Source organism: Equus przewalskii, chromosome 20 (assembly GCF_037783145.1).
Source record: "Equus przewalskii isolate Varuska chromosome 20, EquPr2, whole genome shotgun sequence".
NCBI lineage: Eukaryota > Metazoa > Chordata > Mammalia > Perissodactyla > Equidae > Equus > Equus przewalskii.
Genome location: NC_091850.1, coordinates 34,566,454 through 34,638,542, shown reverse-complemented (window position 1 = coordinate 34,638,542; position 72,089 = coordinate 34,566,454). Strand labels below are relative to the sequence as shown.

At 35.6% G+C, this 72,089-nt stretch overlaps 1 pseudogene; it reads left to right on the top strand.

Moving 5' to 3' along the window:
• Positions 1 to 33,832: 33,832 nt before the first annotated feature.
• LOC103550445 (annexin A11 pseudogene) lies at positions 33,833 to 64,692 on the top strand (annotated as a pseudogene).
• Positions 64,693 to 72,089: the final 7,397 nt, after the last annotated feature.

Sequence of the window (72,089 nt, the reverse complement as noted above, 5' to 3'; positions counted from 1 at the left end):
AGCCTTGCAGGCCAGAGGCCTACAACAATTGTAAGCCCTTGAGCCTAGCAACCAGAATGCTGGGGGTCTACTCACATAACAGAAAAACTGCAGCAGGAATGTGCTATTAGACCTCGTAGTCAACTGTGCTGGGACCCCTCCCCCCCCCCCACACCCAATAAAGTGACTGAAAGGACAATAGCAGGCACATGCAGCTAAGCATTATGATCAGCCAGCCAAGGAAATAGCCTAGCCTACATGGGCACTTGCAGCCATACCTACCCTGATGTAACAGAAGGATGCACATAAGCCAAACAGAGGATACTCTTGGAACATTTGGAACTGGTGATGAGAGGGAAGCACACAGCTTGGCAAGACTTACATAAGGCGACCTGTCCAAGATCAGGAGACATAGCTGATATAAGCACATAGATAGATATAAGCATAGATATAAGCACCAAACAAGAAGCAAAAAAGGGAGAAAAAAGAATAGGTTACAAATAAGGGAATGGGACAAATCCTCAGAACAAGAACTAAAAGAAACAGAGAAAAACAATCTACCTGATAAAGAGTACAAACTAAAAGTCATAAGGATGCTCACTGATCTTGGGAGAAGAATGGATAAAGACAATGAGAACTTCAACAAAGAATTGGAAAATATAAAAAAGAACCAATCAGATCTGAAGAATACAATACTGGAAAAGAAAAATTAACTGGACGGACTCAATAGAGCAAATGATACAGAAGAATAGATCAGCAAGCTGTACAAAAGAGTAGGGGAGGGGCCAGCCCAGTGGCACAGCAGTTAAGTGTGCATTTTCTGCTTTGGTGGCCTGGAGTTTGCTGGTTCGGATCCTGGCTGCAGACTTGGCACCACTTGGCAAGCCATGCTGTGGCAGGTGTCCCACATATAAAGTGGAGGAAGATGGGCACAGATGTTAGCTCAGGGCCAGTCTTCCTCAGCTAAAAGAGAAGCATTGGCAGCAGATGTTAGGTCAAGGTTAATCTTCCTCAAAAAAAAAAAAAAAGAGTAGGGAACATCATCCAAGCTGAACAGATAAAAGAAAAAAGAATTAAAAAGAATGAAGACAATCTAAGGATGCTGATGGGACCACATCAAGAACACTAACATCCATATTATAGGTTTCCCAGAAGGAGAAGAGAGAAACAGAGGGGCAATCTGTTTGAAGAAATAATAGCTGAAAACTTTCATGACCTAAGGAAGGAAACAGACATCCAGGTACAGGAAGCACAGAGAGCCCCAAACAAAATGAACCCAAAGGGACCCCCCCCAAGACACATTATAATTAACCTGTTGAGAATTGAAGATAAAGAGGGAATCCTAAAAGCTGCAAGAGTAAGGCAACAAGTTACATATAAAGGAAATCCTGCAAAGCTATCAGTAGACTTCTCAGCAAAAACTTTACAAGCTAGAAAGGAGTGGCACAATATATTTAAAGTTCTGAAGAGAAAAAACTTACAGCCAAGAATACTCTAGCTAGTAAGCACATCATTCAGAGTGGAAGGAGAGATACAGAGTTTTCCAGACAAGTGAAAACTGAAGGAGTTTATCACAAATAAACAAGTGTTACAAAAAATGCTGCTGAGACTTACTTCAGTGCGAAAGGAAAGATCATGAACAGGAATCATAAAATTATCCAAAACAAAAAGAAACAAACAAAACAATAAAATCAGTGGTAAAGGCAAATATACAGCAAAGGTAGCAATCAATCACCTATGAAGCTAATATGAAGGTCAAAAGACAAAAGTACTAAAATGATTTACTTCCATGATAAGAGGATAGCAGATACACACACACACACAAAAGAGGTTAAATATGATTTCAAAAACATAAAATGGGGGAGGAAGAGAGTAAAAGGGAGAGGTTTTAGCAAGAAGTCAAACTTGAGACCATCAAATTAATATAGACTGCTATACATGTAGGTTATTATATATGAACCTCATGGTAATCACAAACCAGAAACCAATAATAAATACTCAAAAAAATTAAAAGAAGGGAACCCAAACATAATAGTAAAGAAAGCCATCAAACTACAAGGGAATAGAGCAAGAGAAGAAGAAAGGAAAGGTAAAGAACTACTAAAACACCCAGAAAAAAGGTAACAAAATGGCCATAAGTACATACTTATCAATAGCTAGTTTAAATTTCAATGGACTAAATGTGCCACTCAAAAGGCATAGGATGGGGCCGGCCAGGTGGTGCAGCAGTTGAGTGCACACATTCTGTTTTGGCGACATGGGGTTCACCATTTCAGATCCCAGGTGCAGACATGGCACCACTTGGCAAATCATGCTGTGGCAGGTGTCCCACATATAAAGTGGAGGAAGATGGGCATGGATGTTAGCTCAGGGCCAGTCTTCCTCAGCAAAAAGAGGAGGATTGGCAACAGATGTTAGCTCAGGGATAATTTTCCTCAGGAAAAGAAAACGTCTTAAAAAAAGGCATAGCATGGGGGCCAGCCTGGTGGTGCAGTAGTTAAGTTCACATGTTCTGCTTTGGTAGCCCAGAGTTTGCCATTTCAGATGCCAGGTGTGGACCTATGCACTGCTTATCAAGCCATGCTGTGGCAGGTGTCCCACATATAAAGTAGAGCCAGATGTACACAGATGTTAGCTCAGGGCCAATCTTCCTCAGAAAAAAGAGGAGGATTGGCAGCAGATGTTAGCTTAGGGAAACTCTTCCTGAAAAAAGAAAAAAGAAAAAAAAGCATAGGATGACCAATTGGTCATAAAAATAACACCTTTGTATATGCTGCATACAAGAGACACACTTCAGAACTAAAGATGCTCACAAACTGAAAGTGAAGGGATGGAAAAAGATACTCCATGCAAATGGAATGAAATGAAAGCTGGGGTAGCAATACTTACATAAAACAAAATAGACTTTAAAACAACAATTGTAGCCCGAGATAAAGAAAGGTGCTACATAATGATAAATGGAACAATCCAACAAGAAGATACAACACTTGTAAATACCTAACCACCAACATAGGAGCATGTAAGTATATAAAGCAATTATTAATGTACATAAAAGGAGAAATAGACAGTTACACAATAATCGTGGGGGACTTTACACTCCATTTACACCAATGGATAGATAATCCAAACAGAAAATTAATAAAGAAACATTGGCCTTAAATGACACCTTAGACCAGATGGACTTAGTAGATATATACAGAACATTCCATTCAAAAACCACAGAATTCACATTGTTCTCAAATGCACATGGAATATGCCCCAGGACAGATCACATATTAAGCCACAAAACAAGGCTCAATCAATTTAAGAAGACTGAAATAATACCAAGCATCTTTTCTGACCACAAGGGTATGAAAACAGAAGTGAACTACAGGAAGAAAATTGGAAAAGCCACAAATATGTGGGGATTAAACAAAATGATACTTAACAATGATTGAGTCAATGAAGAAATCAAAGGAGAAACTAAAAAATACTTGCAGACAAATGAAAATGAAAATATGGCATTCCAAAATTTATGAGCTATAGCAACAGCAGTTCTAAAAGGGAAGTTTATAGCAATACAGACCAACCACAACAAACAAGGAAAATCTCAAATAAAGAATCTTACAGTGCACCTAAGGGAACTGGAATAAGAAGAAAAATCAAAGCTCAAAATCAGTAGAAGGAAGGAAACAATAAAAAAAGAGCAGAAATAAATGAAATAGAGAATACAAAAACAATAGGAAAAAATCAATGAAACTAAGAGCTGGTTCTTTGAAAAGATAAACAAAATTGACCAACTTTTAGCCAGATTCACCAAGAAAAAAGGAGAGAGGACTTGAATAATTAAAATCAGGAATGAAAGAGGAGAATTCACAATGGAAACCTCAGAAATACAAAAGATTATAAGAGAATACTATGATAAGCTATATGTGAAAAAATTGGATATTCTAGAAAAAATGTATAAATTCTTAGAATCATACAACCTCCCAAAACTTAATCCAGAAGAAACAGAGAATTTGAATAGACCAATCACCAGTAAGGAGATCGAAACATTAATCAAAACCTCCCAAAACATCCAAGTCCTGGATCAGATAGCTTCCCTTGTGAATTCTACCATAAATTCAAAGAAGACTTAATATCTATTCTTCTCAAACTGTCCCAGAAAATTGAAGAGGAAGGGAAGCTTCCTAACTCAGTCTACAAGGCCAACATTACCCTGACACCAAAACCGGACAAGAACACAACAAAAAGAGAAAATTACTGGCCAACATCGATTCAAAAATCCTCAACAGAATACTTGCAAATCAAATCAACAATACATTAAAGAGATCAGACATCATGATCAAGTGGGATTTATTCCAGGGATGCAGGGATGGTTCAACATCTGCAAACCGATAACATGATACACTACATTAACAAAATGAAGAATAAAAATCACATGATAATCTCAATAGATGCAGAGAAAGTATGTGACAAGATACAGGATCCATTTATGATAAAAACTCTGAATAAAATGGGTACAGAAGGAAGGAGCCTCAACATAATTTAGGCCATATATGACAAACCCATAGCTAATATCACTCTCAATGGAGGAAAACTGTAAGCTATCCCTCTAAGAACAGGAACTGACACTGAGCAAAGGTCTCGCTCTGCTCACTACGATCTGAGCCAACCAATCACTATGAGTTAGGAATCAAGAAAGGAAGTTTTAATTCAATTAGCTGAGATAATCCTGGAAGATGGCTGACTAATGTCTCAAAAAAACCATCTTCACAAATTACAGACTATTAAGGTAGTCATATAGGGAAAATGGGCAGTAGGGAGGGGGTTTAGAAATGTAGGGCTTCAGGCTTGATGGACTCCAGGTTGTTTCACTGCTCTTTTCTTCTTCAGCGATGATGAATATCTTGCAAGTGTGTTTCATGCCTGTGGTCAGCCTGCTCCTGGAGAGGAACTCATAGGAAAAAGTTTTCATTTATCAAGCTATAGGGGAATACATATGCAAGCAGAGGCCATAAATCAGGAGAGAATGTGAATTTTTTAGAGTACATGCAGAACAGCGAGTAGTCACAGAGGAGGGGCTGGGGTCACATAGTGTAACAAAATGGCCTCACTTATGTCAACTTACAGAACTAGACAAGGATGCCCACTTTTGTCACTCTTATTTAACATAGTATTGGATGTCCTAGCCAGGGCAATTAGGCAAGAAAAAGAAATAAAAAGGATCCAAAGTGGAAAGGAAGAAGTGAAAATATTTGCAGATGACCTGATTTTATATATAGAAAAGAAGCCACCAAAAATCTTTTAGAAATAATAAATGAACATGGTAAAGTTGCAGGATACAAAATCAACATATGAAAATCACTTGCATTTCTATATACTAACAATGAAGTGGCAGAAAGAGAAATTAAAAATACATTCCCATTTACAATTGCATCAAAAAGAATAAAATACTTAGGAATAAATTTAACCAAAGGTGTGAAAGATCTATACACTGAAAACTATAAAACATTTTTGAAAGAAATTGAAGAAGACACAAAGAAATGGAAAGATATTCTGTGCTCTTGGATTGAAAGAATTAACATAATTAAAATGTCCGTACTTCCTAAAGCAATCTACAGATTCAATGCAATCCCTCTCAAAGTTCAATGACATTTTTCATAGAAATAGGACAAAGAATCCTAAAATTATATAGAAGAACAAAAGATCCTGAATAGCCAAAGTAATCCTGAGAAAAAAGAACAAAGCTGAAGTTGTCACACTCCCTGATTTCAAAATATACTACAAAGATACAGCAAACAAAACGGCATGGTACTGGCACAAAAATAGGCACACAGATCAATGGAACAGAATTGAGAGCCCACAAATAAACCCACACATCTATGGATGGCCAATTTTTGACAAAGGGCCACGAACACGCAATGGAGGAAGGAAAGTCTCTTCAGTAAATGTTGCTGGGAAAACTAGACAGCCACATGCAAAAGAATGAAAGTAGATATTATCTTACACCATACACAAAAATTAACTCAAAATGGATTAAAGACTTCAGTGTAAGACTGAAACCATAAAACTTCTTGAAGAAAACATGGGCAGTATGCTCTTCGACATTGGTCTTAACAGCATATTTTCAAATACCATGTCTGACCAGGCAAGGGAAACAACAGAAATAATAAACAAATCGGACTATGTCAAACTAAAAAGCTGCTTCATAGCAAAGGAAAACATCAACAAAAGGAAGAGACAACCTAATATTTGGGGGAAATATTTGCAAACCATATATCAGATAAGGGGTTAATATCCAAAATATATAAAGAACTCATACATCTCAACAACAAAAAAACAAACAACCCAATTAAAAAATGGGCAAAGGATCTTAACAGATATTTTTCCAAAGAAGATATACAGATGGCCACCAGGCACGTGAAAAGATGTTCAACATCAATCATTATCAGGGAAATGCAAATCAAAACTACAATGAGATATCACCTCACGCCCATCAGAATGACTACAATTAACAAGGCAAAAAGCAACAAGTGTTCAAGAGGATGTGGAGAAAAGAGAACTCTCATACACTGCTGGTGGGAGTGCAAACTGGTATAGTCACTATGGAAAACAGTATGGAGATTTCTAAAAAATTAAGAATACAACAACCGTATGATCCAGCTATTTCACTGCTGGGTAGTTATCCAAAGAACATGAAAACATGAATGCTTAAACATATATGCACCCCTGTGTTCATTGCAGCATTATGCACAATAGTCAAATCTTGGAAACAACCTAGGTGCCCATCAAGGGACAAATGGATAAAGAAGATGTTGTACATATACAGAATGGAATAGTCCTCAGCCATAAATAAAGATTAAATCTTTTCATTTGTGACAACATAGATGGACTTTGAGGCTATTATGCTAAGTGAAATAAATCAGAGGGAGAAAGTCAAATATCTATGATCCCACTCACAAATAGAAGATAAAAGCAGCAACAAACACACACACAGAGACAGAGATTGGATTGGTGGTTACCAGAGGGAAAGCAGGGAAGAAGGAGAGAAAAAGGGGTGATTAGGCACATGTGTGTGGTGATGGATGGTAATTAGTCTTTTGTTGGTGAACATGATATAATCTACACAGAAATGAAAAGATACTAATGTACACCTGAAATTTACATAATGTTATAAACCACTGTTACCTCAATAAAAAAATCTAAAAAGTGAAAAAAGAAAGGACTGAAAAAAATTTAATGAAATAGGGAGATATTCAGTTTGCAATAGTGAATAGTCCGCATTTTCATTTCAGTATCACTCTACAGTCCTAAAATATACTACTAAAGAATATATATACACACACACAGCTACATACATTATACATATGAGTTAATAATAGTTTTCTATCAATTTCAAATGTTTACAACTTCCTTGTATTATCTCGTAATGAATAGAAACATTTTTAAAAGGCAAAATTAAGAATTACACAATATAAAGCAAAATGTAAAATAGCCTGGAGGGAGTACTATGTGGCATTACAAAGTAAGATATGATCATTCCTATTCTATTTTTCTGCCTTTAAGATTTTAGGAGGACAAAAACCAGTTCGCACTTGGTCAGCCACAGATCTAAGTAAAATAAAGTGATGAATAATACATTTATGGACTCTACTCTGGAAGCATGCACTAAAATATGATAGGGCTTAGTATGTAACATTTTAAAATAAACATTTGAGCAAGAAAATATTCTCTATGTTTTTGAATTAAGTGGTAAGTTAAAATTAAATATGTTTCTGTAGCAATTAAAGTATTTTTCCTGTGATATAAGAAGCTGATGCTAGCACCTATAGACCTGAAAGCATTTGCGTTACGCTTTGTCGAGGATGCTCTTTGCGGGTCTCCACGCTATAAGAGATGTTCCCCGCACTGCTGAAAAGGCTGCGCGGACCAAGTTCAGCTCCTCCTGAATAAAGTCACCCTAGCAGGCTGCTTCATGACACATGAAATGCCCCATTCTAACATCACAGATATAAGGACAGGATGAGGGTGAGAAACAATGATTCTTTATCGGAGCAGACATTGGTTTGATTTATGTAGAGAAGTAAGAACTAGTGAAGAGGAAAAGTTTTTCTCCCTCTTACAGATTCAAAGAGGAAGCAATCGGTAAAAAACAATTTTTGCCTCTATAGGAATAAAATACGACATCATGCATTTCATAAAAGTAATAACCTATGAGTAATTAAATCTTCTAACAATGTTATTATCTAGATTCTTAATTGTATCTGTGAATGATATCTTTTGTACAGATGAGGTAAAACTTTGCTTCAGTAATGTGAGCATTTTATAATCAAGATCTAAATGACAGTGGCATTTGATGTAGTGATAATCGTGGGGAGATGTTGGAGTAATACTTCAAAAAGGAGATAAAACCTTACTCATGTTACACACCCTTTAGATGCAACCTTTGCCCAGATTCTATTTTAAAGGGCCAAAATTACTTTTTTTTTTTTCACCCATAGTAGAAGTGTCTTTGTTTCTAGGTCTAAAATCAATTACTCTTGGCACAGAGTAATTAAATGAACAAATTAGATGTTGACTCAAATTAGGACCGCACTTCCTTTGAAACATTCTTGCAGTAAACTTTGACTATCAACTGTCTGTTGTTAGCATCTTTCTGCCTCTGTACTGCTTGTTGTCTAGAAAATAACACTTGCTAGAGGAGAAAAGAAATACTAAATATTTTAATTGTTCTTTACTCCTGGAAGCTGAGAGGGTTTTCTCTAAATTTGAATTCACAAAGGAATATACATGGTTGCCTGTGTCTGCTGATAACTCTTGCACTCAGGTTAATTTCATTTCAATGGTTTTGTTCATATCATACGTAAATTGATTTAAATTTCTCTCTGATGTAGCTCTGAATTACTTTGTTGTTCTCTGTCTTATTGTATAAGACATATTTTTGCCTAATATTTTTGCATTAGTTTATGCTTTTCTTAAATCCTTATCTGAATTGATAATGCAGGTGTGTTCCTCTAAGATTTTGAAATCTAATGCTGTCAAGTAGAAAGCCAAATCAAATCAAATCACAATAAAGAATAAGGCCAAGGCCATTTCCTTAGAGTAAATATGCATTGGTGTACTACTAAAGGAATTACAGGGGTTTATTATGTTTTGCAATTTCACTATATTTAAATGCATGTGGATATATCTGTCACTTAAAGCAAATTTATCTTTCTCCTTCTTTCAAAGATAAATTATCTTTTCATCTAAAAGCAAAGATTAAAAAAGGCAAATTCATACAGCATGACACTCTTCCTTCACGCCATCAATTTACAATGTGACCCATACAAGCAATCTTTAGTTTAAAACTACTCTGTGCTGACCTGAGGGAACATTGTTCCCTGACTTCACCTGTGTGTGCATGTGTGCGTGCATGTATTTCAAATGTAGGAAACCATGATCACAGATGTTCTGAAAATGTTATGTGAGCATAAGATTATTCCACTGCTCAATGCTGCAGTCCTTTGGTGCAAACCTCTTGAGCCCCTATCTATTTGTGACAATTCAATAGCCTTGGAACATTCTCTGGATTATTGTCCAGAATGAGCAAGATCTATTGTTTCCTATCCACTTCAATGTGTGAAATATTATCGCTCACATCTTCAAGTGTGTATCATTATTTCTTATCATTATATCACTCTAGTCCTTCTCAGCTTACCTATCCAATTTTTCTTCTTCTTCGACTTCACTTATTTCATCTTGGCCACAAAGTGTATAAAAACAGAATCTTATACATTATAGCAAATAAACAACTGAAATCAAAACATAGGAAAATAGAAGTCAATGGAAGCATCTGAACACCAGGAGTCAAACAGAGCCTAGATCAAGCCAGTGAGAGAATCTTAAGTAGTAGGGGTTCAATAACCTCTTTCCAGAGCCCTAAAATTAACATTAGTCAGTTCCAGGATATCACTATTTTGGGGTCTCACTGCACCCAATTTTAAACACTGGGCAGAAAGAAACTGCTGAGTTTCGATCAAGTGTTTAACTTCTTGATAGGCAGGAGTGTGTGGGTCACACAGCACATGTGTGGCCACAGGTTTGCTGCAAGACTCTGGGACTGACATGAGCCAAACCCCTCAAGAAGTGTTTTTCTCTAATAGCATAGACAAATGATGACAGGTTGCAAATAGCTATCATTTAAGGGATTAGTGATATATTACTGATATGGTTAGAGGTAAATACTATGAAAGTAGCCAATATGACTATATAGAGAAAAAATATGTAGTTTACATATTCTAAATGAGGGCCTTTAATGTATATCTCACGAGGGGCTGGCCTAGTGGCATAGCAGTTAAGTTTGCATGTTCCACTTTGGTGGCCCGGGGTTCGTCAGTTCAGATCCTGGGTGCAGACCTATGTACCATTTGTCAAACCATGTTGTGGCAGGCGTCCTACATAAAAAGTAGAGGAAGATGGGCACAGATGTTAGCTCAGGGCCAGTCTTCCTCCGCAAAAAAGAGGAGGATTGGTGGCAGATGTTAGCTCATGGCTAATCTTCCTTAAAAAATATATATATATATATATATCTCACGAAGTCCTTCCTCTTTGAGAAATTTTCTAATAGCATTAGAACCTCAGAGGTCTCTTGTTGCACCAACACTCTCTCCACCTTGATGTTAAACCTGAGGCAAAGTCTTGATTTAGTTTCCAGGGCTCCTTATTTAAAAATGCATTTGTGACATTTCTCCTATTCTCTAATAAATAAACATTCTCTAGTTGGGACATAATAAATCATGCCTCCAGCCCAGGTAAGAATTAATGCAACAGATTATAGTGTACAAATATTGAGGAAACGGAAACTGAAAGGGATTTTTAGCACAACTGGAAGCTATCTTGTAGAATGTGTCTAATTTTGTTGGGTCAAAATGATCTTGGAAGAGTTTAAATACTATCAATGCCTAGAGCAGGGGATTCATAGGTGGAGCTGAAAGTCAAGCATGAATTTGAGAGGAGGAAAACCAAAGAAAGAGGAAGGGGAAAGTGGTGGCTTTTTTCTCAGCGACCGTTAGCAGGATCAAGCAAAGTGGTGAGACAGGGTCTACAGTTAGTGATAGATTTGGTACAAGGTACTCATTCTCGACCAAAGACCTGAGAACTCAGCTTCTTATAAGACAAAATAGAATACTAACCTGGAGAAAGGCATATTTTAACCATATAGGACTGGCCCAGACGTGGTAGTCTATGGGATTTTTTTGCTAGCTCACTCATGCCTCTGAATCCTTCACTGACTTCTGGAAGCCTAGGTTTCTTCTTGTTATACTCTGCAGTGATGTTGATTAAATGCCCAAAGACAAGCTATGATTTTATCAAGATTGTCATGCACTTAGATGCTTACATTGCAACATAACGTGAATGCGAGTGATATGCTGACTTTTTATACATGTGTGTTGTCCTACATTAACATAATTTAGTTTTCTCAATGTATCGCTTATTTACAGATAAGGGTCAGGTTTTAAATATGCCTTATAATGCACTAGGAAAACTAAATCCATATTATGTCCTAATAAATGGGCTAATTCTCATTGGAAGAAGGATTCCTACAATGATACCATGCTGTGTCCTTGTAAGTAAGACGTTATAATATTGCCAAAAGACATGGCATATTAAATTAATATATTTAATCAATGTAGATAATTCAAGTAAGGATAACTTTTCTCAGCGAAATTTTTAAAAATACATTACAAACTTTACCCGCTAGGCTTTTACACTTAACCACTTGCTGAACCAGTCAATAAGCCCCATTCCCTCTGTAAATCATATTGATTGATGCCTCCAGTACAACAAATGCCTATAGCAGGTCAGCTCCCCTCTGGATGGCCATTAACTTCTACTTCCACCACTTGCATTTTACACTTCTGAAGAATGGAATATCTTTTTCTCAAAGCTCGTTATGCTACTTGCACTTAAAACTGTAGCAATGTCACTTAAATATTATGAAAGTTAAAATACATTTGAAATAGAAGTGACATTATTTTGATACAAACTATTATGTAAGGCAATAAAAATAATGTAAGGGAAAAATACATGTGGGCCAGATAACTATGAAAGATTGGAGATGTAAAAAGAGAATAGGTTTTTACATAGATTGTCTTGCAAGGGTTTTCAAATTCTCTTTGCGGAGTGCAAAAACTCAGAAATGATGAATGGTATATAATGGATATGTTTTATGCAATAACGATAATACCACGTATTCGGACAATCTATATTTATAAAATGTCTTCCTCATAAAAAAAGTTTGTTTTGTTGTGTAATAAATTATGTAATACATATCTATAGATGTATGCCTGTGCACACACATGCTCACACGTACTGTGTGTGTGCATAGAAATTTACATATAATTTTCAGTATTTATTTTTGAACTTATTGCAAGAAACTAAACAAACAAATAAGAGTTTTACTCTAATTGATCCAAATACTTGATTCTATTTCACTGAGTCTTTGCAGACATAAAAAGAGAAGGAAAAAACCCTATCTTTACCTACCAATTACTTTTTTAGGATGGCGAGTTTGCAGTTGTCAAGCTGATACCTCAGGTAAAAGATTTACTGGTGGTTTTTAAAGATTGAGAATTGAAATGTGTTCTCTGTTTTATATCTCTTATCACTAATATTATACTGAAAAGTGAAACACAAAATTGTAGCTTAAAGAAGAATAGTTCCCGTTGTTCTTAAGTCACTATGCCATGAAATATCGTACATTTTGAGGTAGTTTCTTTTTTTTCTTCACTAGACATGGATACTCTATCACAATAAACATGAAAGCACTTAGAAAGAAGAGACAACATTTTTTCTTGAGAATTCAGGCAAGACTGTGTTCTAACATCAGCCAGTTTTTAACAGAATAGTTTCCCTTTATTCACCCTTAATATAAATCGCCCCTGTGTTATACACAACACTTTACTTTAATGATGTCAGAGCAAAAAATTGCACCAGACAATGTTAAACAGGCAAGGAAGAGTTTATTTGAGGTGAGAGACACCAGAACTGTCTGAACTCCACTCCACTCAGATAAAGAGCAGGAGGATTTTAAGAGCTGAATTGAGAGGGACATCATGGACAATCTGTGGTGGCTGATGGGTTTTATGCAAAGGAAAAGTACACTTTCTCATGTCTTTAACATAGGAGTGAGGTGCCCACCAAAGTTAGGCTCCTACATTCCCCCAAACACTGAAAAATAGGGTTGCTATCTTCTTTGACACTGGATGACTCTCAAATCCTTGAGAAAGATATCCTTGAGTTGTAAAACTGGCAAAAGGGTATTAAACAGATTTGCATACATCTCAAAGGGGCAGAGAAAGAATTTACAACTGCAAGTGCTTAAAAATAAAATGCTCTAAGAAAAGGGAGGTCAGAGCTAGAGTCAGGAAGCAGCCTGTCTAAAGTTTAGACAAGCTGAGTGGAACATTAAGACCACCTTGGTCATTGAAGATATTCTTTCTCTTCATTGGGCATTATGGTATCCACCAGCCACACGTGGCTACTGAGCACTTGAAATGTGCCTATTATGACTGAGTTATTGAATATTTAATTGTATTTCAGTTTAGTTAAGGTAAATTTAAATTTAATTAGCCACATGTGGCTAGTGACTACAGTACTGGGCAGCACCAATATAAATTAATGCATAATAAAACATGAATATCTTGAATAAAAATAAAATCTCAGTAAAAATTAAAAATAATTGACCATATATGAAGCATCTGCATTTCTGTTTAGGATTTTTTTTTTTTTTGCTTGAGGAAGATTAGCCCTGAGCTAATATCTATGCCACTCTTCCTCTATTTTGTATGTGAGTTGTCACCACAGCATGGCTGACGAGTGGTGCAGGTCCATGCCTAGGATCTGAATCCACAAACCCTGACCGCCAGAGTACAGCATATCGCACTTAACCACAATGCCATGGGGCCGGCCCCTAGGGTATTTTAGGTACTCCTTTTGGTTACTGTTTTCTATTATTTTTGGTGGTTGTTATTATGTTCTTTCATTTATGATGAATCATCAAAAAAGTCACCAAGTAAACACTCACTGACTTACTCATTTTCAAACATATGGGCTCAATTATTATTTATTTGCCAAATATAGGAAAGGTATCACAGCATAATGGACTTTTTTGAGGGGGAAAAGTAAACTTCCAAATTTTGCATTTCTGCTTTGGTTACAATTTTGTTACATATTCAGTGCTTGAGATACACAACATTGTATTTCAAAACCAGAATCTCTCTTAACCTTTCTCTCAAATTGCCATCTGTTGTTTATCTCACCTTTTTTCCTAATGACTGAAGTAGTTAAACGCCCAGGTCCACAATTAAATGATTTCCCACTGCTTATTCTGGTTTTGTTGCAGGAGATAGAAATTTTCAGCATAAATTTCTCAACATCCTCATTCCTTCTTTTCTTTCCTTTGTTTTTGAAAGGTGTACATCTTTTTCCCAAGGTCAACTTTTGTCCTCCTATCTCTTTCCCTAGGTGTCTCTCTAGTAGCTAAATTAGTCATCAATTCCTCTTCTCCTTGTAAAGTCAGTCCCTCTTCTACTGATTCCTTCTCCCTACCTGAGCCTAAAACCAAATTAAAATTTTTCCCAGCCAGGAATTAAAGAACCCAGGAGCAGCCACAATGACAACAAACCTCCCCCCCGCCACACACACACCCTTGGTGAAGTTATGATCACTTTCTCCAATTTTTAATATGTTGCAAGATATGTAAGACTGAAGACAGTCCATGCTCTCAGAATCTTCTTTTAACAATCTAGAAAAACAAACAAGTAAACAAAAACTAAGCCAATCTTACAGATACAGATGTAAAAATTATTTTAAAAAGAGAAGGAAGGTGAAAGAAAGAAAGAAACTATGAATCCAACATAATGTCAAAAGCTTAATACACTATACCCAAGTAGAATTTATAGCAAAAATGAGTGTTTCATCACTTGGTTATATGTTAATATAACACATATTTTCATTAACTCGAGGAAAATATGTGAGAGGTTGGATAGAACTCCAACTTAAAAGACAGTACAATTTAGGGAAGAAAAGCTCAAAGTAGAGAGCCAGCTAATCCAGGGTTAAGACCTGTCTTTGCCACATCCTTAATGTGTTTCCTTGACCAATCCATGCAACTTCTTGGTGCCTATTTCCTTATCCGTAAAATTGAAATAACAATAAAAATTGGAATAATCTGCTTCATAAGGTTGTTTAGAGGATAAAAAAATGCTAGTGTATTTAAAGCATTTTACTGAGTGTCCAGCACATGATAAACCCTCCATACATATTAGAAATTATTAATATTTATTATTATATTATATTGTATTGTATTATTTTTTTGCTTTCCACTTCATTATCAGTTTTCTCCAGGGTCCTTCATTACTTTTTCCTGTACTTCCCTTCTGGCCGACCTCATTCATTACCAAAAGATTGCTTTTCAGATTTGACTGACAAATCGTTACAACTCTGATCTCCATAAAGTTCCAGCCTCATCTGCTTCCCAGCTACCTATTATACATCACAACTAGCTAGTCCTTGGAAAGATCACTACATCAAATCTAGAAGAACGACCACCACCCTCCTTCTCTCCACCTTCACCCTATGTCGGCTTCTTCCCTGGGCATTCTCTATATTGATTAAAGCAACACTGAGTGTCTGTCTCTCAAAAAGCTATTGTTAATATTGTATAAGTGGAATGGAGAAACAATCATCTTGGAAATTTTTGGCACATGGCAAGTGTTCATTCCATGATAATGACTGAAAGAGTAAAATAGGTCACCAATAAGATGTGCAGTTATTCATATGTGTTCTGTATCTGTCACCTTTTCATTTAATTTCCTCTCCCACTATTTGAATTCGACTTTCATCTGTTCTTTTCCAGGCTATAGAATTTACCTCTGACTTTTCAGCTTCCCAATTAATCTTTCACTGCTTCAACATATCCAGTGAGCTTCATTTAATATAGCTTGTACTTTAAAATCTATTAGTAGGTTTGAGGCCCTTCACAATAATTACTTACCATGCTTCTGTGACTACGGGCCCACTAGGACCAATTCAAAGGATGCCATCTTATCAACAAAGTAATTGAGAGTTGTTTTCCAGGTTCTGTGAGTCCCTCTTTGTCCAATTCAGGCCACCAACCAATCAACTGGGCCTGCATAAGTGCCAGATAAGTGACCCTTTTGATGTCAACTCCATCCTCAGATCGTATTAACGCCACCATTTTGTGAATACGCATCCAATGAAGAGCCATGAAGCTTGACTATGCTTGCACAGGTCATCAATTACCTCCCTTCTCCTTACGTCCAGTCATCCCTCTCCACACTTTCAAACCCCCTGCTCTTCATTCCATAAATTTTGCCCAAGCCCTGAGTCAGGGAGACAGATCTGAGAGCTTAGGCTTCTTGTATCCTTGCAGATTGATCTAGGAATAAAGCCTTTTCTTTTCTCAAAAGCTGGTGCCGTAATAACTGGCTGTTTATGTACATCAGTCAGAAGAACCCCATCTTTGTGCAGTAACACATTTTCATTCTTGTAACTCTTCACTTTCAAGTACTCATGTTAGTTTCTGGCCACTCCCGTGACTGCTATATTTCCTAACAACCCAGGATTTTTCTCATATTTTGGGGTTTATACACACTGATCTCCCTTGCTTGCATCACTTTCTCCCTTTCCCGTCTGGAAAAATACTGATTTAATCTTCTTTAAGACTCAACTAAACTATCTCCTCTATGAAAATCTGTCTCCTCCCCAAACCTTTGCATTATAATTACTTTCTCCCACTATACTTAGAAACCATAATTGCGATGTCTTATCAAATCATGTTATAAATATTTTCATGCTTTTATTCTTTTTCCTAGTAGAGTGTGAGCTTTCAACAATTAGGTATTTTTTTATTAATATCTCTACATCACATAATTAATGACTTGCCTCAGTTGACTTTACATACATAACAAATATTTTGAAATATGTGTATCATTCAGGAGAATACCTTACTGAAGTTTGTTACTTAGTTTTGGTAACATGTGGACTCTGTTAGAAAGTGTCTTTTAAAAATGTGCCTTACCTCCAATTGTTAAAATGGGATACAAATTGTAATAACTAAATATCAAGATATCTGTTTAATAATTAAAATTTAATTCAATATATAATGAGCTGTTTTGAATAGATTAATTTGAGATATGAAGTAATTTGTATTGGATTATTTCAACTTTTCAGACACATCTTTTTAAGCATTGAATTTTCACACTCGTTTCAAACCTTTCGAATAGGCCCTAGTATTTTAGAGGACAGCTCGCCATCTGGTGGAAATTTGAAGTCTCAACTAAAAGATCTAAGATGATTTTGTATAGCTTGCTTGTTTATGTTGTTGTTATGGACGTGTTAATAAGCCTTCTGGTTGCACAGCAGAAAATATATTAAATTACTGAGTTGAAATCTAATGTAAAATAAAATCAAATAAGTTTTGAAATTAAACAAGTGAGTTTCTGCTTGCCCTAACCATCCATTTATATCACAATTAATTTAACATTGTGAATATTAAGAATGCTGTACAAACTCAACAAATGGAGAAACAATCAACTGGTGACTGTTTGACTTAAATTAAGCATTTTTAACCTGACTTGGAAAACAAGATTTACTTTTGCTGATATCATGCAGTTTAAAAAAAACTCTAAATTTCTATTACTTTTGTTTTAGTAAGGCTCATACACCAACATTTCAAAACTGGTCATACTCATTTCTAAAGAGGTAAATTACTGAGAATAACTCTAGTGGTTGTTAGAGCTTCTTTCTCAGATTCTGGAGTGCTGATCCTATCCTTAGTATAATTTTTGATGTCACCTAGAAAGGCAGTGCATTTTCATCTAATGAGGGTGATGTTCTTGCTAGATACTTTTTATTTCCAAAAAATTAAAATTTAATATCACCATAATGGAATGTTTGCCTAGACATGCTAGGCTTGACAGAGATGATTTATGGTTCTGAAAATATAACTAAATTGCACAGAACCCTTGAGGAACCTAAAAGCAGAATGTGTTAGGAGAATCAGGGCTACATTATGAAGTAGGAAAGCTCAGGAGTAGTTCCGGTTCAGTTATTAATTAACGGTGTGGTCTTAATAATAATAATAACAATGATCATCACAATAATATAAATATTAATATTTATAAGACCTAATGCAAAGCAGTTTTCATATTATGTATTATTAAACTCTCACAGTAATCATATGATCCAGGTTCACTGGGTTGTATGAATGACAAGACAAGTTCAGAGATACAAAATAACTTTCCCAAGTTTAAGGAGCTGCCACATGCCACATGCCACATGCCACAGCTGGAAAATTCAGCCAGACTACCTGAGGTTCTGTTTGCCCATTGAAAAAATAATAATCTCTAAATTTTTCCCAAGATTTTACTTTCCTATGCACTTGAATCATAGTTACTAGGTTTGTTTTATTGCAGGACCGATTAATGTTTTAAAATTACTTTATGCATATTTGTTTTGTTAGGATTCTATCATACATAGACAGTGATTTTTTTTTATGGTTAGCACTCCAAAAGCCCCCAGCTTTTTATGCATAATGATAATTGCCTTCTGCCACTGACCTGAATGTAAGCCTTATCTTAAAATTTGTGGTAAGGCTGTCTTTAATCTTCTTGAAAATTATATCAGTCATGTATCCACATCTACACATAATTTAGTTTTGCTTATTTTCCTTATTTAATCACACTGTCTGTTATTTGATATCTTGTTTGCTTTAGTCAATAATAAGTTTGTGAAAAATAACTGATATTGTGTAGATATTCAGTTTATTTTCATGGCTTTTGGTAATTCATTGTATTGATTTGAAATAATTTAACTGTTTACCTTAATATTGATGGGTTAGGGTTTTTTTCTAACCTATTTCTTAGACCTGTTAGGAAGCAATGCAGTGGCATTTCTGTGCCATAGTTATGCACATTTTCAATATTGCTCTAAAATTTCAATGTAATTTTCAAAGTGCTTGTACAATTTTACTCTCCCACCCACAAAATAATTTTTTTAATTTTTTGACACTCTGGTGGTTGTTTTAATTTGCTTTTTTTCGTGTGAGGAAGATTGGCCCTGATCTAACATCTATTGCCAATCTTCCTCTTTTTGCTTGAGCAAGATTGTTGCTGAGCTAACATCTGTGCCAGTCTTCCTCCATTTTATGTGGGATGCTGCACAGTGTGGCTTGACAAGAGGTGCTGGGTCCTCACCTGGGATCCAAACCTGTGAAGCCCAGGCCACCGAAGAGGAGCACATGAAGTTAACCACTACACTACTGGGCTGACCCCTAATTTGCTGAGTTTTGATACTACAAGGTTAAACCCTTTTCTATAGGATTATAAGCTATTTGTATATCCACTTTGATGCTCATTTTTCTATTTTGCTATCTATTTTTTATTATCCATTCATAGGGCTTCTAAATGTATTTGGAATAAAACTCCTTTCCAGATAAAGTAGGGTGCTCTGGGAAAATAAAACCTAATAGAGAGGCCAGGCAGCTGAGGGACAATGAAACAGAGGATGGAGATTGGAAAGATGGTAATTCATTGTAAGATGATCACCACGGCAGTGACAAAAATTTGGTATAACGCTCACCAAAAAAATGCTATTTCAAGAAGTAGCCGTAAAGGAATGGGTTGGAAACAGATTGTATTCTATTTCATTTCTGATTACCCCGTGGCGCATTTGTTTCTGAATTAATCTCTTCTTGTAATGCCTTGCTTAATGCAGAATACCTTGCTGGATGCTGAACTTAGTGAAGTATTGAATAAGAGATTAGCAAAGAAACAAACGTGCCACTGGATAATTGGAAATGAAATAGAGTGGGGCAAAAAGGTTTAGAGACTTAAGGGACTTTTCAACCACAAAAAAATGTTTAAATAATGTTAAGAAATACTTTCATAACTAGGGATGATTAAACTCTACCTTTCTACAAGGATCAAATCAAGGATGTTAACAATCATCTTATTGCTAATACCTTAGAATAAGTTATGGTCAATTAATTCATCCAGTTGGGAAAAAGTGATTCAGGGAAGATATTAAAGGCGTACCATGTCCTCCAAAGTCTGGTAGACTCAAGATCTCTGCAAGTTGAGAAGGAAAGAGACATGCGAACAAAAGCAGCAGAGGAAGTAAAACTAAGATATTTGTCTAGAAAAGAACTATGAGTGTTTTTTGGCATGTAGACCCAAGTAGAATAGAATAAAACGCGCACCATATTTATAAGAAAGGTGAACTACTATTAAAACCAGGAGTCTGAATATAGTTTGTCTATGTATCTCCATATCTATAACAACACTTGAGCCTAAGGGTCTACCAGTAGGAAGTAGATGACTGAAACTTCTCAGCTCCTACAGAGGCCATACTGTCCACTTCAGATGTGACACAGTCAAAAGTGGAAAAATAAGACCCCATCAGAGTGTAGAAGTAAGGACCAGAGAAAACAGTGGACTTAGGAATCTCTCCCAGAGAAGTTTGGACCTCAAACAAAGAAAATACCCCAAACAGCACCATGGGATAGAGTAACTTTATAAATTCCCATTAGAATTACAGAGTTGCTATGGACCACAAACTCCCTTACTCTCCCATTTTTCCTCTTTCCAAATAGGAGCATTTATTTCCATTTTATTAACCTAACTCCTCCAATTCTTGTTGGTGTATAAGGAGATAATAACTTTCCTTTTTCCATGTATAGGTCTTTGGGTCCAAGCTGTGCTCCCATCACTGGATGAAACATTTAGATCATGTCCCTTGGGAAGGGGGGTGAGTGTATTTTGTTTGGGTTAGGAACAGTGAGCTGAATATCTGGTGAACAAACAGGTCAACTGTGATAGGCCTCGATATTGTTCACCAAATCTTTCCATGTTTTTTTCTTTGCAACAACACAGTACAATCACACATCCTTACTGATTTTTTGAAATTTTCTGTGGCAATGTAACTTCCTTTGGCCAATGGGATATGACCAGGAGTGATGTATGTCACTTAGGGACACAAAGAGCCAGTGTGTAATTTACCACATTCACTTCCCACTGCTTTGGGATGCATGTGTCAAGATCAAGCCTCTGTTATCTTGTATCCCTGAGTGACACCATGAGCAGATTCATCTAATGATCTATGTAGGATACACAATGTATGTGAAATGTAAACTTTTTGTTTATTAAGAAAGTAAAATTTTGGAGTTGTGTATTGCTTGCTCTGTTGTGATTGTTCCTATAACAATACAGTCATGTGCCACATAACAATGTTTTGGTCAAGAACGGAGCACGTATATAAAGGTGGTCCCATAAGATTATTACCATATACCCCAGGTGTGTAGTAGGCTATACCATCTATGTTTGTGTAAGTACTGTAGGGGAGGAAAACATTTTTCTCTACCCTTATAGGTGCTTCTGGTTGGTCTAATAATTAAATTGACATCAGATAGCTTAACAGGAGAAAAACAAAAGTTTAATAATGTGTATACATGGGAGAAACCCAGGAAAACTGAGTCACTCATCAAAATAGCTGAAGCCCTCACTTTAAATACTATCCTCAGCTAAAGACAAAAGAAGATGTTGGGGGTAATGGTTTGGGACTTTAACAGAGAGGAAAGCAATTCACAGGTAAGTGAAAAGGTGTAAATCTTTGGTAAACAAGTGTTTGGCCACACAGAAACAGAAGAACATAGAGGGGAGCCCAACAAATAGGCTATTCTAGGTTCTTCCCTGTCTACCACCAAGTTCATGTTATGCTGAGGTGATAGCTCCCTTCCTGAGACAGATATTTTAATCTGAATTCTTTCAGGCCATTAAGGGGGAGGTAACAGGAAAACCTTTCTGAGTCCATGGTTTCTTGAAATAATAAGCCTAAAATAATCCACATGTTAAAGAGACACATTTGGGGATAGCAAATTTTGTTCCCCTTCTGTACACTCTACGACGTTTGCACAATGATGAAATTGCTTAATGACACATTTCTCAGAGTGTATCCATGTCATTAAGCAAGGCATGACTGTGTGTATTTATCAATTTCTACAACAATCTTGCTACTGTACCTAATCTTCTCCAAATAAAAGTATCTGTAAAGACCAGGCCTCCTTTATCCTATTTCCCACTGCTATACATTGCTTCTGTATTTTTAGGTCTCTCTATTTTAAATACACTGTATGTTTTAGATAGTTAAGACTTGTTAAGATTTATCCGTATGTGTACCACTATTAGCATTCTTTATTCATTAACTGCCTCAAAATTTTCATCTGGAATTTCTTTCCTCCTACTTGAAGTACAGGCTTTTTTTGAGTGACAGATTTTGATGTGGATGTGGTAGGTATGGCTTAAACTAGACATTCTTAATTTGAAAAGAAATTATGGCTACACAAATCTATCAAAATACCTTCACACAACTTCTATCGAATATCAAAAATAATGATTTGATTCTGTCATTTAAGAGAAAAGAAAATGTGTCAAAATCTTTTGTCTTGCCTCCAATAAACAAATAATTTGTTGGTTTACTTATTCTTTATAAAATTTGTTTTAGGAAAAGATTGACATTGGAAAGTTTACAGGAAAGATTTGAAAGGATTGAAGAGTAATTTTCACAAGGAATGTAAGACCACTTTGAATTAAGTAGGAAGATATCAAATGCATTCTGAAGGGTAGGCCAATCATGTTAAGAATTTTTAATTTATGAATTAAAGATGGCTGATCTGGATCAAAGATTTAAAGTACTGTTTCTTTTGCCTTATTGTCAGTAAAAATGACCTGGAAGTTTTCCAGGGATAATTAATTACCATGTATTATGAGGAAGTAAATGAAGTTGCAGCTTAATGGTCTTTGTCCTCCAGTAGTCAGCTGTGCTGTGGGTCATCTACCTACTCAACATTAACAACAAGCTTACTGATAGTTACAAATGAACATGTTTATTTCTTGTGTATGTATTTTAAGTGAAAGGAATACAATCCATTGATCTGAGTGAAATCTGTAGCCAGTAGTTAACAGACACACACACGTACGTACAGAGAGTTACACCTGGAATGCAAATGAACTCTAAGGTCCACTTATTTCCCTAAGAATTTATTGTAAGGAAGATTATCCTAGTGGTTGAGGCAAGGTTTAGTGTATTAATGAGTTATTTTTTTATTTGTTCTTACTTTTTCTTCTTATTTTTTCTCTAGAAGTAACATTGTATCTTCATAATTTTTCAAATTTATCTGGTTTGTGTTCTTGGGATAAGCCCTGAGTCTTTTTTTCTAACATTATTTTTAAACTTTCCATTACGTTTTAAAGTCCATCAATTCCAGAGTGGAAATGACTTATTACACTTCCACTTAAAACTCATAGGCCACGCCCAACTGACAGAGGTCAAGAGGTCTAGGCTTCAATATGAGCCAGAAAGAGGGGAGGACTGGATGTTGATAAGCAGCCCTCCAGACTCTCACAGTCGTACTAAGCTCTTAATTGGAGATTCTGAGATCAAGAGGGCACAGTGGATGCCCTCAAAACCTGATAAAGGAAACTGAAAAAAAAAGAAGAAAAGGATGGTGATTGATTTATTACAGGTATTCTGAAATTACCAAGGAGATTGAGAGAGAACTGCTATAAACTTACATAAAAGAGTGTTCAAAGCACTCCCTGATTTAAGGAACATTAAATAACAATAGGTCCTAGATCAAGATTTTCATCCCCGGCCACGGCTGAAGTTGAAGTGAAATGAAGGTATCCATGGACTCTTTAATAAATATGAAGATGAATAAGAATAAAGGAGTTAATGAATTTCAGGTTTATACTGATGAAAATGGGAAATCAATTAAATTCAAAGTAGAAAATAGGCACGGTTTCTCTGAGGAAAAGATTGTTTCAATAGCACTGTGAAGATAAATTAGAGGGAATACAGCAGAAGGAAAAATATTGAAAAGGTTGCTAGAATTATTCTGGTAAGAAATGATAACGACCTTAAATAAGCTGATGGTAGAATTAATTGAGAGAGAACTAATAGTCGAGAGCAACTTAGAAGGCAAAATGGACAAGATCAAAGTATTAGGAAGAGAAAAGTATATGATGGCGGGTGTTCATCTTTTTTTATTGTTGTTCTTCTAGTTGCCAGAAATTATTCCCAGGAATAAAGACTTAAGATCACTTTCCCTCATTTTCACCCTTCAGATGCAAACTTCCAGAAACAATTGCCTTCTTATGCTCTTAACTGTCTTTTTGCCCAATTCTCCCATGGCCTTCAATTTGACCTCTACTAGTTTATACCACTCCATAACATGTTTTGATAAACTCATCGAGGCTTAAATTGTTGGACACTTTCTAGCCTAACTCTACTTGAGCACTCATTAACATTCACCCAAGTTGCCACTTCTACCTTCTTCACATGCTCCTTTCCATTTCTTCATCTGTTTTCAGCTTTATTTGTTTTCATACTAATTTACTGGGCTTTAGGATTTCAGTTTGCTATGGGAACATTTCCATTATCAGTATTTTCATAAAACAAATACTGCAAGATTTTTTTCTTTCCTTATTCTACTCTATACCATCTCCCTAGTTAATCCAATCTAGTCTCATTATTTTTCAAGCACTCTATCCATAGCTCATTGTACAATTAATTTCCAGTGTAGACTTTCCTTCTGATTCCCAGAATTAGCAAAAAAAATCTATGATGATATTTAAGATATATTTCAATTTGAAATTGAGCAAATTTGTATTCACATTTTATGTTGTTCAAATTCTCTGGTGTTCCTGAGCTCAGTAAATGGTATGACCGTCCACCTAATTTATCATGCCATTAGTTTGGCACCATAACCCTTACATTTCCCTCCAGTGGTGTATCTAAACATTCAACATTCTTGCCTATATGACATGTTAAATATTCCTCCAATCCATTCACTTCTCTTCATCAATACAGCTACTTCCTTCACCAAGACAACATCAGATCTTACCTGCCCAACTGTACTATCTTCCTAGATAGGCTTTCCACGTTTATTCTACCTCTAAACCAATTGAATTTCTACACAGATCCGTAGTGTTCTTCTTCAAAGTTACCCAGATCATGTCGCTTCCAAACTTAAAGCCTTGTAGCAATTTCCTATATTTTTAGAGTCAGGTTCAAGATCATTAACCTGGTCTATAAGGCCCTAACTCACTCATGTCTACTTCAGTTTTTCTGTTCCATTCATAGGATTCTGGAAAAGGCTGCTCTCACTCTGGCATATTTTTATTCCCACAAATGCACTAGCTCTTTTCTTTCTATTTAGCGGCTTCACAAATACCCTTCTTTTTGCCAGGGACACTGCACACTAATTCAGAGTCCAGTTCAAATACTACTTTCTCTGTTTCAACCAATATATCCTTAGTACATTTCCACAGCACTGTTTACTTCTGTTTTAGAGAAAATGTCAGAATTGTATTATCTAAATAATTTTATATATTGTCAATCTCCCTGATTAGACTGTAGGGTCATAAAAGTAGGAGTCATTTCTTACTTGTTTATGACACTAATACCTGGTAGAGTACTTTGCAAAAAGTTGACTTAAAACTCATACTTCATTGAGTGAATGAATTTGTGAATAATTAAAATCATGAATGTAAGGCAGATGGTGAGATGTGTTCAACTTTTAAATACTTAGTATTCACTCTAAGAATAGTATTAATAACATTAATGTTAATAATAACATGTAACATTCTTTGTACAGCCCTTAAGAATCAGGCAATCTTCAGATAACTTTACATTTTAAAATAATTGAATATAAGGACAATTTTCTAGCTCAATTCTCTGAATTTCATCACGTTTTCACCATTTTTGCTCAAATTATATCTTCATTTTCCTCTTACCTCTATGAGACATTACTTGTTATTTTTCTCAGTAAATGTCATCCAACACAAGTCCGTAAATATAATGTGTTAAAGCTCCCTTTTCTGTGTCACACAAAACTGTATGATGGATATTTCTTTAGTTAATATCTGGATCCAAGTGGCTTTTATGAAGTCGTAAGTGCAGTGGATGCTCAATAAACTTTGGACAGGTGGAAATAATGAAAAGATATGCCTTATGAAAATGACTAGAATTCAATCAGCGTGGCTTAACATCCTCAGCAATTTGTATCTTTGAAAGTTTAAATAAGAATATCTAAAAAAGAGCATAACTCTGATTACAAAAACCAAACACATTATTTTAGTTACATGCATTATTCATTTGTGAGTAGTTTAGTTTGATATCAGAGATGAAAGAAGGTTACTGAACAGAAGATGTGGCTCAGATTATTACAGTGAAAAATCTTGATATATAAAACGATGTATGATGTGGGGAAGGCTTCTATTTTGAGGCATATGGGAATGATTTTACCAAACCTGAAAGTGAGAGTAAAGGGACATTTTGAAAAGATTGAAGAAATTACGCATAGTTGGGAAACTGTACATTCTGAGAAGATTCTGTGAAGAACTGAAAGCTGGAATGAAGACTTGGAACCTGCTCTCAGTGCCACATCTCAGGACATCTCTGACAAATTTAATGATAACAATCCTGATTATGCAGCAAGCCAAAGTTTGGCATGACTAAAGAATGCTTTAATGAAGCTATGCTAGTGTGTCAAGTGTGAAGAAGTTCAATACTCCAGCTGCCTTTTGTATAATAGAATGTACAACATAATTCCAAATGCATTGTTCCCAGACTTAATTACATAATACTGCTCAGATCAGAGAAACAGGTAACTTTCTTGGAAATATGAGCTAGGTTATGACTCAGTAAATAGTTTAGATGATTATACTCTGTGTTGCATGAATGAAGTCATAAAAATTCAACTCTAAATGTAATTAGGATAAAAATCATTTTGTTAATGTACTCTAGTTGACTGCCTGATGAATTACATTTATTTTAGACCAAAATACATGCTAAGCATAGGAATGTGCTCTAACTGCAGAATGACTTCTTTTTTCTGACTAAAAGAACTCAGACATGAGCAATGAAAAAACTGCACAAGTTATTGACATAAAGATGGACAGAATTACAGTACGTAGTCTTATGCTATGTACATTTGGAAGTGTTTTGAAGAATTAGCAAGTTGGTTGTTTTTTATGTTTCATGTTTCCCTAGATGATCTATTTCAGATTAGTGGAAGTCTAACCTTTAAAGATTCTTAAAAATATCCCATATTTGAATGAAAGTAAATTCCAAATGTTTATTTTATACCATATTCATAAGTAAATAATCTTTTCAATATGTGTACTTATCAATGTGGGAAAAGTAAAAACACATATGATTACTTAACTTATATATTTCCAATACGATTTATTTCATTAAATTGTTGTATATCTTGTATAGTGGACAATAAACAAATTTGCATGCACAGGTTGGCTTAAAAATGATCAAATTTAAAATAATAATGATTTTTGTTTTTAACATTCAGGCACCTGATTTAGATACAAACAACACTAACAAAATCTATTTGTGTCATGTAAGGTGGCTATAAAAAAGGTCATGCCATTTAGAGGATGGCCGTCAATCTCTCCAATGCTCTGGATATTCAAATTGGGAAACTTAAAATTTTCTTGGGTTCAAATGAGATGTGTTTGTTTGCTATTGCTCCATAACAAATTGCCACAAATTTAGTGGCTTAAATAAGTGTTGTAGGTTAGACCTCTTGGCAGGCTCAGGTGGGTTCTCTGTTGGGGTCTCACAAGGCTGGAATCAGGGCTTTGGCCCAGTTAAGCTCTTATCATCATCATGTGCTGGGGAAGAACCAGCTTTCAAGCTCGTTAGTTTCTTGCGGTTAAAAGACCAAGGCCCTCATTTGCACTGGTCATCTCTCTCAGCTCCTAGATAATTACTCTGTGGTTCGTGCGCACTATAAAAGAAAAATTTCACCTGATCAGTTAAATATGCATAGAAAATTTTTTTCAAGACAATGGCAGTAGGAGAAAGAGATAGTTCCAAAACAGGAGAGAGAGGAACTAAACTCTTCTTTAACAAAAGGCATAGCGTTTTAAACAGGTTAGTGAGCTAGTGGAAAAGTCCTGGATGACGTTTGGCAGTGTGATTTTAAGCCGTCTGTATTTGCAATTGCTGCTTTTTGAAGTTAGGCTCCTACCCTCCTGCAGAAACTGGGAGGTAGAGGCGCTCTCTTCCTTCCTGATTACAGTTTAAAGGGATGACTCCCAGGTCCTTGGGAAATACATTTCTGGGTGGTGGAAGATTTACGTCTCAAAAGGGGCATAGAAAGAATTTAAAATTACAAGTTTTCTAAAATAAGCATTCTAATAAAAGGGAGGTCAGGGGCCTATAGTTGGGAAGAAATGTGTCTAAAATTTAGTCAGGCTGAGGGAAACACTGTTGCTGCAATCTAGGTCAATGTGGTCCCCTTTATCTTCAAAGTCAACAGTGTTGCCTTGAATCATTCTCATGCTCTTTGACTCCTTCTGCCACCATCTGGAGAATGCTCTCTGCTTATAAAGAGCTCATATGATTAGATCATGTCCACCCAGATGATCTCTGTTTGCCACATAATGTGCCTTAATCACAGGAACAATATTCATCATATTCACAGGTTTCACCTGCAATCAAAGAGGTTGGGAATTATACAAGGGTGAAGGTCACTGAAAGTCATTCTTAGAATTCTGTCTACTAAATGAGGTGTGCAGTTTCTTCTTACATTATAATTTCTGGAAACCAAGTTTAATTACTATCCAGGGCTGCAGATTTTGAAGAAGAAAGTGAAAGAAGGGCTCCACTGTACACACTTCAGTTGTTTCTTTATGAGTAGAGAAATACAGGTGCCCAGCGTGTGCACAGCAGTGGTAATTGTAAAGATGTCACAGCTAGTTTCTTTTTTTCCCCCTTTTCATCTACCTATTTTCAGATCCACATGTTCTTCAAAAGAGTAGGAGAAGAATTGTTTATTTTTGCAATCCTGAGTTCTAAATTGTGCTACTCCAAGAGTAACTTCTTCAGCAACTTCTTCAGTAAGTAATGCAACACTTCTTTTTGATACCTGAAATTATCAAAGACCTCACCCCCATCTGCATAAGTTCACAGAGATCCTTTCTCTGGTAGTTTTGATAGTCTATCTCTGATTTAGGAGGCAGTGAATTGAGCAGGATAAGTGTATGTGACTGAGCCTGTCCATTTTAGAGTATGTGGCATCAAAACAAAAAGAATGCATATTCAGAACACATAATTTATTCAACTTATATATTGATAGGTTTCAGAATTTTCAGTGGTTTGCCAAATGAATTGCCATTGAAAGCATCATTTGTTTTAAAGTCAAAGTGTCCGATATGCACATGAGCGCGTTTCTGAGTAATAGTGTAAGGAACACTTTGATCAGTATTCTTAGTTGTAAGTGAAACATCTGGCAGGGCTGTTACTGCAATGATGCACTTCGGGCAGAAGGCTGCAGTATTAGATCATACTGAATGTCTCCAGAGGTTGCATTTATCTCCACTGAATCAGCAACTAGCTGCACATTGGAATATCCTTACTTATTTCAAACATCTCATTGTTGATGTTGCTTTTTTTTCCCTTAAATCAGAGATTCTTTTGAGACCAATATGTTCCAACATGAAAAGCAGTGAGAGCAATAGCTTAGGCAGTTCAGAGCAGAGGACAACAAATACAAAACGTTTTGTTCAAATTACATATTATCCCTATATCAGGAGTTGGTACGTGCTCGATGGTGCGATTAAACAATATTTCACATGTATCATTGTGAAAAATTAATTTTAGAAAAATTAATTACCTGAAAGGTTAACAGATTTATAAGAAAGGATAATAAACAAGCATTTTATATAGAGGATGTGGCATGTATTAATTAGTATAATCACTTTTGAATCGTACGCATACGTTTTCAAAGAAAAAAGTAGTTTTGAGTAGAAATTTCACAATTTGGTCTTGAAGTTGTCAGAATCATTTTATTAGGTTACACTATAGTTTTTTAAAAGATAAAGAGACTGATAATAATCTCATATTTATGCAGCATTTTTCTCAACATTAGAAAAAAATCTTGCCTTTGTTCCCTCAACAAACCTGTGATCTTTACAATTTCAGAGAATCAGTGAATTACTCATTACAGACTTAGAACTTGAGTCTTCTTTCTTTCTTTTTTTAATTTAATTAATTAATTAATTTATTTATTTATTTATTTAGAGGAAGATTAGCCCTGAGTTAACATCTGCAGCCAATCCGTCTCTTTTTGCTGAGGAAGACTGGCCCTGAGCTAACATCCGTGCCCATCTTCCTCTACTTTTTTAATATGTGGGACACCTACCATGGCATGGTGAACAAGCAGTTCATAAGCCCACACTCAAGATCTGAAATGGCAAACCCCGGGCCACCGAAGTGGAGAGTGGGAACTTAACCCCAGCACCACCAGGTCGGTCCCCTCTTTCTTTTTTTTTTCCATGTTAATATGTTTCTCATTAAAATGTAAGCTGACAAATTTTAGCTAAAGAGATACTCCAGAAAAAAAGGTGTAATATTGATTCAACATATTCTTAAGTTTTACATAACACAAATTTTAGATGATTTCATGTTTTATAAACTGCACTAGGTAGAAGGTAAACTAATTTAGGTAGAAGGTATGATAATATCTATGTTAAATACTTTATCCCAGAAATCTAGCGTCACATATATTGCTATTTCAGATAGCGCTAGAGGGAAGTATGAGCCAGAGGAATTAGGGAGGAAGGACCAGCTACAAGTGTGTATCAAGTGGAGATGCTTCTAGGCTCTTAAAAAATGGTTTAACAATTAGCGTCGTGACCAAAGAAGGGACAGGTTGCACTGACCTCAGGATGCTTCCATTCTTCCACCCCAAGTGTTGCCTCTGGTTCTTGGTCCTGGAGCAATTCTATTCTCACACCCAGGTTCCCATTCCGTTGGGTGGGGTTGGTGATACATACCATGGTAGTGATTCTTTCTGGATCATGACTTACTGCACTGAGGTTTCCTACTTCACTTGACTATTCAAGTAAAAACACGGTGGCCAAGCAAAGTTTTAAATTTTCATTTGAAAATTTGACCACAATCTCCCTCTCTTCCCTTTGCGTTGGTCAAGACTCAGTTTCAAGTGACAAAATGTTAAACTCAAACTGGCTTAAAGAGAAACACAAACTCATGGGTTCGCAGAAAAAAAGGAAATCAAAGGAAAAGTCAAGCTTTAGTAAGGCTGCGTCCAAATGCTTGAAAACGATCAGCAGGAATCTCTTTTTCTCCAACTGTAATGTCACATTTTGTCCTGAGTTTGCTTCATTTTCAGGCAGTCCTTTTCCAGTTGAGGCAAAGGTGTCCATCAGCAGGTTCAGTTTTTGTTCTGTCACTGATAGTAGAATGAGTATTTCTGTTTCTCAATACTTGCATTACAAATTTCAAGACTGTCTAATAGACCAGGTTAGGACATGGACCCATTTTGAATCAATCATTTTTGGAAGAAGGAGGAAAGGCTATGAGTATTTCAATTTGGATTACGCCTATCCAGAACAAAAGGATGCCTGATCTGAAATTTGTGGACATGGAGTGGGTAGAAATAGTTCCCCACAGGGAGCTTGGTGTATTTTTAATAAAATAACAGAAAATAGAAACTGGCAGGCACATTAGGTGATGATCTCAATACTCCCTTGTTCCAGGGAGCACATCCTGTGTCCAAAAATTGAGGTGGCTCATCAGTGCTGAGGATAATTGCTTTGTCTGCTCAGCATAGTTCCCTTGTTCTGTGAACCACACTGTGTGTTTTGGACATGGCTCTTCAACAAAGCCAATCATATCAATTTACCAGGTGCAGGAATCACACTTATGGTCATAAAATAAGCCAGTTAAAACCATCCTTGGGAATTGTTTTGAGAATGAGGAGGTAAGCTGTTTGGGTTTCTTGGGTGAGAAACCTGGCATCTATCTGTGAGCATGTCAATGTATATGACATAGAGTTTCTGAAAGCTAACTAATATAGAAAAACAGAGATGAAAATTAGTAAGGAGTTCTAAAGTCATTTGAGACACTTTCTTCCAGTTTCTGCTGAAGCCCTTATTCTATAGAAATTTGATTATACACTCCTTTCTTTTTTTGTTGTCCTAATAAGTCTGTTGTATGCTTCTTAAATTGAAACTAAATGTGTTATAAAAAATGCCATGCTCTCCACAGATGCTGTTAAAAAAAGTTCCACTTCTCACATGGCTGTGGCATCTGAAATAGGGAATTATTTCTCAGAGTCCGATTACTTTTAAAACAGCCTAAAGCAATTGGGAACTTAACTCTTATTAGTTCAAACTATATCTTTCTTATTAAAGCAAAGTTTACTAACATATGAAATTAAAACATTCCTGAAGACAGCAGTTGCTGACAAGCCCACAGATGGTACCCTCACATGTCTGTCTCAGTGATCCACAGTAACTGTGGATAGCCAGTAACAATCTCCATATAAAAAAACGCATTTGGTGTAATTGATGATATTAGCGGTAGGCAATACTGGTAAGACAGAATTAAAGGATATAAATATTATATAGTCAATTCTCTCTTTTAGACTCCCTTAGATGTCTCCAGACCAACTACTTCTACCTTTATACTTTTGCTTTCTGTCCCTTGAAATTTGTCATTGTGTTAGTAATGCTGGAACAAACACCACCAATATCTTGTCAGAGCACACAAAACATTTATTTCTCACAACATAAACTTCAGTGCAAGTTGTTAGAACTATGCATTTCTGCTCACGTAGCCCTTCTTTGACTGATGTCCCCATTCCATTGTTGATGTCCCCATTTTTACCACACTGTTTTCAATTTAGCCATACAATGGGAAGAAATAATAAGGCATCATCTCTTAAAAAATTTAAAAGCCAAACCTGAAAAGGAGAGCATATCCCTTTCTAACATAGTTCAATGGCCAAAATTCAGATGCCTGGCCCCAAACTAACATTTTTAAATTAAGATTTTATTTTAAGAGTAGTTTCAGGCTCTCAGTAAAAGTGACAGAAAGGTGCAGATATTTCTATTAAACCCTCTCTCCAACACATGCACAGCCTTTCTCAGTATCAGCATCTATCAGCAGAGTGGTATGTTTGTTACAATTGATGAACCTGCGCTGACACATCATAATCATCAAAGTCCCTAATTTACATTAGAGTTTATTCTTCATGTTGTACATTCCACAGATATGGACAAATATATAATGGCATGTATCAATCATTATGGAATCATTCAGAGGATATTCACTGCCCTAAAATTTCTCTGTGTTCTGCCTCTTCATCTCTTTCTCTCTTTCTCCTCCATGCGAAGACACAAGGAGAAAATGCCCATCTGCAAACCAGGAAGAGGGCCCTCACCAAGAACAAATCTGCAATCACCTTGACCTTGGATTTCCCAGCCTCCAGAACAGTGAAAAATAATTGTTCATTATTTAAGCACCCATTCTATGCTAACTTTTTATAGCATCCTGAGCTAAGATAGTATGTTTCTATAAGATGAAATTAAAAGGCAAAAGAAACCGAACAGACACTCTGGAATTAAAGAAGAAAGTCCTTCCTGATTCAAAAAATGTGTTACCAAGGATTTGGAACTGCTTTAAAACTTAACGATTTTAATTAAACCACCTGTTAAGGAACAAAGCAAAACAAATAAACAAACAAATGAAACACAAGCCAGACCAAGGAAAGCAAGACAAAGAAAATAGTACAGGAAATGTATTTCATGAGGCATAAAGCTAATAAGACAAAAGGTTAACAATTGATGAATCATGCTGAAAAGCATAAAAAATATTAATTGCACTATTTTTGAAACTTTTGTGAAGGTTTTTAGTTGGGGAAATTTATTTTAATTAACTAATTCATTAGAGGGAAAGCTGATGTAGAAATGGACAAAAGACGATGTCAGAGAATGCTGCAATTCGAGATGACATGCTGAAGGCACTGCTCAGTGTTAGTGAGGACCTGTATGCCCTACTAATTTCTGAAGAGATTTGGGCTCATAATAAGTGGGTCACATAAAGGGCAGGAGTGAGAAACATCCGTGTAAACAGGGGCATTACTAGAGATGTGCATACAAAAAATAAAAGATGCAATTCAGTCCATATTCTTGTTCCTCCAACCTTAGTCAGAGAACAGATAAAAAGTGCATTTCATTGAAAATACAATGTATTCTCGTTAAATAAAATGAGTTAGAAATTTGGGTGAAAATTAAGGCTTCTTTTGAGGAAGCGGATATATGGGGGAAAATGTAATTTTGGTGTTATGTTTTCAGTCTGGCAACCACCTTTCTATAAACCTGATTCACACAGAGTTTTCAAGAAGAATTTCTTACTCAGAGAAAGGTCTGGAAGTAAAGACCTAATAAGAAAGCCAACTAAGGGCCCGGCCCGTGGCCAAGTGGTTAAATTTGCATGCTCTGCTTCAGCACCCAGGGGGTCACCAGTTCAGATCCTGGGCACAGACCTACACATGGCTCATCAGGCTATACCGTGGTGGCATCCCACATAGAAGAACTAGAATGACCCACAACTATGCACTGGGGCTTTGGGGAGGAAAAAAAAGAAAGCCAACTGATTCTTGAAACCATAAGGGCCAATCATATCTCATAGGCAACCAAAAGTCCAAGTGCACCAAATGGACAAGTACCATGACATATAGTTGAGCAAATGTCTACAAAATTCTGAGTCATAGAAATAGACCAAAAATGTTATAGACAGTCAGATTCCCTTCTATTGTAAAGTCTATTTTGACGGAAATGTTAAGCATTCAAGAATACAGAAAACGGAGACTGAGGGATCTCTGACTGGGAAAAAGGACTATTAGAAAATAAGACACTATCACCAAAACTATGAATTAAAATAAGGAAAAGTTGGAATCAGTGAAACTATTCTTTATTATTTTGTAATGGTGGATAGATGTTATTCTATATTTGTCAATACCCACAGCAAAGAGTGAACCCAAATGTGAACTTTTGTTAATAATAATAATGTATTAATATTGGCTCATTAATTGTAACAAACGTACCACACTAATGCAAGATGTTAAGGTTAAGAGAAACTGGGGCAGAGGGAGCAGGTGAGAGCACACATGAGTGCTCTCTGTATTTCCCACTCAATTTTTTTATAAACCCAAAACTTCTCAAAACATAATTTCCACTAATTAAAAAAACAAAACAAAACAAACACAATATGAGGTATCAATACATGCTTATTATAATAACTAAAAAAAAGTTGACAATAACAAATGCTGACAAGAATGCGGAAAAACTGATTCTTATTTATTGCTAGGAGAAGTGAAAAATGGCATAGCCACTTTAAAAGAGTTTGGCAATTTCTTACAAAGCTTAGCAAAGTCCTAGCATAAGATCCAGCAATTGAGAAACCAGGTTTTGCCCAATGAATTGAAAACTATGTACACATAAAAACCTGTACACAAATAGAAGCTTTATTCATAATTACCAAAACTGGAAACAACCAAGACATTCTTCAATAAGGATATGGATAAACACACTATGTTAGAGCCATATATTAGAATATTTTTCAACGATAAAAAATTTATCCATTAAGCCATAAAAAGACATGGGGGAACCTTAAATGCATATTGGCAAGTGAAAGAAGCCATACTGAAAAGGACATACTGTATGATTCCAATTATGCGTCATTCTGGAAAAGGCAAAACTGTAGAGATAATGAAAAGATTAGTGGTTGCCAGGAATTTGGGATTGTGGTAGGAGGGCCTAACAGGTGAGGCACAGGGGTTTTTGTTTCTGATGGTGAAATTATCCTTTCTGATGTTATAAAGGTGAATAGATGGCATTACACATTTTTCAAATCCCACAGAACTTTACAGCTTTTAAAGTTACAAAATAGAGCTTTACTGTATGTAAATTTTAAAATATATTTATGTGGTCAGGGGACCCCAGGATGGACTGCAGGTTTTGACATGAGCATGTAAGTCTATTATAAATATATGAACCAATCACACTGAAGGTGCTGCAGGGAAAAGTTGCTGAACTTTAGAAACAATAAGAGTCTGCAAGAGTAAAAGCAAAAAGGAACTGCACAAAAGAACTGTCTTTTCACTGATAACATTGTTTCACACTAGAGTATGTGATCACAATTGACAGTGCTATACATGTACGCTGGAACTGAACAATTGGGAGAAAAAAAAAATCGACAGATTGTGGAAGCCAGGCTTCTCACTTTTGGAGTAGGGATTTCTAGATAAGCAAGAAAGGAAGCTAGAATGATTTACGTGGTAACAGATAAAGATGGAGACATCAGGAAGAAAGCAAGATTAGTGTAATGTAAATATATATGTTTACCTACAGAAATATTTATTGATCTGTGTGTGTATGTATATGGTATACACATATATTTCTTTACTCTGCCAACTAAACGGGCTTAAAAGAAATGACATTCTAGTAGCAGGGAGCACAGTTAGTACCCAGATCTTCCTTTCTAATACCATTTCAGCAAAAGGAGCCAGACCTCTTTGGAAAAATGATTGATGCTTGGACATGAGCAGGAAAGATGAACCTGAGCAACTTGTACTGACAGAAAACAAGAAAGTGCTAAAACACACACAGACACACACACACATGTAAATTTAGGAAGTCATGTTAAGGGATTCTGCTGTAGATTGAATGTTGTGCTCCACAAAGACATGTTCAAGTTGTAACTCTCAGTATCTGTAAATATGACCTCATTTAGAAATAGGTTACTTGCAGATATAATCAAGTTAAGTTGAAGTCATACATGTAGAGTGGGCCCTGATCCAGTGCCTGGCGTCCTTATAATATGAAGGAAAGTTTGACACACAGGTATACACAGAGGGAAGACAGCCATGTGAAAAAAACAGAATTACAGAGGAAGAATGAAATATGAGGACAGAGGTGGAAATTGGAGTGATGTATCTACAAACGCAGTAATGCCGAGGCTTGCTGACAACCAGCAGAAGCCAGGAGGGAAGCATGGGAGGGATTTTTCCCTCAGAGTCTCAAGTAGCAACCAACCTGCAGGTACTTTGATTTCAGACTTCTAGCTTTCAGAACTGTGAGAGGGTAAATTCCTGCTGCTCTAAGCCACCAAGTGTGTGGTATTGATATGACAGTCCTGGGAAATGAATAAAGGTTTTGGTACCAGGAAGCGAGGTGCTGCTGTAACAAATACCTAAAAATGTCAAAGTGGCTTTGGAATTGGGTAATGTATAGAGACCGGAAGAATTTTGAAGCACTTGATAGAAAAAAACTTAGATTTCCTCTAAGAGACAGTTGGTTATTAATATAGATTTTCAGGGCAATTATGGTGAGTGTACAGATGAAACTGAGGAACATGGTAGAAAAAGCTTCTGTCATCTTATGTGTATAATCATGGACAAAAGATTGGTAGAAATATGAATGTTAAAGGTGCTTCTAGCGAGGTCTCAGGCAGAAATGAGGAACATGTTACTGGACACTGGAAGGAAGTAGCCCTTGTTATAAAGTAGTAGAGAAATTGACTGAATGATGTTCTACTGTTGGGTGGAAGGTAAAAATTGTAAGCAATGAACCTGTATATTTAGCTGAGAAGATTTCCAAACAAACTGGTTGTTCCTTGCTGCTTACAGTAAAATGTGAGAGGAAAGAGAGAAAATGAGGAAAATATTGTTAAGCAAAAAGGAAACAACACTTGATGATTATCAAGTCTATCCAGGTAGCAACAAAAGATGAGAAAGCATGCTCTGGAAAGAACATTAGCGATGTGGCTGTAAAACGATTTGCTAAATTTACAAAAGAGATTAAGCATGTGATTTATGGATTGAATCAATATCTCAGCAAAAGCCTGAAATAAAGATGAAGTTATCTGGGAAGGATCTATGGGGAACCCTTTATGTCTAGCGGCTCGGATTCCCATGAATTGTACAGAAGACCAACAAGAGTTATGAGAATTTTATGCCAGCAAGAACACTGCCAGCAGAACTGATAGGGACGGAGATGGGATACAGCAAAGGAAAAATGACTTCAAGGACAAAGCCATGGAAACAGAGGCCAGAGAGAGCAGAACGGTGGGTCCAGAGGCTGAGCAGTCAAATGGGGCCAGCCTGTCCAGAGAGAGTAGGACCACCAGTCTGGGGGCCCCAAGGGTGGAATATAGGGCCACAGAGAATTATTCTCAGGCCTTAGAATCTATCTAATTTGCCCTACTGAGTTCCAGACTTCTTTGGGACCAAGACCCCTATTAAGCTCCCAATTTCTCCTTTCTGGAATGAGATTGTCTACCCTCTACCTACCCTACCACACCATAAATTTTAAAAAATTTGAGTCATACAACATACGTCATCTCAGTACAATGGAACAAAGTTATAAATCAAAAACAGAAGGAAAATTGAAAAATTCATCAGTACATGAGAATTTAAATGACATTGCTAAATCATGGATCAAAGATGAAATCACAAGAGAAATAATAAATAACTTTTCTATAACTGCAAGTGAAAACAAAACATATCAAATCTTGTGGGATTTTGCTAAAGCTGTCCTCAGAAGAAAATTTAAAAATGCAATAAGCCTATATGAAGAAAAGAAGAAAGATCTCAAATCAATAACCTAACCTTCCACCTCAAGAAATAAAAAATAACATTACAGCAAACTAAACATAAAACAAGCAAGACAAAGAAAATTACAAACACTAGAGATGAAATAAATGAAATATAGAATAGAAAAATAGAGACTATCAACAACCAAAAATTGTTTTCTTTTTAAAAAATCTACAGTATTGTCAAAACTTTAGCTACACTGCCAAGAAAAAAAGAGAGAATGCTCAAATTGCCAAAATTAGGAATGAAAGGGGATATAGAAATAACACGAATATTCCATCAACAGTACATCAACAAATTAGATATTACATAGAATGAACAAATTTCTAGGAACACAGCTAACAAAAGGAAATAGGAGCGCAGAGGAAATAGAAAATCTGAATAAATCTATAAGAAGCAAAAAAGTTTCAATTAATAATTTAAAAACATTCTAGAAATGAAATGTATAAAGAAAAACCTAGATTATTTCACAAGTGAATTCTACCAAATATTAAAGAAAATCAGTACTAAACTTTCAAAAATCTTCCTAAAATGGAAGACATGGAAATACTTCCAAACAAATTTGTTGAGATCGCTATTACCTTGGTGGCAAACCAGACAATGATATCACAAATAAACAGCACTATGAATCAATATCCTCTACGAACATAGATGAAAATCTTCATCAAACTCCTAGCAAACTGAAGCCAACAATATAGAAAATGGATTACACACCATGAACTAATGTGGTTTATCCTAAGAATGCAAGGTTGGTTTAACATTTGAAAATTAACCAATAGAATACAGTATTTTAATAGAAAAAAGAAAGCATAATACATGCTCATCTTAATAGATGCAGAACTTTTTTTGACAAAATCTAAAACATTTTCATTAAAAACTCAAAAACAAGCTAGGAACAGAATGAAACTTCTCAAACTAATGAAGGATATCTACCAAAAAAAAACCCCAAAAAACTAAACAAAAATAAAACAAAACTCACAACTAACTTAGCACTTTATGATAAAAAACTGCATTCTTCCCCACTAAGATCAGAAGCAAAGCAAAAATATCTACCTTGACAGTTCCATCCAAAATTTACTGGCCTTTCTAGCCAAAGCAATTAGACATTCAAAATAAAGACATCCAGATTAAAAGGAAGAAGTAAAATGATTTCTACGAATTTTCAAATGGCATGTTCTTATAAATAGAAAACAAAGAATTTGTTTAAAAACTATTGAAACTAATAAGTTCAGTGAGATTAATATAAAATAATCAGACTTTAATACACTCCCAATTAAAAATTCAAATATGAAATTAAATAAAAGCATTCCATAAAATAGCACCAAAAGAATAAAATACTTAGGAATTCACTTAACAAGTCATGCAAGACTTGTATAGTGAAAAACTTAAAATATTGTGGAAAGAAAGTGAAGAAAAACACGGGAAAACATCGCATATTCATGAATCAGAAAACAATATTTAGACAGCAACACTTCTAAAATTGACATACAGATTCAAGACTAATCTTTATCAAAATCCTTATTGGATTTCTTGCAGAAGTTGTTAAAGTGATTCTAAATTTCATAAGGAAATGGAAGGAACTCAGAGTGGTCCAAACAATCTTGAAATAGAAAAACAAAGTTGGAGTACCCTTCCTGATTCCAAGATTTACTACAAAGCTACTGCAATGGCATATGTGGTATTGGCATATGGTAGATACATAGATCAATGAAATAGATTTGAGAGTCCAAAAATACTCTTACATATATGGTCAATTGATTCCAAACAAGAGTGCAACATAATTTAATGAGAAAACAATAGTCTTTTCTACAAATATTACTGGAAAAAAGTGGATGTCCAGATGCAAAATAATGAAGTTGGACACTTTCTACAAATCATAGACAAAAATTCACTAAAGTGGGTGCCGGCCTGGTGGTGCAGCAGTTAAGTGCACACGTTCTGCTTTGGCGACCCGGGTTTGCCGGTTCGCATCCCAGGTGCGGACATGGAACTGCTTGGCAAGCCATGCTGTGGTAGGTGTCTCACATATACAGTAGAGGAAGATGGGCATGGATGTTAGCTCAGAGCCAGCTTTCCTCGGCAAAAAGAGGATGATTGGCAGCAGTTAGCTCAGGGCTAATCTTCCTCAAAAAAAAAAAATTAACTCAAGTGAATTATAGAAGTAAATATAATTACTATAACTATAACAGTTAGAAAAAAACATAGGAGTAAATCTTCATTATATCTGGTTAGGCTATATTTTCTTAGATATAACACCAAAAAAGCACAACTTACAAAATTCAAAACAAAGTGGCCTCCATGAAAGTTCAAAACTTTTGTGCTGCACACAATAGCATATCAGAAGAGAAAAGACACCACCCAGAACAGGAGAAATACATATTCAGTGACTTCTGGATTTATATATTCTGGAGTTTTATATTTATCAGAACATATAAATAATTGTTAAACTCAATAATAAAAAGACAAGTGACCTCATTTGAAAAATGGGCAAAAGATCTCTACAGATATTTCTCCACTGAAGATATACAAATGGCCAATAAGCACATGCAAACACATTCAACATCACCAGTTATTAAGGAAATGCAAATCAAACTATGAGATATACTTCACATCCCCTAGGATGACTATAATTCAAAAGACACAATTCTTTGGCAAGTTTACAAAGAATTTGAATGCTTATGCTTTTCTGGTGGGAAAGCAATATGGTGTACTTTGGAAAACTGACATTTCCTGAAAATTTAAGCATAGTATTACCATATGAGCAAGGTTTTCCACTTCTAGTTGTATACCTAAGAGAAATAAAAACAAATATTCACGCAAAAAGTTGTACACAAATGTTCATAGCAGCATTATTCATTTTAGATGAAATATGTATACCAACTAATAAATGGATAAATATAATGTGGTTTATCCATACAATGGAATAATTGTCCAAATAAGATGAATGAAATACTGATACATGCTAAAGACTGCATATTGTATGATTCCATTCACACGAAATGTCTAGAACAGGCAAATCTGTAGAAACAGAAAAGGCCCCTGGGTCTGGGTGAGTGTGAGATAAATAGAAATGACTGCTGATGGATATAGAGTTTCTTTTGAGAGTGATGAAAATATTCTAAAATTAAATTGTGTTGAAGGCTGCACAACTCCGTGTATAGGCTGAAAAAAAACGATTAAATTTTATACTTTAAATGGGGATATTTTATGGCATGTAAATTATATCTCACCAAATCTGATAAACAATTTAATTGAATTTGTATTGATTTTTTAAATTAAATTATTCTATCAATCTCCTTATAGTGTGTTCATCCTATCCTTTGGATTTGAGTTGCAGTCATCTTTCTACATGTTTACATATCAATCTCAGTTTGATTTTCATGTTTGTTAAAATCAGATCTGTCATGAAATAATCTACTGGAAAGTATTAGATAAGTTCTAGCAAGAACACTGGAAAACTGTGAAAATTTAGTGATTATGTCACCTATGCTTAGATTGTGTGAATACTATAATTTAAAAATTCCTGATAAATCTTACTGAAGATCATATAGAGGAAAAACATAGTCAGCAAATATTTCTCTTTTGAGAGAAATATTTTTGCATCTCTGTATCAGACATATACAACTGGATGAAAGATTTTGCTAACCACATTAGGCTGTACTAGTGCATTTTTGTTTCACAATCACTCATTTATGCATCTGTGTTGTCAATACAGTAACCACAAACATCTGCAGCGGGGTAACGGCGATAACATGAGCTTTGGAGAGAGACAGATCTGGATTGAAATATAACCTTGACACTCACAAGACTGTGCAAGCTATCTAACCAATGAATCCTGGTGCCTTCATTTGCTAAATGGGCAAAAGAGTACATACACTGCAGCATTATTGTGAGGATGAAATGAAATGGCAATTGCTTAGTAAATATCCCCATGCCAGAGCTTTGGCATTTTTATGAACTTTAGACTCTATAAGCCTGGGTATGATTGTGAACGGATGTGTTTATATGAGTATAAAAAGTACCTACATATTTTTTACAGTATTTTCAATTTTATATCTCTTAATTCTTGAGATATCTACTACCTAAAATTTTACTACGTTTGGATTTTATTCTGAAGTCTATTTAATTCTTGAAGTATAAATATTAGGGACTATATTTACATAGGTGGTCTTGGTTTTGTTACTCCTGCTTTTGACTATGTATTACAGTAATTTTTCAGTTTAGTCAAAGTATGAATGTTGGAGAATTTATCATGACTTTATACTTTATCAAATACCGTGAGTTTATTTTTATCATCGCAATTTAGTTGAGGATAAAATAATTTACATCTCTCTTAAGGGGTTAACTATTTGATGGCAATGGTGATTTTAAACTGAATAAAGTAAAGTGGTTTATTGGCAAAGATTTCTAACTTACATTTGTCATGGTAATTAGTTAAATAGTCTTAGTTGATATCTGAAACTTCAAGAATTTTGTTAATATTCTAAAACTCATCCGTAATACACTTTCTCTGGTCAATAGATCCAAGGTTAAGAAACAAGAATTGTCTTCTCAATATGTATGGTCTCAGAACATTTCTATTTTTTCTTCTAATTAATTTACTTTGTTAATTAGAGCAGTTTTAGGTTTACAGAATAATTGAACCAAAGTACAGAGTTCTCGTATACTCCTCCCACCAAACACAGTTTCTTCTATTATTAGCATATTAGCATTCTTTGAGAAGAAACCACAGTTTCTTGCACTATTAGCATAGTACATTTGTTATAATTGATGAATTTTGAAGTTTAAAAAATCCATTATCAATTGTTGATTAAGAATCATTTCACCCTGAATTTTCTAAAATCATATTTATTAGTCCAAAGTAAATCTTTTGAGAACTGAAGCAAATCTATTTCCCGAGACAGTACCTCACACAGTGTTAAAGCAAACAAACACAAAACAGTGACAGTGTATTTACATTCGCCTCAGAGGAACTGGTATTTCTGAATTTTGTGACAAAATCTAACACTTTGAAGGAAATTTGATCTTTCTGACAATTCCACTGAGTTATCATCTGAAATGCAGAAAGAATTGTGTCACTCTCAGGAAGTCAAGACAACTTATTATTAGGAGCTAAGAAAACATGATGTTGTTTTTATCCATGATATTCAACACAATGTGTCTTTGGCTCTAGAAGGTTAAAAACATTCCATATTGACACTATTGTTCCATATTAAGTAGTCTAATTTTTTCAGTTGCACCTTTTACTTATTATCTGGATCTTTTCCATGATTGAGAGAAAGAAAAGAGAGAGAGGGAGGGAAGGAGAGCGAGAGGGAGTGATGATTCACAATCATTTTAAAAAATGCCAAAGGTGTTACTTTTTGGGCATTTAGCATATACCAAAAATTTAACATTTTGTATATTTCAATTTTCTCCTTATGTTGTAAAATTTTTAAATAAAGGAGTGTTTATTTTTCATACAATTTTGAATAGCGTATCATTTGTCATTTCTAAAATGTAGAGTTTCTAAAACATACACATACTATTTATTAAATGTTGATTACCTTTTTTGTTTTATTAAAGACTGGCCCTGAGCTAACATCTGCTGCCAATCTCCCTCTTTCTTTTCCTTCATCTCCCCAAAACCCCCCAGTACATAGTCGTATATTCTAGCTGTAGGTCTTTCTAGTTGTGCTTTGTGGGACACCGCCTCAGCATGGCTTGATGAGTGGTGCTAGGTCCATGACCACCATCTGAACCAATGAAACTCTTGGCCACCAAAGTGGAGCACAAAAACTTAACCACTCAACCCTGGGGCTGGCCCCTGATTACCTTTTAATTGCATTACAGTTCCCCAATTTTCTACCGATGTACTAGAGACTAAGATAAGTTTTTTTTAAAGATTGGCACCTGAGCTAACAACTGTTGCCAATCTTCTTCTTCTTTTTTTTATGCTTTTTCTCCCCAAATCCCACCAGTACATAGTTGTATATTTTAGTTGTGGCATGTGGGATGCCACCTCATCATAGCCTGACGAGCACTGCCATGTCTGTGCCCAGGATAGAAACCAGGGAAACTCTGGGCTGCCGAAGCACAGCACCCGAACTTAACCACTAGGCCACAGGGCTAGCCCTAAGATAACTTTTAGAAGTGGACATCCTGTGGAAAAGAAGGATTTTAAAGGTAAGTAATGGATAAAGAAGTTGTGGAAGATATATAAATGGGATACTACTCAGCCATAAAAAAGAGAAAATTGTGCAATTTGTGACAACATGGATGGACCTTGAGGTTATCAAGCTAAGTGAAATAAGCCAGACAGAGAAAAGCAAATACCATATGATTTCACTCATATGTGGAAGATAAACAAACAAGAAAACACATAGATAAGGAGGATAGATTGGTGGTTACCAGAGGGGAAGGGGGTGGGAGAAGGACAAAAGGGATAAAGGGGAACATATGTATGGTGACACATAAAAACTGAATTATTGGTAGTGAGCATGATGTAGTCTATACAGAAGCTGAAATATAACGATGTACACTTGTAATTTATCTAATGTTATAAACCAATGTGACCTTGGTAGCACAATAAAAATAAAAATAAATATCAGGTAAGTAGGGGAGAGAGTAGTGCCTACCTAAATGGTAGACAATGTACCAGGGGAATGTAGAACAAGATAAAAAGTTGTGAGGAGCCTAAAGAGGTGACAAAACAAGGCTGCAAAATATGGCTCAAAATAAAAAAACTGGAATCTGGAATCATACATAGAATACACTGAAATAAGATAATCTGTGTACGGCACCAGAATACAATGAACGTCTAGAAGAGACTGTTGCCTGAAAGAACAGAGGCTTGTTTATGTTAGGGATTGCATTTCCATTGAGTTCCTTGAAGAATTAGATCCCTCTTGGACAAATAATAATGATTATGATTGCACGTCATAGCATTTACTGAAGAAGGAAGTGTAGAATAACACAAAATATTTTGCCCTTAGTCTTAGATGACCTTACATGATTTACCATTTTATTTATTTATTTTTAGTTAGGTTTTATTGAAGTATGATTTTCATGTAATTATATCAATCAGTTTACAATTTGATGCTTTTTTAAATGTTTGGAATCATTTAATCACTATCACATCATGATATATAACGTTTCTGTCACCCAAAATGCTTCCTCTTACCCCTTTGCAATCAATCATCTCCTCCCAATGTCCTCTACGTATGAGCAATCAATAGCTGCTTTCTACAACCCAGCTGAAAAGTGGACAGAAGATCTGATAGACACCCTACCGAAGAAGATATACAGATATCAAATAAATATATGAATATATACTCAATATAATATGTCATTACAGAATTGTAGATTAAAACGAGATACTACCACGCACCTATTAGAATGGTTAAAATCCAAAACCAAGACAACACCAAATGCTGGGGAGGATGTGGAGCAAAAAAGAACGCATTCATTGCTAGTAGAAATGAAAAATGGTACAGTCACTTTGACAGTTTGGCAGTTTCTTACAAAGCTAAACATAGTCTTAGCCATAGAGTCCAGCAATTGCACTCCTAGATATTTACCAAAAGAAGTTTAAAACTTTGTCTAAACAAAAAGATGCATGTGGATATTTATAGCAACTTTATTCATAATTGCCTAAAGTTGGAAGCAACCAAGATATCCTTCAATAGGCAAATGGATAAACAAACTGTGGATCATCGTACAATGGAATATTATTCATCAATACAGAGAAATGAGCTATTAAGCCACGAAAAGAGATGGAGGAACCTTAAATGAATATTGCTAAGTGAATGAAGGCAGTCTGAAAAGACTACATACTGCGTGATTCCAACTTCGTGACATTCTGGAAAAGGCAAAATAGTCAAAACAGTAAAAGAATCAGCTGTTGCCAGGGATTGGGGGGAGGGAAGGAAAGATGAATAGATTGAGTACAGAGGATTTTTAGGGCAGGAAAATTATTCTGTATGGTACTGTGATGGTGCATACATGACATTACACATTTATCAAAACTCATAAAACTGTCCGACTCGAAGAGTTAACCTTAATGTAAACTATAGACTCTAGTTAATAATAATGTATCACTGTTGGCTTATCAATTATAACAAATGTGCTATGCTAATAGTGCAAGAAACTGTGGTTTCTTCTCAAAGAATGCTAATATGCTAATAATAGAAGAAACTGTGTTTGGTGGGAGGAGTATACGAGAACTCTGTACTTTGGTTCAATTATTCTGTAAACCTAAAACTGCTCTAATTAACAAAGTAAATTAATTAGAAGAAAAAATAGAAATGTTCTGAGGCCATACAAATTGAGAAGACAATTCTTGTTTCTTAACCTTGGATCCATTGACCAGAGAAAGTGTATTATGGATGAGTTTTAGAATATTAACAAAATTTCTGGATGTGTGTGAAAACTTTATGCCCTTATAATTTAAAATTTGCATGAGATTCTCATTATAGACTTTGATCATCAAATTTTAAAACTCTTCTCAAAGAAAAAATGTTAATTTTAATGTTAATTCTAATGCTAATTCTGAACTCTATAATTATTTTCTTAAATCTTTATACCTATTTCTTAAGCTGCTTTATCCATATGTAAATAAGCCAAAAAGAGAAAGACAAATACTGCCTGATTTCACTTGTATGTGGAAGATAACAAATACACGGATAAAGAGAACAGATTAGTGGTTACCAGAGGGGAAGTGAATTGGGGGGTGGGCAAAAGGGACAAAGGGGCACATATGAATGGTGATGGATAAACATTAGGCTACTGAGGGTGAGCACGATGAAGTGTATTCAGGAATTGATAAACAATTATGTACACCTGAAATTACATGATGTTATACGCCATTATAATTCCAAAAATATTACTTAAAAATTAAAAAAAAAACACTTTATTCACAGATAATTTATTTTTCCAAGACTTGACACATAATTCAGTTATAGAAGACTTCTCCAAAACATTAAGTAACAAATATATAAAAAAACTTTTATCCAAATTTAGTCTTGTATTTCCCACTTTTTTTTTTTAACACCATTGTCAGCTTACATGGTGGTTTTGATTTCTCCAGTGATTTTTGTTGGTCTTTCTTTCTCAGTTTAGAAACACTGACCTGTCCTAAGTGATTTTTGGTATGTATATTTTCATCTAAACTTTGGTGTTCATGCTTTGAAGACCCCTGGCAGCAATATCATTTTGACTAAACTATAAATGGTTTTTATGCCAGTTGGATGCGCAAAAATCTTGACTTCACATTTGCTATGACTGTACCGCAATGAAGATAGATCATTCCAACCATTTTGATTAAAAGTTCTGATCAGAGTTGTATAATGGTTTGGCCACTGTAAGTGTGAAACAGGCTAAATGAATTACGGCACATGAACTTAATCAGCTTCATCTTGTTTATATCCAGGCTCCTCTCCAACTCATCAAGGTCATTTTGAATTTCAATCCAGTTTTTAAATGTGCTAATTGTCCTACCAAATTGATGTCATCAGCAAATTTAATAAAGACACTCTGGTTCATCACCCCAATCATTAATTTTAAAAATGTTTAATAGTAGCAGACTAAGTAACAACCCTTGCAAAAATATACTTAGCACTTAAAATTTCAAAAGATGATACTATATAATCAATTTCCTGACAGCTTGATGCTTTCTGATGGTTAAATAAATTATATATATATTTAATTTTATTAAAATACCAACTTGTGTTTATTTACTACCTATGTGTAAATGCTCAGGTCAGACATTTCAACCTTAGAGCTTGAAAGTAGGAAATGTGTCTACATTACTCCTTGCTGTTATTTTGAAACAATATCACTTTTGTTTGAAGTGCCTGAAGTCAAATTATACCACCCACCATGCTTCTTCCCTTCTGTCTTGTGTGACCTCACTTTTACGGCTACTCGTACTCATTGAAACGTTTAGCACGTTGTGTTTCACCACGGTACCTGGTTCAATTGCCCCAACATCCCATTATTCTAACCTTGCAAAAACCTATGATTTTTTTACTGCATCCTTCCCAGACACTCACATGATCATCTCTCAGAACTTGTCATTAGTTATCAATTAAAAAGTATTATGGAAATATACTGATGATTTTAAAAATGAAAAGGGATATATAATTACAGATGTGATAGATATTGAAATGAAATCACAAATACATGTATGACAGTGAATTTGGAAGTGTACAAATATCTAAAAACATAATATTAAAACTGAGGTAGGAAGGAATATCTATTATTACATACTTAATTATTGTCATTGAATCAATTGAAAGCTTCCTCCTATGAAAAATAAAGAAAAAAACAAGCAAACAAAAGCTGGTCTGATGATTTTATAGGTATTTTCTTTAAAGTATTTGAGGAAAAGATAATTCAAATCTCATTAAATGTTTTCAGAGAATATAAAATGAAGCCTTGCTTTGAAAATTATTTATGAGGCTTTTATAACATTAATGCCGAAAGTGCCAAAAGTACTGAAGGACTGTAGATAAGGTGAAAAATTACAGGCTAATCTCACTTTTAAATATATTTTCAAAAATCCTAAACAAAATATTATTAAAGACAATCTAAAGATAGATTTTCAAAGAAGTTGTAAAACAATCAAGTTGAGTATACTGTGGGTATAGGTTGGTTCATTATTAGAAAGTATACTAATATCATTTACCGCATGATTGATTGAAGGAGAAATCTTATATCATCATCTTGATAAAAAAGTATCTATATAATTCAGTAATTAAAGTTTAGAATTTAAGGGAACACAAGTTTTAGATTTAACCTCATATATTCCTCAGCCCAGAGGCATCATCATTTGAATAACAGGAGATCTGTAATGATTATTCAAGAAAATATCAAACTGCATCAACTGCACAGGCCCTTTGAGTTCTACCTTTGAACGCAAAGTAGAAGAACTCATGATTAGGGTATATTCTGGCAGGCATATTTAACAGCTGTTGACTGTCATGCTAATAATCTCATGTGGATTGGCAGGTGGCTTTTTTCGTGCTTCTAGACTTGTTCTTAATCATATCAATAATAAGCTGAGGAAAATACAAACACAAAGACTTTATCTCTCCTCTACTTCTCTTTTAACTCTCCTCTATCTGATCAAAATTAAATATTCGCAAACGTAAGTTTAAAGAATAGCCTCTAAGTCTAATAAATAGACCAGCTTTCTAAACTGCCCAAATGAGAAGTTCTTAAAAGCAGTAGAATGGGTACCTGCCCTGTAGATCTAAAGTGGATGCTATGATAAATGTTACTTATGAAAATGTGCAACATTCCAAAGTAAAATATTAGCAAATATCCATAATCAATGTATTCGACCTTTTTAACAGCTGTATTTTGGTCAAGGTTCCAGCTGAAAACAAATGAAACACTCAAATTGGGTAAGTTGAGGAAAATTTAATGAAGGGATTATTAACAAAGACATGAGTTGATTGTAGAGATCCCACAAGAGAATACAACACCTTGTCTAATAACTTGGGGATATTAGCAGCTATCAACCACATCTACTATTAAGCCTGAGGAGTAAGAATATGGCACAATTGCCTAGAACAATTGCTTTGAACTCAAGACACAGAGAACTGTGAGGAGGAAACAATCTCTCCTTTGGTAGAGGAATATACATCCAGGTCTCATTGCCACACTATGACCAAGGTTGCTCTTTGTCATAGTTCATACAGGACAGCCTTATGCAGGGCACAGAACACAGTGAAAAAAATCCGGAAGAGACTGCAAAAGATATCCACCACTGCTGGAAGACCCCATTTGATAAAATTAAATATATGTACATATAATACAATAATTTTGAAAAATAGGAATTGATGAATGCTTTCTTAATTGTATATGTGCTTGTGAGTGTATGTGTGTGTACATGTGTATATGATTGTGAGTATATAAGAAGTATTAACTTTAAACAAATTCTCCTATGAAAATTTTTGTTTGTTTCTATTTTCATTTATTTTTTATTAAATTAGAAAAATTGAAAGTATTCTAGGGGTGAAGACATCTCTGTCACGACTCTCCTTTCTCTGCCACACAGATTAGTATGGATTTAAAATATTTCCCCACATCAATCTGGTGTATTGAACACTGATCCTTTCTAGTCAGTGCAAAGAGTATTACTGAAAAAGTTGTTTGAGGCTGGAAAGCAAGAAAATGTCACTGTAGATGATGCACAATGAGAAAGAGAGGTAGTTGTAAGAGCTGATGACAGGGAGGAAATAGTCAAGATTACACATGGCTTTGTAGGAATAATAATAATTTTGGACTTCATTCTAAATATGAGAGAAGACATTGAATATTCTGAACTGAGAGGCGCCCAAATCTGATATATTTAAAAATGATCCCCTGGGTATGTATAGAAATTAGACTCTTGGGGCAGAGCAAAAGCGGAAACAGAAAGATTAGTTAAAGGTGACATCAATATTCTAGGAAAGACATGGTGGTGGCTTTGACCAGAATGGTTGCTGTGGATGTGGTGAACAGTGGTCAGATTTGTTCATGGGGTGGCATGGAGTTGGGAACATCAAAATATTTACCTATGGATATATTGTATTTGATGTTATTAAACATTCATATGAAAATTGAATGTGGAAGTGGTAATTGCGTCTGGGTTTCCTGCCAAAGATTCTGGCTGAAGTTATAAACTTATCAGTCATCAGCAAATAAGCGCTATTGGAAAAGGTCTCTGAAAGAATTTTAGTAGAGAATAGAAGAGGAGCTAGGACTGTGCCGAGGGAATCAACAAAATTTAAAAGTTGAGAAAGTGAATAATTATTAGTGGACATTTGGTCCTGTTCAAAACATCCATCAGATATTTGGTTCATGCCAAAATGTTCTTGGTATTTGTTCCTGTCTAAAACATCCATCAGACATTTGGTCCACACCAAAATGTCCTTGAAATTTGGTGTTGTCCAAAAAGTCCATGAGCATATTTGATCCATGCCAAATGGTTTTGGAAAGGACCAGATTTCAAGGACTTTTTGCCATGGACTCAATGTCTCCATGGACATTTTGACAGGACCAAATACGACTAGATATCAAGAATCTTTTGGGGTGGATCCAATGTGTGATGGGTGTTTCAGATGGGACCAAATGTTAAGGACCTTTTGGCATGGACCAAATGTCTTATGGACCAAATGTTGTGTGGCTGGTTTGGACAGGATCAAGTGTCCTGCAAGGATTTTAACAGGATCCAGCAAAGAATTCTGAGAAGTATCAACCAGTGAAATGAGCTACAAATCAAAAAAGGAACTAGTGTCCTGAAAATTAAGGGAAAGGCAGCTTTTAAGTAAGGATGAAACAATCAACTATGTCAAGTACTGGCAACAGGTTGAGTAAGACATGGACTTAGAATTGACCCTTGGATTTTGCATTATGAATGCCATGGGTGACTTTGTCAAGAGATGTTTTGAAGGAGAGTAAGGTCATAAGTTGGACTGCAAAATATTTGAGAAGGAGCGAGAGAGAAGAAGTTGAAATGCCATATGCTACTGGTGAAGCAGAGAAAACTGTCAAATAAAACTTTCAGGAGGAAGGATTTAATAAATTAAGCTATAGTTAGAAGCTGGATAAGTTCCAGTTACAACTGGAACTGTAAGCCATGTTCAAAAGAGCAAAATATGAATATATCATCCAAATTTACAGTTATTCCATGCATTCTTAACAAGCTAATATATAAATACAGCTCCACTTTACAGAGATCCATTCTTGAAAACTATTAAATGCTACCCTCTTATAGATGGTATATTCATGCTTGTATTATTTGAATAAGATTAATAATGTAAACACAATTATTATTCCTGAGGAATCCTTCGATGATTTTCTCTAGAGTTGAGAAAAATCTGCCTTCATTTACACATATTTTTTAGGTACAGGTTTAATTTTTTCTTGACTCCTAGCTTGTCACATATTAATTGATACATAAAATACATTTAATATTTAACTACAAATACATTAATTTAATATATTACAATGTTAGAAAAAACATTAGTTGTATGTAATCTGATTATTTAATTGAATTTTAGTTGATTTACGATTAAAGTCTTATTTGAAAGAACTAAGAAAATACCAACCAGGTAGATAGAGCAAGAGTGAGACTTACAGATATTATATCTTAATACATTTAATGGAGCTATTATTTAGTCCTTAACCTTCATGATATTTCACAATTGTCATGATATAGACAATTATTTTATAACAATGGTTCAATGTGTTTATAACTATCTTTTTCGTAGAAAGACATTGAAATAAATTGACAGTCAAGATCATTTGATGATAATTTGTACCATTACCATACCAACATTTTTCATGTAATAAACCACAAACAAACTCAAATTTTAAAATTACATTGAATATGAATTGTATATACTATTTCTATTTAGACTATGTAGACTATCAAATTTTAAAATTACATTGAATATGAATTGTATATACTATTTCTATTTAGACTATGTAGACTATTAGTTTATCAAACTTAATATGTGAGAGTTACAGATTTATTTTTTCAGTAATTTTCAGCTAGAAATACAAAAGGGCATTTCTAGACATATTTTGTCCCACTCTATCTGCTAAAACTGTTTGAGATAGGTGGGGAATTATGCAGGCTGGTTTCTGTGGCATTTCTAAAAGGATGAGTTTTCTCATTATTTTACTAAACGGGTCTTCACCCATCAACCACTCTCTGGCTACTCATATATACATCACTGACTTCTTTTACATTTAATTGTACTCATGGGAATATATTAGCGACTCTAACTCAAATAAGAAACTTCTGATCCCCAGTAGGTAATGTTTTCCCATTTTATTTGCTCCTTAATCATATTCAGCAGTTAAAATTTAAAAAGAAATTAAAATTATTTGTCTTGTATATTGGAACTAAAGCCTACCATTGTGAAGGAAATCATATTTTTGATTATTTCAATACATACTTTTACATGCATACACAGAAACATACATAAAAACATAAACACCCACAACACAAATAAGTAATGTTTTTCAGATTGAGATGTACGGTTTTATAAATTTTACCTATGTTTATTTTTTCTCTGTGTTTTAGACATATAAATATACGAGTCTAAAACCACGGCTACACAATTCTATTGAGGTGAAATGTAAAAATTGTGCTTATCCTTCAAGATTTAAAAATTCATATAAAATGGGCATATAACTTCATGCAGAAAATAAAATATTACATGCAGATGAGGTACTTTGTATATAAAGAAAACTCAAGATCATCTATAGACAAACGTTGGAAATAGGAAATAAGTACATTGGACATTCAAAACTGTTCTGCAATTCCATACTGTAGTGTATTTATAATATTAAAATTAATTTACTCCATATTGTAGTGCCTAACATTAAGCTTTTTGATTGTAACGTAATTGCCTGACATTAAGCTTTTGATTGCAGAGGCATTCATTTCAAAGACATCCATCTCGAATAAACATATTGCCAGCTATATGGCACAGCTACCAGCAAAAAACTCGATCAGGAGCCAGGCCTCCCCGATCCATGAAGTTCCCTTTTAAGACAACCTTGGGTGTTCTGGATAACTGATCGCTTGAGGGACCCTGCTTTTCCGTCCTGCTCCCTAATTCCAGTTCTTATGCTTTAAATTTGCCAGGAAAGAGTGAATCTGTGAAACCCTGGATACCCTACTCTCAACCTCAGGAAAGGCGGAGCTCCATGTCCTTGCTCCCTCCTTCTCTCTCTCTCCCCTTTGACCTCACTGTGTGACCCTCAGGAATGCTGCATGCCCTCCAGAACCTGTGAGTAATAAATCTTATTCTTCAGTTACCTGATGGTTTTGCTGAGGTGCATCCTGCAGTCATAATAACAACTGCAAGGGCTAGTCCAGCCACAACATTGGCCCTGGTGGTGGTAGAGAATGTCTGTCGGGCTCACTACAAGTAAATGCTGCCTGAGTGAGTGCCTTAGGTGTTTCTAGCAGAGAACATCACTATCAGAACTGAGCCAGCACACATACATATAAGAAAATAAATTTCAAATGTGTCTCTGACATCAAAAGCAGGAAAAAGACATTTTCAAATGCAAAAAATGTATGGAGACCAACAAGCAGATGAAAAGATGGTCACCATCACTAATCATTAGGGAAATGCAAATCAAAACCAAATGAGATATGATCTCACACCATTAGGATGGCTACTATAAAAAAACATAATGAATGTTGGTAAGGATGTGAAGAAATTAGAACCCTTGTCCACTGTTGGTGGGAATGTAAAACAGTGCAGCCACTATGCAAAACAGTATGACAGTGCCTCAAAAAATTAAAAGTAGGAGTACTATACAATCCAGCAATGCTACTTCTGGGAATTTATCCAAAACAATTGAAAGCAGAATCTCAAAGAGATATTTGCACTTCCACATTCATAGCAGCACTATTCACAACAACCAAAATGTGAAGGCAACCCAAATGTCTCTCAATGGATAAATGAATAAAAAATGTGGTATATACATATAACAGAATATTATTCAACCTTAAAAAGGAAGGTCATTCTGACACATGCTACAACATGAATAAATTCTGAGGAAATTATGCTAAGTGAAATAAGACAATCAAAAAAAGACAAACATTGTATGGTTTCACTTATATGAAATACCGAGAGTATTCAAGTTTACAGAGATGGAAAGTAGAATGACGGTTGTCAAGGGCTGAAGGGAAGAAAAATGGGAAGTTGTTTAATGAGTATAACGTTTCAGTATTGTAAGAAGAAAAAGTTCTAGAGATAGGTTTCAAAGAATGTGAATATTTAACGCTACTGAACTATTCAATTAAAAAGGGTTACAATAGGGGCCGGCTCTGTGGCCAAGTGGTTAAGTTCGTGCACTCCGCTGCAGAGGCCCAGGGTTCGGATCCTGGGTGCGGACATGGCACCGCTCGTCAGGCCACCTTGAGGTGGCTTCCCACATCCCACAACTAGAAGGACCTGAAACTAAGATATACAACTACGTACAGGGGGCGTTGGGGAGATAAAGCAGAAAAAAAAAAAGGGTTAAGATGATTAGTTTTACACTGTGTTTATTTTACCAAAACAGAAAGAAAGAAAGAAAAAAGTACAAGGGAAACCTACAGTGGTGAGTAGATATAAAAATATTACTGTCAATTTTAGATTTCAAATTCCCAGACAGAATTTATGTCAGGACACTTGGGCATATTGAACTGTGCTCGCTATATAAAGAACGTAATCTAGAAAAGATGACGCCTTTAGAAAAAATAAACCAAACAGAAAAATAATTAAATTAAATTAAAAACTTTAAAAATACACTATCATTTATAGGCATTCATAAGCACACACTTTCATTGGAGAGACATGGAAAATATGTGCAGAATGTAGGTTCTTTTTTAATAATTTTTATACAGAATTTACTATTTTATACAGAATACACAATGTATAAAATTGTAATATTACACAGAGAACCAAATTTTTTAAATGTTCATATATGATTGTCCTTTGTATGAGAAGGTACTCCATCAAAACATTGACTTTCATAGAGATATTAACTATTAACATACTTTTAATATTTTTAAACATCAAAGCAATAGAAAAACCAACTACATTTCTATTATTTTCTATTGTTATATACCACTGAGATAACCTGTTTAAAATAGAGGAACAAATGGTTGCTAACAAGGGCTTATATCACAGACAGTTTCTTATGTTGAAACATGAACTGTTTCCATTGCTCCTGATCTGTTTTGATTTAATGAAAGTATATATGCTCTGAGAAAGCTTATATAAGTAAACAAAATATTGAAATCTTTGAAAATTTAAGAACTAATTTGAATGAATCATCATAATGAAGAGTCTTCTATTCTATCTTTTGTTAAGACAGATTATTCACTCACGTTCGAGTGTTGAACGTATGTAGGGTGTGAGTATTTTACATAACGCCCTGCGCAAATACATTCCAGGCCTTGGAGATTTAAGAATATTTCTGCAGTATAATGAAACACTTCAAAATGGTAAAAAATCACTAAAGAAAGAAAATAATCATAAAAAAGGGCTTTTTTTCTCACCCAAATATCCACAAGTAAAGGGATCAGGTCATTAAAATGGAAAAGTTTTAGGTCATATTTTCACAAAATGTGATATATCATTTCATTGTTGTGTCAATAGCAACATCAAATTCAATTGATGCCAATCAAATTTTCCTCTCTTAATATTTTAAACAATATGCTTCTAATCTGTATAAATAATTACATTTAATTTAATAACTGCCTAGAATACTTCTCTTAGTCATTAAAATTCAAAGGACAAAAAGTCTTTTTTTGCTGTCTCATTAGAATATCTAATGCGTAAGGTTTTTTTTCATTTATACTTTTGGTTTCTATTATCAAACTTCTTTTCTCTTAGTTTCAACTAAGTTTACAATATTTTTCCATTCTAGCCAATTAGAAGATTTCTTGGGATAATAGAAGAGGTAGAATTTCCCTCAGGAGTGAAAGGATGTTGAAGAAGGACTGGTCATTCCATTAGGGGACATTGTACGAAATCTACTTTAAAATATCTGAAGTGTTTGAAGTATTATCTGCTAGTTATCACATGTGGTAGCTATGCAAATGCCTTTGAGCAGATGTTGAGAAAGTAGTAAAATTCTAATCAATATGATTGTTCAGTCTGGTCTTTGTAAATATAATCCAGCACAAATGATGCATGGAGCCCCTAGCTGTGGTCCTTATGTGCTGCAGTCAGATCCAACAGCCCTTGGCACAAGACATCTGGGAGTATATGCCATTGTATTTGATTCATCTTTCTTCTAGATTCTACTGTAAAATTATATTTATTCCAAGAAATTCAGGAGAACAGAGAGAGAGAGATACACATACACACACACACACACAGAACTGGAATGAGGACTATCTTATACTGTATAGAAATATATACATTCTACATTATATCTTATTATATATAATAAACAAACGTATATATTTAGTGTATGGTAATGTACTTTTGTTTGGTGAAATAATTGCACACATCTGTATACTTTAGATAAGACACTAATTCTCCATTTTATATATTTCTTATTTGCATAGTGTTCATAAGTAAAGTAATATACTTATTGCAGAATTCCAAGATATGATCTATATTAGCAAATATTTAGAAAAACTATCAATAAACCTGATTAATTCACAAAATAACCAGAATTTTTGTTCCTATTTTTAGATACCTGAAATCTTTATTTTTTGCTTTTCCTTTACATTTCATAAAGGTTCACCTGTGAATCAGAAATACAGATTAGATGTATCCTTACATAGAGGTATTTTGGTAGATGTTACTGGTATTCGCTAATATTATGTTCCCATTTCAACCTGGGCATATGGATGTCCACACTCCCCAGCACTTTTTCAGTTACAGGACTGTTGTGGACTGAATGTTTGTGTCCCTCTAGAATTCATATGTTGAAATCCTAACTCGCAGTGAGATGGTCTTAGGAGGTGGGGTGTTTGGGAAGTGGTTAGGACACAAGGGTTGAGCTCTCACGAATGAGATTAGTGTCCTTATAAGAGAGACCCCAGAGAACAGGCTCACTCCTTCCACCTTGTGGGCAAGCAGCAAAAAAAAATTATCATTGAGACTGGAGAAATGTTTCAGTGTAATGCTGTGAAAAATATTTACTAATTTTGTTGTCTGATAAATTTGCAAGAATTATATCTACTTACTGAAACTACAACTTTAGGGATAAATATTGGAAAATAGAAGTTTAGGTGGAAAAAATGTTAGTTACTATTGGCTGCATCTGACAAAATATTACAAGATAAAGATGAGCTCAGGGAAAAAATTAAAGGCGGCCCATCTGCAAGCAGAAATGAAAGGGGATAACAACAGGTTAAACATTCAGAGACTTGCAAGATTAGAATAAATGACCGCTTTTAGTCTCCAAAAGGTCAGAGGTGAGGTTTAAGTGAGCTTTGAATGAAAAATCTTCCAGTCTAATATATGCCTGAATTGCAAGGATTAGTGCAAGGGCTGGTGCCAAGTAAAATTGCTTGATGAACAAAAATACTCATGGCAAGTTTAGGTCAAGGATATTGTATCAGTTTCCTATGGCCCCCGTAATAAAGAGTGGCTTAGAACAACAACTTATTCTTGCACAGTTCTAGAGGCCAGAAGTCTGAAATCAACAAGGTGTTGACAAGATTAGTTCCTTCTGGAAGCTGTGAGGGATAACATGCTCCAGGCCTCTCTCCCAGTTTTGGTGTTTGATGACAATCCTTAGCAAGTAAATGCATCTCTCCAACTGGTGTCTCCGTTTTTACATGTCGTTATCCTTGTGTGTCTCTGCATTATCTTTGTCTCTTCTTGCAAGGACACTAGTGATGGCGTTTAGGGCCAATCTTAAATCTTAAGATCTCTTCTTTTTTTTTTGAGGAAGATTATCGCTGAGCTAACTGCTGCCAATCCTCCTCTTTTTGCTAGGGAAGACTGGCCCTGAGCTAACATCAATGCCCATCTTCCTCTACTTTATACGTGGGACGCCTACCACAGCATGTCTTGCCAAGCGGTGCCATGTCTGCACCCAAGATCCGAACTGGCGAACCCCGGGCCACCGAAGTGGAACATGCACGCTTAACTGCTGTGTCACTGGGCCGGCCCCTTAAGATCTCTTCTTAACTTACATCTTAATTACCTCTGCAATGACTGTATTTCCAAATAAAATGACATCCCAAGGACTAAGAATGGAACATATCTCTTCTGAAGGCAAGATTCAATCCACGACAAGTATAGTCTCTCACTAAAGTCCAATAGGCTCCAAGTAATTGCCAGGAGTTAAGAAAAAGAAATACGGGTTAGAAAGATAAGTGAATTAAACTTGCAAATGAAATCTAATACAGAATTTTGAGTGTGGTGATTGTGCATGGAACTGACTGGAAGCAAACAGGTTAGAACCAAGCTAGGTTTTGTTTGTTCATTTTATATTCTTTTTGAGACAAATGTTGTGGTAAATTGAGCAGAAATATTTTTTTGCCCATGAATTTTTGTCCCTATCAATTAGAAACCATGTCATCTTAGGCGGTTTAGTCTTTTGTACTTCAGTCTTTGTGTTATTAAAGCAAAAATAATCATAGTACATAAACCCATATGAATTTTATTTTTTGAGGAAGATTAGCCCTGAGCTAACATCTGTTGCCAATCCTTCTCTTTTTGCTGAGGAAGACTGGCCCTGAGCTAACATCCATGCCCAACTTCCTATCTTCCTTTACTTTATATGTGACATGCCTACCACAGCATGGCCTGACAAGCAGTACATAGGTCCGCAGCCAGGATCCTAACTGGTGAACCCCTGGCTGCCAAAGTGGAACATGCAAACTTAACCACTGCACTACCAGGCCAGCTCCCCATATGGATTTTGAGAGCACTAAAAGCATTTAAATATGTGGAGGAAGCCCTTAGAATAGTGCCTGACAAACAGTAAGATTTCAGTAAATGTTGGCCACCCATATCATAGTAAATTTAAATTGAATCTGTAAGTATTGTCTACAGCTTTAAAAGTGAAGGTGGGATAGGTTGTGCTGTAACAAACATCCCAGACACATCAGAGGCTTATCATACTGAAGATAACTTCTTACAAGAAGTATGTTTTACATTCACTAGCACTGAGGGCCTCATTTATGGTATGCGTTAGGAATATGCCATCCTTGGAAGCTGCACTCTTTTCTCAGTCATCTTAAAATCTTGAATGTTTAAATCTCATGGTTTTCATGGCAAAACGTGTATCAGTTGGTTACTTCTGTGTAACAAACTGCACTGATTATTTGTGGGTTAAAACAACAATTATTTTGCTCAGGATTCTCTGGGTTGGCAATTTAATCTCGAATTAGCTGGATCCATTCCTCTGGTCTTGACTGATCTCAGCTGAGAATCCTCATGCGTCTACAGTCCGTTGCTGGATTGGCTGGGAGATAACAGGTCTAAGTTGGTCTCCGCTGCAATTCCTCTTCTCTGCTCCATGGCTCTATTAGGCTGACCTGAGCATATTTTCATGGTGAAAACAGAGTTCTATTACATTTCTATTAGCCAAAACAGTGTTCAGTGAATAGGGAAGTAGACATTATCTGTTGATAGGAAAAACTGGAAAGCCACATTGCCAGTGCTCTTCAAAGACTAACTAGGAGCAAAAATAAACATTGCTTGAAACAGAAAATAAATGTGAAAAATCCTGATTCCCAACATAGCTAATAAAATTTCTTGATTTCACCTTTAGAATAAGAAATGATAGTTGTTTCCAATCCTTTATATATGCCTCTAATGTTTATGCTACCTTCTTGCTCTTAAACATTCTGTTTTGTATTACTGCTTTAATAAATTATCACAAAATTAGTGGCTTAAATATAACACACCTGTTCTTTTATAGTTCTGGAATTTAGAACCTTTAAAATCAAGGTATTGACAGGGTTATGTTCTTTCTGGACCTCTAGCGAAGAATCCATTTCCCTGCCTTATCCAGCTTCTAGAGGCTGTCTACATTCCTTGGCTCATGGCCCCACATCACTCTGACCTCTGCTTCTTCCCTTTCTCTAATTCTCACCCCCCTGATTTCCTCGTATAAGGACACTTGGAATTAACTCTGGGCCTACCCCAATAAATCAGGATAGTCTCCCCAAGTATTAGTTTAATCCCATCTTCAATGTCTCTCCCTTAAAGCAGTATATTCACAAGTTTTAAAGATTAGGAGTGAACATCTTATGGTAGGGAGCAGGGACAATATTCTACTTACTAAAAATACCACATCACAGAATTAGGTCTTTAGATTAATACACTACAGTAGAGATTGCTTTAAATATCTGAGCATATTTTGTCTATGGTACTAGGAACTTCTGGTGCCTTTGTGCTCTGCCATTTTTACCTATGTGCAGAAATTGGAAGAATCCTTAAATGGATATTTTTAAAAATGGTAAAGTCCGTCACTTGCCTTTGCCTTAGACTTTCTCAATTATTTTTATGGAAATACCAATTTAAACTTTTTTTCAGCTTTATTGAGATATAATTGACACACAACATTGGGTAAGTTTGAGGTATACAATGTGCTGATTTGATATGTTGCACAGTGATGTCAGCATTAGCTAACCAACATTGGGTCACATAATTACCATTTCATTTTTGTGGTGAAAATATTTAAGATCTACTTTTTTAGTGACTCTCAAGTATATCATACAGTATCATTAACTATTATCACAATGCTGTGCATTAGATTCCCAGGAAAAAATGCCAATTTTAATCATGTTACTCTTCAAAATAAAAATGTATTATACAAAATTTTAAGACATAATTTAAAGATAGATATAACAATATTGAATATATTCTGAAGCATTCCCTTAACTCAATTTTAAAAGAAAATCTCATTAGCAAGAAAAATTAAAATGTGCTGCTTAACTGTGCTGTCCTCAAAAAATGCTAACATCTTTCAGAGAGAACTCTTAGGAACGTATGCTTTAAATTCGCCTTCACTATTCCAATCTTGATTATAGAAAATAAGATTATGTGATCAATAACTTCCAAAGTTAAGAAGAAATGTTTTTTATAACTTTTGATAACTCTTCCTTCATATAAATCCTCCAAGGCATTTAGAAATAAAAGATAAAATTTTAATAAGTCTTTGTCATAAGTATTATGTTTTCTATCACCTGATTATAAAATACTATTGGATTTTTAAGGTTTTCGTTTTTCTGGTTTTGTCAGACTAAGAGTTATCAATATGACACGTGATTAATCTAACAAAACTGAGTTACATTGTCTGTGATGTATTAATAAAAGTTATGCCAAAGCATGAATTGTGGAGGCTAAGGGTTTATTCAAGTAGTGATGAGAAAATAAAAGCTTTTCTTTGTTGCTTTTCTTAATTCTGAACAATGTTTTATATCAGGTAACATCTGAAGCTACAAAAGAAAACAAAATAAGTTGTTGTGCTTTATAAATACAGGGATTTTTTTTATGAATGTTAGTTTCACGTATATTCAGTAAAGATTACTTATAATAATACAGCAAAACATTTCAACCAATGAATGGTTTCATCTTATTCATAGTTACTCTTTTTCTTGAACTGAGACCATTAACTCTACCCTATTGGTATAGGGCCAATTATTTATTAATGTATGTATCAAATATGGCATTAGTCATTGCCCATCTTTCCTTCATTATAACTTTTCCTCAAAAATAGACATAAGCGGGGGCTGGCCCCGTGGCCGAGTGGTTAAGTTCGCGCACTCCACTGCAGGCAGCCCAGTGTTTCGTTGGTTCGAATCCTGGGCGCGGACATGGCACTGCTCATCAAACCACGCTGAGGCAGCGTCCCACATGCCACAACTAAGAATATACAACTATGTAGCAGGGGGCTTTGGGGAGAAAAAGGAAAAAATAAAATCTTTAAAAAAAAAATAGACATAAGCAAATCCTAGCGTGCATGCTCTATTGAATATAAAATATACTACTAATAAAATGTTTCAGTATTCCACCTATCATTCTGTTGCACATCTTACTTTCCAGAAAAGTCAAATGTAAACTTTGCTAAGAAGTGTGGGTTTTCTGAATCTTCACAGTCTATTCCATGCATCAGTGAAGGAATTAAAGCTGAGTTAGTCACTCAGGGACACACTCTGCTTTTAGTGAGGAAGATCTTTCACCCACTAAACATTTGGAAGCAAAAGATCTGGAAAAATTTAGGTGATGATTTGCAAGTAAATGTTCTGTTCCTCGTGGGGTCAAGGGTGAGCATGTAAAATGACCCCACCCTGACTACTTGACTGTCCCAAGTTCTCAGCTTCACCCCACCACCACCCCTTGCCACAGGTGGCTATCCACTAGCGGCAGTGCTGAGGGAGCTGGTGGCTACCGCAGCCCAACATGCACCCACATCGGGCTGGACAACATGGCCAACTATGAAGGTCAGTTCAACCAGGACTGCCTTTCAGGAATGGGGGCCAACATGTCTGGGAAATTCAGAGCCAATGTACCAATCCTGTACCTTGGGACCCTCTGGTCCCTCCTGGGGGTTTGGGGTGCCCCCTTTTGCCCAGCAACCTGTTCCTCCAGATAGAGTGTACCCACCCCCTGGAGGAAATCCATACCCAAGACCCCCAGTGTCGGGCCATTCATGCTTCCCCCTGGGCAGCAGCTCCTAGGGTTTTCTGTGGGCAGCCTCTTGGTCAGCAGCAGCAGCCGGTGCCAAGATACCCAGAATAGCCAGGGTCCAGGACCATCATCCTCACCATGCCCCCAGCCCAGTTTGGAAACTGAGGCACTATCACATGTGCTCTCGGCATTGACTCTATGCAAGACGCCAAGGTCCTGTGGAAGGTTATGAGAGGCTTCAGGAGTGAGGAGCAGGCCATCCTCGGCTGCCGGGAGAGTCACTCCAACAGCAGTGGCAGCACATCCTCCTTCCCTTCAAGATGGCTTATGGGAAGGATTTCATCAAAGATCTGAAATCTGAACTGTCAGGAAACTTTAGACAATCTTGGCCCCGATGAAGAACCCCGTCCTCTTTGAGGTTGATGAGATAAAAGAGTCCCTCAAGGAGGCGGGCGCGGAGAAAGCCCGCCTGACGGTACTCCTCACCTCCCGCAGCAATGAGCAAGTCTGGGAACTAAGCAGAGCCTACAGAACAGAATTCAAAAGGGCTTTGGAGGTGACCGTTCGAAGGGACATGTCGGAACACATCCACCGGCTCCTCATCTCTCTCTCTCAAGGAAACCAGGATAAAAGCACAAATGCGGACATGTGAGATGTCCAGGAGCTGTGTGCGGCCAGGGAGGATCACCTGGGATCAAATGAGTCCAAGTTCAACCCAGTTCTGTGGTCCCAGAGCAGGGCCCACCTAGTTCAGTTTTCAGTGAGTCTCAGTGAAGGACAGGCAGAAACACTGAGAAGTGCATCTGCTGGGAGATGTCCCAGGACTTAGAAGAGGGAATGTTGGCCAAGACAAAATGTCTCAAGAATACTCCAGCCTTCTTTGTTGAAAGGCTCAACATGGCCATGAGGGGAGCAGGAACATAGGACCGGATCCTGATTCACATCCTGGTGTCTCACAAAGAGACTGATGTCCTGGACATCAGATCAGAGCATAAGTGGCTGTATGGCAAGTCGCTGTACCATGGCATCTTGGAAGATACTTTGGGAGATTACTGGAAAATTCTACTGAAGATCTGTGATGGCAATGATTGAGCGGTGACTGAGGGCTCACTTCTGTTCACCTGCTCTCAGTGGCAATGGCAGGAAAAGGCCAAAAGAATGTCTGTCTGTTTCTAACAAATTCACAAAACAGCCCCCGAGGTGTCGCCGCGCAGACCCTACACAAAGTCTTGTCTCTGTCCTCTCCCCGTCACCCCCAATCCTTATATTGTGTTCGTGCTGAAGGACCTGAGTCGGTCCTACGTTCGCTCAGCATGCCTTTTCCTCCCCACCTCTCACAGCCTCTTGCTGCTAGAGTAGAAGTTTTATATCCTGACGTATGCAATCAGTCCCCTTTGCATGTGGCTGAGAATCCTGGCTTCATTTTAGGCAGTAATTTTATTTGGATGCATTTTTTTTTCATTGTCAGATAGATGCACACAAGTCTCTTTGCTGCACACATACTTCAGGGGAGAGAGGTTAGGTGAGGGAGCTCCATGTCCTCACAGAGCAGTAAAAGGGAAGACCTCTTGGATCTGGTGAGAATGTGTTATGAGCTTTGCTATTGCCAAACTCACTTTTTTTTAGAAAATCTGGGGAAAAAGGACCAGAAACTTATCCGTTCCTTCTTCCATGCAAAACCACAAGAATAAAGCCAGCTCCCTGCCAGGGACAAGGCTTCTTGCAATTTGCAATGTGCCTTAAACATGAATGTGATAGCCAAAAGCTGTTTCTAAACTGAAGTCAGCCAGCTCTGCAATGTGCTGGTAAAAAAGTAAAATATATAACAATATATATGAAAATTAAAAATATGTATATACAAATCAATACTCATTTTAATTAAATGTCACATAAAATAAATGGAATCATATAAAACACCTTAGAATAGTGGTCACCGTGCCCTAGGGAATTAGCAGTGAGGAATAGAGATAAAAAGGAACAAAGAGATAAATGAATGAAACAAGAGAGGTGTTGGGTGAAGCAGTCAAAAAGTACAAATTTTCAGGTATAAAATAAATAATTCATGGGTGTATAATGTATAGCATGGGGACTATAGTTAATAATACTATATTGTATACTTGAAAGTTGCTTATTAGACTTATTGTGGTGATCATTTCACAATATATACAAATGATGAATCATTATGTCATATACCTGGACTTAGTCTAATGTTACATATCAATTATATCTCAATAAAAAAATTAAAAACAAGAAAAGTATCTTGCAGGGCCGGCCCGGTGGCACGGCAGTTAAGTGCACACGTCCCACTTCTGGGCCGCCCGGGATTTGCCAGTTCGGATCCCGGGTGCAGACATGGCACTGCTTGGCACACAACACTGTGGTAGGTGTCTCACATATAAAGTAGAGGAAGATGGGCATGGATGTTAGCTCAGGGCCAGTCTTCCACAGCAAAAAAGAGGAGGATTGGTGGCAGATGTTAGCTCAGGGCTAATCTTCCTCAAAAAAAAGAAGAAAAGTACCTTGCATAGACCGATGCTGATGAATCACAATCTTTGCCCCTGAAGCACCCTGTGGATCTGTTTTAGTCAGTCATTGCTGTGATAATGATGTGTGACAAATAATCCCCCAAATCTATCATTTGCAACAGTAAACATTCATTTGGTTCATGGCTCAGTAGGTGAGATGGAGCAGCTCAATTTAAGGCTGCTGTTCAGGTTCACGTCTGCTTTGGGGTCTTCCCATCCTCCTTAGACCAGCAGTGACCCAAGGTGAGCTCTTTTCATAGCAAGTGGTAGGAAAATAAGAGGTGGGGCCAAACCCAGCAATCATATTTAAAGGCTTTGTTCCCATTGGCCCACAAACATTTGATTGGTCCAATCATATCACATGGCCAAACCCAATGTCAGTCTGTCAAGGATGCAGATTTTACATCCTCTGCAAGAGGCAGAGCTATGTTACAGGGTATAGATATACATCCCTATTTCCTTAGGAGTGAGAAATTGAGAAGATTTAATCTGTCTCAGACGCATATATCCTAAGACCACAAATGGAAAACACACACTTCTATACAAAGTTTTTTAAAAAAAGAAGAAAAAATACTACAGAAAGTTTGTCAAGAATAAATAAGCCATGCTGTACTTCAAAATAGGGCTACTTCTATCTGAAGCCCTTTTCTAGTGTCCTTCGTATTCCTGTGGGTAAAGGCAATTGAAATACTCTTTCCTTTGATCTTTGTCCTCTAAGTGAGTACTATAGTTTCTCTCTCTTTAAATTATTTTTCCAAGTTGCACATAACACCAGGAAGTAGGGCTTCCTACTTTATGGAGCACTTTTCAGTGTTATGATCTGAGACATTTGACCATTTGGTGACTTCATATGCCATTTAAAAGGAACAAGAACAAAATCTATAAAAAAGGGCCCAAAGTTACACATAATGTGTTAATTACTTAGAGTGTTTATTTTTACAAATATGTGTATATGCCACATGTAGTGATGACGTTTAATTAACTTAAAACAACATATTTGACATTTTTCACATTATACATTTATTTTAGGGATCACCAGACACTTGATATCTAACCAGTGACGTTGTAATCTATAGGGCATTGGAGAATGCACTCAAAAATTTCAGACTTGACCTAAGTTTATGTAAAATATTTACTTCTAGCCTCTCCAGAGTTCTTCCTTCTACCTTCTCATGCATTCACAGAAATAATACTTTCCTAATTTCACCATGCTTTACATTGTTTCCCTCAAAAATACTTCCAGTTTTTGTCATTAGAATTATGACCTTCGTTTTCCCTCTAACGCCTTTAAGTGATATATATGTATTTTTTGAGTTCATAGGCTCTGTATGATATTGTTCAAATCCTTGAGAACTGTGTGTCACACTACGCATACACTCGCACGCACTCGCACATTGATGGATATTTGAAAACAGTAAAATATATAATTGTGTAGGCATAGCTGGATCTCTGCTTGTCTATCTCCTTTCTGCAGTCCCAACCATGTTTGATAATGTTCCAGCTGCAATTCATGTAATTCCATCAGCATAAACCTTTGGACATTTTTTTAATATTATATAGGAAAGGAATAAATAACCAAAACAATCAGAAGCAATATAAAAACACATAAAATAATAGAATATATATAATGAATCCATATTTGGAAATTTTTAGTAAATACTTTTGATGGTTAATTTTATATGTTGACAGGGAGATTAACATTTAAATTGGTGAGCTTTGAGTAAAGAAGGTTATCCTTCATAAAGTGGGTGAACCTTATCCAACCAGCTGAAGGCTTGAATACAACAAAGAGAGTGGCTTTCCCAATCAAGAGGACTTCTCCAGCAGACTGCCTTTGGACTTCAACGGCACCATCTCTGTTTTAGATCTCTGACTCCTTACCTTCCAGCTATAACTGCACCATTGGTTTTCCTGGGTCTCCAAGCCACTGGTGTTTGGACTACAGCTGCACTATCAGCTCTCCTGAGTCTAGAACAGTCTGGGCCATATTGCAAATTTGGTCTTGACTGCCTCCATAATTGCATGAGCCAATTCCTTACAATAAATCTCTTTTTCTATATATACATATCCTAATTACTCTGGAGGTCCTAAGTAGTACATTATATTCCAGTTTCATTGCAAATATCTTAACAGTTGTATAGAGTAACTATACCTCAATTGCATCTCCAATGTATCTCTATGCAATTACACATACCTACCCTAGAACTTCAGATACATTTCAAGGTAATTATAAAAGTCAAAATTCCTTTAAAACATTTCTCCAGTGAAAATACCTACCATCCAGTTTAAAATACAAATTATAAGTTACATATATTATTACATATATTATATATAAATTTATATTATTTTATTATAATATTATATTTTTTAAATTGTAATATAACATATATATAATTTACCAAATTTTTTAAGAGAATATCTCCTAATTTTTTTGAAATTAACCTAATTTAGTGTGGAAATTTGACTCTTACTATTATATAGGCTTTGGATTTTCTTAAGCAATTTGATGTAACTGGAAACATTAGATTGCTTAGAATGATAAAAATTCCCAAACTACTCAACTCATTGAGTCCTCAACAAAGTGGTAGCTTTACCACTTTTCACACATTTCCTTTAGTGCAGATAAATCATTACTATCCTCAAGACAAATTCTCAGATTTTAAACTAAATAGCCATAGATCCTCTAATAACCATAGTTTACAATGGGTTACATCGTCCACATCTTATACCGTGGTTTGCACTCAATAGGAAAAATAGCAGACCAGTTTTTACTGCTACCTTTCTCATACTAAGTGATAGAAATTAGATCACAATCAATATTTCCTCCACTTTAAAATAGAGTTGAGGAGTTCAAGTGACTTTCAGATAAAAGAAAGTCATTCCATACTAAGTGGGACAATTTTTTTTTTACATTTTTAAGGTACGTCTCTAGATTATTCATTGTTATACTGTTATCAACTTTATATAGGAAACGATGATGAAAACTAAAACAAACATTTATCCAATGTAATAGGTCATGTGTGGAAAGTTAAATAATCACCTGTCCTTAGGAAATCAAGTTATCCCGTTTGAGCCTCTCATTGAAATGATTTGTTCCACTTCATCATGCAGCGTGTGGAAATACAACTGGTCGTCAGAAACTGCTGATGAACACACGAATCAGTGAATTATATTAGCTAATAATGGATGATGACATATTATATGAGAATAACTTCTGTGACGTTTGTGTACTTTAAAATGGAAGTATGTGCACACATGAATAGATTGTGCTTCCATCCACCAGTCCTTGAAGATGCGACGATGGGGGCTGACAATCAATGAAGTTAAGGTGCGATGGAGAGAGAGAATTTTGTTTCTTTTGACTTTTGCTACTGCTGTAATTTCATGGCTCTTTACTGTTTCTCATTTATAAACCAAAAATAATAACTGGCTCCCATTTGTAATAATTACCTAAGTGATTAGACATTGATGATGAGTTAGGTAGAAATTTTTATAAATATATTTCTCACTTTATGTATATAATTTATTAGTAAGGACAATTAAAGCAGACTTGCTATCACCCTCTTGTTAGCACTGAAGTTTTCATTGTTATTGACATTTTTATTTAAAAGTTTGGGTAAAAATATAAGAAAATGAACAAGTAAAAATGTTAAGAAATGATGACTATCTGCAAAATTGAATTCTATATAACCTGTGAGTGTTCTTCAGATATTTTACACCTGACTTCTTTATAATATGAAGTGTGAATGTCTTATTTAATATTTAAAATATCAGTAATAGAACACTTCAAAAAAAGTGTATGTCTCACTCAGTGATGCCAAAATTCTAATTGAGTTTGTGAATATCATCTATACTTGGAGTCTTAAGAATGAGAATCTATGATTTTTTGTCATTTATTTTAAAATTTATTAAGTACATACTATAAATTAATAATTATACATATAAATTTTATTCAGTATAACCTCTGTCTTTCAGATGTTATTATTCAGGGGAAGAATACAATATTTAAATAGTGTATAACAATAATTTTGAAGTTTTAAAATTCTTCTGCCTTGTGTTCCCAAGGTAAGGGAAGTAAAGGAAAAACAAACAAGAAATTCAGAAAAATGGTGAATCCTAAAACTAAAAAGAAGCTATTGACATAAAATTTTGTTTATTTAAAAAGCATAGTGTTTTTATCATGCAAAACGCATTATGTGACTCGCTGTGGGTGTAGAAATGCACGCAGTTTTGCAGGGTGGAGAGATGGTGAAAGAGACAGTGTGACAATTGCAGTTTGGTGGAGCAAGTACTCCAAGGGCACTACCTTGCAGATGCACGGGACACATTAGAAGAGGGCCACACCAAGTTTTCAAGAGTAACAGAAGATTTCCTGATTAGAATGGCATGAAAATCTTTATCTGCTGGTTAATCAGGTACAAGAAATAAAAGACATTGGAAGGTAAATAGAATTTTCAGAGCCTGAAATTAGTTTAATGTAGTTGAATTATGTGAGTAGAGATACTAGATGTTAGGAATAACAAAACATGAAGGAGGAAGGAAAAATAGTAAGAGAGCATAAGTATCTTGTAAGCTATATCAGTTCACTATGTTATGATGTAAATACTAGAAAGGTCACTTTTCTTCTGCGAAAAAGTAAGTGACTTTTAACAAATATATTCACTGGCCCTGTTCAGGAGCCCAAGATAATGCAAACTGAGAAGGACTGAGGGTTAACTTCCAAACTGATGATAAAGAATATTACTTCATCCAGGGCCTTGGCCTAGTGGCATAGTGGTTATGTTCATGTGCTCTGCTTCACTGACCCAGAGTTCGTGAGTTCAGATCCCAGGCACAGATCTACACATCACTCATCAAACCATGCTGTGGTGGCATCCCAGATACAAAATAGAAGAAGATTGGCAACAAATGTTAGCTCAGGGCCAATTTTCTTCACCACAAAAAAAAGAATATTGCATCGTCCATTATTCTCTCTCTCTTTCTTTTTTTTTTGGTGAGGAAGATTGACCCTGAGTTAAAATCTGTTACCAATCTTCCTCTTTTTGCTTGAGGAATATTGTCACTAAGCTAACGTCTGTGCTGATCTTCCTCCGTTTTGCCACCACAGTGAGGCTTGATGAGTGTTATGTAAGTCAGCACGTAGGATCCAAACCTGAGAACCCCTGATCACTGAAGCAGAGCATGTGAACTTAACCACTACACCACCAGTCTGGCCCCCATAATATTATTCTTAAAATGTGGTCCATGAAACTCATGAATCCATAATCACCTGGGTTCTTAAAAAAATGCAGATTTTGGGGATCCAGCCCAGTGGCCCCCCAAAAAAAGTGAGAGATGCTAACTTACATGGGAGTTTCAGTTTACTACGAACTAATAAAACATATTCATGCACTAAATAAGATATTTTATACTTTGAGCACCAACAAATATATCATTGCTAAATAATTTATATAATTTAATATTTTGAAATATTCAAATACATTTGAATTCTGATTGCTTTGCTGGCAAAGTGGTCTTTGTCGTTAGAGTGGTTTGTCTTTGTATTACTCTTCCTTTCCTTCTTCTGTAGAGAGGAATAGAGTACTTGCTCTTAGAAGATTCCTGTGAGAATTAAAGTACAAAGGTTGGCAGAGTTCCTGGCAAATCATGAATGCATAATCAGTTTTATAGTGCATATTATCTAGTACATGAAAGACATACACACACATTAGTTATGATGGTGAGAAAACGGACTGTCTCAGATCATTACAGTTTACCTTAGTTTTAAAAATTTGTTGACAAGCAGAAAATAACACGTGCTGTTAATGGCCACAAGGATTTTAAATGCTAATTAGCAAGGAAAATAATAAATAGATCAAGTTACACATATATCTATTTGGAACAAGTTAGGTAACCTACAGTTAACCTATTTTTATCTAAGCTAGGTAATATGTATTGATATTCTGCAGCTATGTATGTACATCT